Source organism: Lactuca virosa, chromosome 6, assembly GCF_052849685.1.
Source record: "Lactuca virosa cultivar CGN04683 chromosome 6, Lactuca_virosa_CGN04683_v6, whole genome shotgun sequence".
Lineage (NCBI taxonomy): Eukaryota > Viridiplantae > Streptophyta > Magnoliopsida > Asterales > Asteraceae > Lactuca > Lactuca virosa.
In genome coordinates, this window is record NC_136431.1 from 258,734,097 (window position 1) to 258,806,185 (window position 72,089).

Sequence of the window (72,089 nt, forward strand, 5' to 3'; positions counted from 1 at the left end):
GTAATGGTCAAAATGGTAATATGGAATTGTTTCCATAGGTGGAAGTTATTCTTTGAATCTGTGTAAGATTTGAGAACTTAATGCAAGAAGGATGTTCAAAGGAATGTACTTTGAATTTGAGACTTCGTTTCCATGGAATTGATCTCCATTGGAATTCTTTGTAATGTTTGTTGCCAAGTCTTTGTGACTTTTGGGTATAGTCATTACAAGAGGATCAGTGCATATAAGTTTAGAATCTAACATATTACAATAAATGACAAGAGGATTGTGATTGTGAAATGAGCATCATTGAAATATTGTCAATCGATCTGTTTCACAAAGAGAGGACCACATGTAAACATAGTGTGCATACTTGGAGTATGGCATAGCTATTGTTTGGACGAACATAGTATGCATGCTTGGAGCATGGCATGACTATTGTTTCAATTCAAGTATTAAGTTCATTAATCGAAACATGAATAATGAGTAATCAATATGGTGCTTAGATAAAAGGTGTTTTTTATTTACACTCAAAGTGTTGGGGCCATACAAGATTAGTATTATTTTTGTGTTTCACTTTGCATGTTTTGACTTCCAGAATAACTAGGTCATTCTTCCCGACTGACTACGTTATTCAAACTCTCCACAGTCAGTCATACTTTGGAAGTAGGTATTGATTTAAGACTGTCATGAATTTGGCTTGTATGATTTGTCTAATGTGCATTAGACATAGCAGTGGTTGCTACAACATTCATGAGTGCTCATAAGTTCTGAGTATTGGATTCAACCCACGCTCATTTGAATCACTTCATGGATTTTATCACGAGTGAATCATGAGGCGATAATATCTTATATTCTTCAAACCTAGAGATATGAGTTGTTGACTATGAGTTGGTTATACATTGATTGCACGAAAATGCATTGGTAACTCGATGTCATAAAACGTGCCTTTGTGTATGATTCAACAAGTAGTCAGTACAAGCATATGAGTCGAAGTTTATCCATTCCTTTTACCTTCGGGATAAAAGCGATATCTGTGGGCCCCTCGATGATTTAGTGATGACAAAATGTAAGTACTAGGCCGAGCCTGGACTGATTTGATTTGTTCAATTAGTCAGTCGTCATAAATCGGAAATCGGGAAACAACAAATGGACAGAGAGAATGATTATAATCCATGTCTCAGTCCATATGATATCTAGAATGGAGGAATATATGATCACTTATCTAATGGACGCGCCATTGATTTGTTCAGAGTTCGGCAGCAACTTTTAAGAGCTACGATTGCTGGTCAGGTTGTGAAGGCGTACTTGCAATAATAGTTATTAGACTTATCCAAGTGGGAGACTGTTGGATTAGTGTCTAAGTCCATAACTATAATTGGTATATACTTGACCCGACCCGGCATGGTCGATTTGGGTTGCATGGCATCAGAACAATTGGATAGACCTTTTAATGAGAAGAAGATATTTGTGACATATTAATATATTATAAGTTCTAATATATTAATATGAAATCATATTATTTAATTAGTATTGATCTAGAATTAATTTGGAATTAATTTAGTGATCAAAAGAGACTAATTAAATATATGGGGATTGATTGTGTAAATCATAGATTCTTATATATGTGGGCTCATGATCCATGATTCCTTATGTTGGGTTTAACCCATGTGGTGGCCCATGGATACTCCATGGAGGTTAAAACCCATGGAGCATAAGGAATGGGTTAAGTCATGGGTTACATGGTGTAACCCTAATGTGCCACCATATAAAGACCCCATTAGTTGGTGAAATTGGCACTAGTGTATTACATAGAGGGCAAGCCGATTTCATAGAGATATAAGACTAATATCTTCTCTCATGGTTATTCCAAATGTTCATGGTGTTGTGTGAACCATTTGAGGTGTCACACTTGGGGCACTAGGCTCTTGAGCTCCATGGAATCAAGCACCAAACAAGAGGTATGTAATTCTACTAGAATTTATATTATGTGTACTTTATATTATGCTAGTTAGAACAATACCTTGGAAAATTGATATTTGCATGTATAATAGAGAAAACATAGATCCAAGGTATTTAGGGTTGCATGTACACCATAGGAGTGTTAGAATGCTCAAAACCCAACAAATATTCCCACCAGTTTTGCTAGAGAATAACTTTTGAATTGTTCATGTTCCTTCACTGTAGACACCACAGCCATCCATTCTGATCTAAGGCCATTCATGAATGTTGCCTTCTGTTCAATGACCTTCCTTTCAATCCCATGATTTATCATCTTACTTAAGAGATGATTGAAGCGATCGAAGGCTTGAATGAGCTTCTCTTCAGGCTTCTGTTTGAAGTCACCAAATTCTGAGAGCAACAATGTTTGGATTGAATGCTCAAGATCTTCATCCGTAGAGTACAATTCCTTCAATCTGTCCCATATTTCTTTTGCCGTTGTGCATGAGCTTACCAATCGAAACGTGTCCGATTGTAAAGCAAACCTAATCATCCTTAAAGCTTTGATGTTGCACTGAAACTTTTCCTTCTCATCTTGGGGTATATCTTTCACGTCGCTGATGAGTTGATTGTACTCCTTTTGAGTTTTAACGATTCTTGAAGTGCTTGAGTGAGCGAATGGACCTACAGTGATCGCCTCCCAGATCAAGTATCCATTGTCTTCTGAGCCAATCACATAATCTTCAAAGTGATGCGCCCAGACCTCATAATCTTGAGTGTATAATATAGGAATCCTTGTCGTCGATCCTATGCTGTTGGAGATGTTGATTGGGTTGGACTGAGAATCATCCATGGACATGTCGACGTTTGTTTATAACCCGCTTAAGATCAAACTTGTAAATAACGTTAGGGTAAGATCGAATATTTAAAGAACAACGTCAATAGCAAATGACGGCTCTAGCAATATCAATCAAAGCGGAAAACCCTAAGATATTCTTCAACAGAAGAGATGTGTATGAATTACACAGTCTCCTGCTCTGATACCAATTGATGAGTTGAAAAACTCTTAGATCGATTAGATCTTCAACAGGTTAAACAATAAAAGCAGATAAACACAATGGACACAAAATGGAATCAAGTAATGCTTAATGATTCAAATGTAGTCACGCCTCAGCAGAGCTCGATGAAGAACTTCCGCTGTAGAGGCGAGCTAGGGTTTACAGTACAATATCAGAATAATAATAAAAGCGCTAACAATAAAGGATGCATGCATGCACCTTAAATACTAAACCCTAATAAACAAAACACGGTTGGACAGGCCCAAACCGTATAACAAAATCGGGCTAAGGATCGAGCCCAAGACGCAACCTTACTAGACCCAACAATTATAAAAATCAGAGTACGTCTTTCAATAAAAATGTTGCGGAATTTGTTCCCAGAAAAACATGATAAATACGTTATCAAATCATTTCTGGAGAAATGTATTTTTATTCATTTTCAAAACCTTGGGATGTCATCGTCAATACAGAAACATAAGCATAAATAGAACTTACATTCATTTACACTAGTGATCTACATCTCTTTTAAATCTCTCAGTGTAATGTAACTTCATATCGGCACCTGTGATTCAAATAAACTGAGTGGGTCAGGTTGGGAAACCTGGTGAGTACATAGGGTTTTCAACCCACAATAATATAATTATTATGTTTAAACAATTAAACAATCAACCCAATTACCCATCCCCATTATCTTCTTTATTCTACTCTAAGAATCAACTATTTCTCGTTCATTTATTCCTAAGGATTATCCTAAGGAATCGGCACGAAATCCATCGTTGCCAGAGTCTACTCAATTGGCACTACGTCGCATAGTCGCCTGGTTTTAGGCACTAAGTCTCATAGTCGCCAGGGTTTATACAACAGGCACTAAGTTGCATAGTCGCCAGGGTTTAGGCACTACGTCTCATAGTCGCCAGGGTTTGTTTATCGACAGTATCGTTTCCAAGAATCCACTCGCAATACATATCAATGGGTTTTTAGAGTACACCTGGTGAATACACAGTTCAAAACACCTACAGGTTGCGAGCCTGCTAGTGTCCACTGGACTGTCTAGAATAGTCCATGGTTGTCATCCATACTCTGCTGAATGACGGGGCCAACACATGGGTAAAAGGCTTCTCTCATGGTTTACCTCTCACCCTTATCTCATGGTCTATATCACTTCTCATCATTTTATTTTTGTCACACAGCAACTATTTCATCTACCCATGTTTTACCCAACACATTTTGTAGATATAAAATACATATAAAGTTTAAATCATTTAAAACATGTATAAAAATCTTTCACCCAGCACAGACGGCAAGTATACAGACAATATGCACACATAGCATGTAATTTATATTAAATACTTCATATCTATGTGTAAGATGAAAGAGACTATGCACTCACTTGAAAAGGTGGTGACTCGGCACTCGAACAACACTTCGTTATCTCAAAATAATTTTCCCTCGACAAAACCTAGTATCGATACCACTAGGGTTTAGTCTAACGTTAACCACGACTAATTAATAGTCTAGCTATTATTATTATTATATAAGCGTTAAACAACACTCTATATAAATCATAATAATAGCCCAAATAATTATTTTAAGGACCTAATAACATTACTATAATTATTTAAAAGCTATATTAAAAATTTCATACGTGTAGCTCAATTACAGCGGATTTTAAAGAAAACCGGGCTTCGCTTGGAGCAGCGTTTCCGAACCGAAAGACCCTTTTTCTCGGGACTCCGGGAGCCTCGGGGCTTCCTTCGGGTGCTAGGGGTTTTTCCTAGGGTTTAGGGGGGTTAGAGGGGTAGTGAGAGAAAGTAGAGAGAGAAAGAGTTGTTAAAATGTGTGAGAAATCCGGGACCCTTCGCAGCCTATTTATAGGGCCGAACTTCGGACCTACGCTGTGCGTACCACTCAACTACGCTGGGCGTAGTTCAGATAAGGGTGCCAGCTCGCACCAGCTGGCTCGCACTCGGACTCGGAAGAGATAAGGCCGGGGTACGTGGGGCGTACTCATCTTCGGACGCGGGGCGTAATGCGAGGCGACGTGTCATCCATCCGAAGCGAAGCCTTGGGCAACAAGCAACGGCTCAGATGCGGCCACGTCATCTCCTTTCTCGCAGATTCATAATTTTGCTTCCCGACTTCTAAAAATCATAACTTTCGCATACGAGCTCCGTTTTCGACGTTCTTTATATCTACACGTAGGCGGGAACGCACTCTATAACTTTTGTTTAGACTCCGTCGGCAAATTTTGACTTTATTTTAAATTTATATTTTTTAACAGGCCGGGACATGATTGGTCCGTTAAAAATTCATAACTTCTTCATCCGACGTCCGTTTTCGTCTGTCTTTTTATCGATACGCTACTATTGACAAGATCTTCGATTCTCGTTTAGGTTGTGTCGGCTAAAAACCGCTCGATCTAATATTCGAACTTCGGGCTGTACACTGTTAAGCCGAAACTTCGAAAAATCATAACTTCCTCATACGAAGTCAGATTTGGGCATTCTTTTTATGGAAGCTCTTTGTTTAACTTTTTCTACGACTTTCGTTTAGATCGATAAGGTTAAAAGTCGCTCTATCGTAAATTCACTATTTACTCTTCCCGGTGCCGTGCCAGTTTTGCCGAAAAACTTCGACGGGTCATAACTTGTTCGTTATAACTTGGATTTCGGCGTTCTTTATATGTACGGAAACCTTGAGACATATTCTAAAACTCGGTTAAGATTATTTATTCTCAATAATCTTTTGTCGAAAAGTCATTTTCGACCCCTATTATCTCTAAATTGACTGGCCCGGATCTACGGGCATTACAATTATCTCCCCCTTAGGATGATTACGTCCCAGAATCATCAACGAAACAGGGCTCACATGATGACTCCATCCGTTATCTCTTCATCCTAAGTGATAACCGTAACTTTGATGTTTCTTCGAACGAGTATCTAACTCTTAGATTCCTTGACTACAGGCGGTGCTCGATCTTGCACCTGTTCCCTATCTCGTAGTAGACTCCAAGTTATGACATTCAAGTCACAATCTTGATCCTTACTGAAGACTCCTTCTCCTTCTTGACAAACTTAAGAATAAATTCTTTGATTTCTATAATAGATTGACGTGCCTCGTTCTAACGACCTCTCGTCGTATGTTGCAAAGTTTAGACTCATGTCTCTTAGAGTCAAATTCCAGAACAGACTATACCTTCCTTCATGATCTAATGTGATTTAATCACATCCTGGCACGTAACACTTCTAACTACAAGTTTCTTACTTTAACAACGATCACAACTACTTTGACCATCTTTTACTTCAATCTTCTGGCTTAAGTCGAATGCTACATCAAACTTGGTTCTCTGAACCACGTAACATACTCATCTTAGTTAGACTCGATATGATATGACCTCTCGGGTCGGAATAATAATCATCTTCTCAATCATTACCGAAACAATGGTAACGACATACTTGAATAAAATGAAATCAATTACTAGCTTCTTGGTAACCTTGTGACTTTCCCTGATCCAAGTGTGAGTCCTGTGCTTCCGGTAGTATAGGCCTCTACTACCATTCACACCTACTCATACTCGTCCCAAGTATTGTCTCGCAGTTCATCCAAGTCACGATACGAGAAAATCACATAACAACTTGACACATCAGATAACAAAACGAAGGTTTTTTATATTATTTCCTGAAACGATTACATAAGTGTTCAAGTTCAACCTATACTATGCCTCTAATAGGCTACATCATATGAAACTACGGCTACTGCATTATCCGATCTTTGGATGAGAAATCCTCATCCTTGATTCCTCGCGTTGTTGTCTGCTTCATCGAGGATCATGTGGAATGCCCTTGGTTTCGGTGGCGCTTCTTGCCTTGCTGCTTCATTTTTCTTTGGGCAATCTCTAGAAATGTGCCCTTATTTGTTACATTCGTAGCACACCTTCTTGTTGGACGTGCAGTTGTTGGCATAATGCCCTATCTTTCCACATTTGTAGCAAGTCATCCCCTCGCTACACTTTCCGAAGTGTTTCTTCTTACACTTCTCGCACCACTTAGCTTCACATTCTCCTCCAAATTTTGAGATTTTGCTTTCTTTGTTGGTCTTTGAAGATTCCTCATGCTTCCTTTTCTCGACAACTTCGAGCTTGTTAGCGGCCCTACTCTTGATCATCTCTTCTACAGACTTAGCATCCCAGATAGCTGCCTCCAGAGTGTGTGCCTGACGTACCGACACCGTATACCCCCATGGAAGTCCCTTGGCATACTTGACGATTTTCGTTAATTCATCCGGCACAAGACGCAAGGCAGACTCCATCTTTTCTGTGAAGTTGTTGGTGTACTCATCAATTGACATGCTTCTCTTCTTCAGGGTCAGGAACTGGTTCTCTAGTTCGAGCAGATTTTGGGTTGAGCAGTACTTGCATTTGAACTGCACCAAAAATTCTGCCCATGTTAGTTGCAGGGGCTCGTTGGGGCTCAAAGTCTTCCCCAGGGTGTTCCACCAACGCACAGCGCCTCCTCGGAACTGACGCACTGCAAACATGGTCTGTAGTTTACCTCTACAACCACACGTCATGAAAGCTAACTTCATCTCCGAGATCCAATCCATGACCCCGATCGGATCTTCCTTTCCAGTGAAAGTCGATGGCTTGCAAGTCAGAAAATCCTTGTACTTGCATCCATTCATCTCGACTCCGTCATCTTGGTTGTTTTGTCGAACTATTGGTGGGTTGGCTTGACCAATGGTCCCACTGTAGTTCCCCTCCTCAGACTGCCCTTCGTTCAACTCGGGCTGTTCGATCTGTATGGTAGCTTCCTCTCGATTATGTTGGAGCAAACGTCTGGTTTCCTCCATTTGACGATCTAACATCGCCTGGATCATCGCTTGCACTCCGGCCATCGTTATTGGCTCAGCAGCGGCTACCACAACTGGTATTTTCTCAATCACTGGGGGTTGGTTTCTGTTCCCATTAGCATTCCCGGCTCCACTGCGGGTTCTTGCCATTTTGATCTATACACCGAATAAGGTGAATCTAGATCTTTATTTAGGATAGTCGTTTAAACCGTCATTATTACTCCGAAACGTTTACATGTTAGTTCTAATATCGTAGTCGTACGTTTAGAATCCTAAACACATAATGTTTCCAGATCCGGTCGGCAACCGACCATAGATCCGAACAAATAACAGCATATCAGACACAAATTATTTAGCACATAAAAGCATTTTTAGGCACAATCCCTAAATAAGCTAGTGCTCACTGGATACGAACTTAAGATAAGTTTTTTTATTACTACAATGGAACGATGTGTCATATTCTAATGACCTATCATCGTATGTTGCATCGCTTAGACTCAGGTCTCTTAGAGTCTTCCAGAACAGACTATACTTTCGTTCATGTTCTAATCTCATTTTAAAAGGTAGCATTTCTAGCGACAAGCAACTTTTCGCGATACCTCTACTGATCGTTTTTTATTTCAATCTTCCGTCTTAAGTCAGATGCTACATCAAACTTGATTCTCTGAACCACATAACATACTCAGCGTAGTCGGACTCAAGTTGATATGACCACTAGGGTCGGAATAACAATCATCTTCTTAGTCATTACCGAAACGATGGTAACGACATACTTAAATAAAACGAAATCAATTACTAGCTCCTTGGTAACCTTGTGACTTTCCATGATCCAAGCGTGAGTCATGTGCTTCCGGTAGTATAGGCCTCTACTACCATTCACACCTACTCATACTCGCCGCAAGTATTGTCTCGCAGTCCCCAAGTTCTTATTTCTTAAAAGCACAAAACAATTTAACACATACGAATGTGTCCAAATAATCATAAATATTTCCCTAGACTCTACTATGACGTCTTCCATGCGCATCTTCAATCATCAATTCTACTTCAACTCGGTTGGTGATGGAAATGTCAGACGATGGGATAACTTCATGGATTATACCAAAAATCTTTCTTTCTGCAAATCGAAAGTTTACTTCTCCCGTACTAGACGTATTATTTATTAGATGCATTCTAAAGGCAAGATATCACTCTTATGATATCGTCCGATAAGTACCATTCAATATCGTAAGCCTTCTCATTTCCTCCATTTACTTAATTCACTACAAGTCTTCACCATGATGTTCTGTACACCAAAGCAATCGTTTGGTGTATTGAGACGAGAATAAAGATAGAGGAAGGTTTTGACGCGTATTCCTCCTTATTACCTCGAAAAATTATATGTCAGTTCTAATATCGTAATTAAACGTTTAGAAATCTGAACACATAAAATTTCCAGATCCGGTCGGCAACAGACCATAGATCCGATCAGACATTTAGCATCATAAAGCATCATAAATCATTTAGCACATAAAAGCATGTTAGGCATTTTCCCTAAATTAGCTAGTGCTTGTGTCTATTCAGGTGTATTACCTAAATTTTATTAGACACACTCCTCACAATCATTGCTTAGCATTCTAAGTTTAAGTTTAGAAATAAATCCTTATTCCTAGTTCGCTTAAACTAATGCTCTGATACCAACTGTGACATCCCCATTTTCACGGCCAGAAAAGACCGATTTTGTTTATGCTTTATAAAAATCAGAGTACCTCTTTTAATAAAAATGTTGCGGAATTTGTTCCCAGCAAAACATGATAAATACGTTATCAAAGCATTTCCGAAGAAATGTATTTTTATCCATTTTAAAACATTTGGGATGTCATCGTCAATACAGAAACATAAGCATAAACAGAACTTACATTCATTTACACTAGTGATCTACATCTCTTTTAAATCCCTCAGTGTAAAGTAGCTTCATATCGACACCTGTGATACAAATAAGCTTGAGTGGGTCAGGTTGGGAAACCTGGTGAGTACATAGGGTTTTCAGCCCACAATAATTTAATTATTATGTTTAAACATCAAACAATCAACCCAATTACCCATCCCCATTATCTTCCTTACTCTTAAGGATCTACCCTAAGAATCATTTATCTTGCATTCGTTCATTTCGAAGCCCATTGCTTCCACGGTTTATATGATAGACACTAAATCCATAGCTGCCAATGCTTGTTCGTAAAGCACTAATTCCATAGCTGCTAAAGTTCATTCATCGGGTACTAAATCCATAGCTACCGGTGTTCAGCTAATAGATACTAAATCCATAGCTACCAACGTTTATTTAACAGGTACTAAGTCCATAACTACCAATGTTTATTCTATAGGCACTAAGTCCATAGCTGCCGATGTTATTTGTTAGGCACTAAGTCTATAGCTGCCAATGTTCACTCATATCATCTTTCATCTCTCATCATTCATCTATCCATGTTTTACCCAACATATTCGTAGATATAAAATACATATACATTTTAATTTATTTAAAACATGTATAAAATCGTTCATCCAGCATAGAAAGCAAGTATTCAAATAATATGCACACATACCATGTAATTTATATAAAATACTTCATATCTATGTGTAAGATGAAAGTAACTATCCACTCACTTGAAAAGGTGGTGAATCCGAACTCAGACAGCGCTTCGCTTTTTAAAAATAATTTCCTTCGACGAAACCTAATATTATTACCACTAGAGTTTAGTCTATTATTCGCCGAGACTAATTAATAGTCTAGCTATTATTATTATTATATAAGCGTTAAACAATACTTATATAACCCATAATAATAGCCCAAGTACTTATTATAAGTTCCTAATAACGTTACTATAATTAAATAAACGATATATTAAAAATAGCGTAGGCGTAGCTCACTTACAACGGGTTTTATAGAAAACCGGGCTTTGTTTGGAGCAGCTTTCCCGAGCCAAAAAGCTCTTCTTCTCGGAGCCGTCGAGCACTCCGGGGCTTCCGCCTCGTTCTAGGGAGGTTCCCTAGGCTTTTCGGGGGGTTTCGGGGCTAGAGAGAGGTTCTAGAGAGAGAGAGTAAAGAGAAGAAAGAATGGGAAATGTGTGAAGAAAATAAGGGTCGAAGAGGTTCTATTTATAGGGTGAAAAATGGCTGAACTTGGTGCCACATGTCACCATCTAGTGGCAAGACTTGGGGAGAAAGCAATGGCCAAGATTGTGCCACATCACCCATTTTCGCACAGCACACTTCCGACTTCTAAAATTCGTAACTTTCACATACCACCTCCGTTTTTGACGTTCTTTATATCCACGGGTAGGTAAAAGTAAGATCTACAACTTTCATTTTGACTCCGTTGGCTAATTCTCGACCGATCTTAAATTTAACAGTACGAGGAGATTATACTGTTAAATGTCCGCGTAAAATTCATAACTTCTACATACGGACTCTGTTTTCGTCTGTCTTTTTACCGTTGAGTTCCTATTAATGAGACCTTCAATTCTCATTTAGGTTGCATAGGCCAAAAATCGATCGATCTAAAATTCGAGTTTCGGGCTGTGCACTTCTAAGCCAAATCTTAGAAAATTCATAACTTCCTCATACGAAGTCAGATTTGGGCGTTCTTTTTTTGTATGTTCTCGGTTTAACGTATACTACAACTTTTGTTTAGATATTTAAGGCTAAAAAGTCCTCCATCGTAAATTCACTATTTACGTCTCCCGGTGCCGTGCTGGTTTTGCCGTAAAACTTCGACGGGCCATAAGTTCTTCGTTACAACTCGGATTTCGGCGTTCTTTATATGTACGAAACTCTTGTAACATATACTACCACTTGGACAAGATTAATCCTTCTAAATAATCTTCCATCAAAAACTCATTTTTGATGCTTATTGTCTCTAAATTGAGTAGCCCGGATCTGCGGGCGTTACAAACTATTTCATCTACCCATGTTTTACCCAACACATTTTGTAGATATAAAATACATATACAGTTTAAATCATTTAAAACATGTATAAAAATCTTTCACCCAGCACAGCCGTCAAGTATACAGACAATATGCACACATAACATGTAATTTATATCAAATACTTCATATCTATGTGTAAGATGAAAGGGACTATGCACTCACTTGAAAAGGTGGTGACTCGGCACTCGAACAACACTTCGTTATCTCAAAATAATTTTCCCTCGATAAAACCTAGTATCAATACCACTAGGGTTTAGTCTAACGTTAACCGCGACTAATTAATAGTCTAGCTATTATTATTATTATTATATAAGCGTTAAACAACACTCTATATAACTGTCACACCCCCGAACCAGACAGCGGAAACGTCCGAGGGCTCGTGTGACTTAAACTGAAATATCATCACAATGAATATACATGAAACATAACATAACATCCCCATGCATTAACACATCACAACCGTCATTGTTCACATCCAGTACATTGTTTACATTACATAATCCATAGTATAAATTGTTTGAGAATCACAAAACACAACATCCTAACACACTTGGCAATTTTCTTCAGCTTATCTGTTACCTGAGAATACAAGTTATTTTGAAAACGTCAGCATATATAATGTTGGTGAGTTCATATGCAGGTTTGATATGAAAATGCTTTGTATTGTTTGTAAAACCCAGAAAATCCGATATTTTCTGAAACGGCAATTGTTTATACAAAAGGTGTGATGATCCATAAGTATATGCGTGAATGATTTCTAAACTAGTAAAAAAAAGGGATATGTTTCTCCATGATAAATTCTTGAATTATAGTTATTGAAAGTACAAGTGGATAATGTTGTTTCCCCGGAAAACCCAATGTTTTCCGATAAAATAGTTTGATCGTTTTGTATTATTGTATCGTTACAACGAATGAATATGATTTCCCATGATTACTTGGATGGTATTGGATCTCTATGTGAGTCGTTATAACCATGCATGATAATGACTAGTTCGTCTGTCTTGGCATTCTAGCGAACGCCGGAATTGATCTTAAGATTTTGTTACCCTAGACCGGCCGAGTCTAACTGTAGCGAACAACTTAGGTGTGGGGGAGTCACCCTGTATAGATCTATACACAAACTCTCGCTCTCCCTCCAGGAGACTTTGATTATAACTACAGACTACGAATGACACTTATTCGTGTCACCCGTTATTACTCACTTAATCCAAATGAATTTGAATAACCTTGATTAACTACCTGATTTTTGTTTACTTGAATAGAAGGTAAACCTAACAGACGAAGAGAAGAGGACTACGAGGCCCTACTAATCACGTTTATTTAAGGCTGTCGAGTATACGAAGGACGCGTTATCCCATTTCGCATATGATTTATTTGGACCTTACTAGAAATGCTAATGGGCCACTGAGGCCCAATAGCATGTAAAAGCCATTGAGGGTCCCTTAGGCATGTAATTGGGTCACAGGAGGCCCAATAAACATGTATTATTTTTGTTAGGCCCAAAAATCATGTTAATGGGTCACAAAGGCCCAATAAACATGTATTATTTAAGCCCAACCATTCGAATGTTTACTTGTTTTGTATAGTATTTATGTTGCGAAGTTGTTTAATCGATATGTCGTAATAATCGCCAATTTGTTTTATAACGATTCATAGATTTATATAAAAATATGTACTTTTCTATTTAAACCCATAAGTTATAAAATTTTGTATATTTTGACCCAATTGTTTTTATAAAAAAAATGACATATTAGGTCCTTGAACTATTTTTCTTGACATTTTTGACCCAAACACATATTTAAATAATGTTTTAAGCCCAAAATTAAATTTTTTGAAAGTTTCAACCCCTTAGTTAAAAGATTTGCATTTAAAACCACACTTTTTGCAATTTTTACAATTTTGACCCAAAAATCCAAAATATTTGCATTTTTAGTCCCTTTTGATAAATAAGGCCATTTTAACCCCTGAAATAGGTTCATTTACGTTTATAGCCCTGTTTTGAGAAAAAATTCCATTTCAGCCCCTCTTAATTTGATTTTTCGCATATTTGGGCCTAAATAGCCGAAAAGCCCAAATTTTAGCCCAATAGGCTAAAGTTTACATTTTTAGTCCTTTAAAAAGCATAATATTGATAAAAACTCTTATTTTAACTGTTTTGACTCTTTTGATCCTTGTAAAAACCGTGAATGACATCTTTTTCCCCATCTTTTGTTCATTTATCAAAAATTGTCCAATAACCAACTTTATGTCGTAGTATGCTTATTTTAAACCTTGTATGGTAGTTTGTCTTGACATGTTAAGTGAAATATATCCTAGATCACATATTTTTCCTTCTTGAACTATAGATCTCGAAATATCTTTCATTTTTAGTACATATTCACCACATAAACACAAGAAATCACACATAACATACAAATACAAATAGATCTACACATTTTACTTGTATTCTCTCCCATAAAACATATGAAAACCGAAAATAGAGGGGTATGAACTCACCTTGCTTAGTTGTTTCGGTTTTTGAAGAAGATAAGAAGAAGATTTTTGGTCCTAGCAACACCTTGATGTGGATCTCAAACTTGAGGTGATTCTAGGAGTATGATTATCACAAATGTTTAAGAGAAGGGATCTAACATGAGAAAAGAGTTATATAATCCTTGGATATGTATAACTTACCAAGAAGTGATGATATTCTCTTGAAAATCCTCTTGATACACAAGCAAAATTCGAGATTTTAGAGTGAGAAGGAGGAGAATGCTTGAGAGAGTTTGGAAGAAGTTTGAAGTTGTGTGTGTGTGTTTCCTTGTGCTCTCGGCCGAAGAAGAAAAAGAGAGGGGAAGAGAGAGGTGATGAAATGACTAACATGGATATATGTTGGATTTTGCATGGAGATATGGGGTGTAATAAGGAGGTGACACCTCCAAAGTCAACCCTCCCTAATTACATCTTTTTCCCCTTTTTTTTGTTTTCTACTCGGGCCGAGAGAGAGAGAGAAGGAAGAGAAGAAATTTGGGCCTTAGTGTTTGAGTTTCATAATGTGAAGCCCAAATTGATAGTTTTCGGCCCATTGGGCCTTTGGAGTGGACCACGGCCCAATCTTGCATGAAAGAATGGATTTGTGGCTCATTAGGGCTTATTGGATTGTTATGGCCCAACAAGGCCCATTAAGGTAAACTAATCCCTTTTAGGCCCATTATGGCCCAAAAAGTTAAGTTTCATGAAAGTGGGTTGAATTAGAGCCCAATTACGAGTTCTAAGCCCAAACTAGTCAAATTGGAGACTTATTGGTCTATTAGGCCCAATAAGAAAATCCTAGTCCTTATTGGACTTAAACCGGTATTTTTAGGGTTTCCAATCTTTTGTTAACTATTTGAAGTGTTGTATAGAGTGTTTGATGGAATTTTGTTGTTATTGAATAAACATCATGTTTTCAAGTCATGGTTACAATTATTGATAAAGCTTACATAAGGGTAGAACTTCCTTGCCAAATTTGCTAGTTGTGACATCATCCCCCCGTTAGAGGGAATTTCGTCCCGAAATTCCTTTTAGAGCTAGATTTGAGAATGTGAGAATAGGTGAGGGTACTTTTGCTTCATCTGGTCTTCGCGTTCCCATGTGAATTCCGGTCCACGTTTGGCGTTCCACCGAACTTTCACAATCGGAATGCGGCTTTGCTTAGTATGCTTCACTTCCATGTCTATGATTTCAACTGGTTCCTAGATGAATAGGAGATTCTCATTGATTTCGATTTCTTCCAATGGGGTGACGAGAGTTTCGTCGGATAAGCACTTCTTCAAATTGGAGACATGGAACACGGGGTGTACACTGCTAAGCTCGGTAGGTAGCTGAAGTCTATAAGCCACTGGACCAATTCGGGCAAGAATCTCGAATGGTCCAATGTACCGTGGGTTTAGTTTTCCCCGTTTCCCAAAACGAATCACCCCTTTCCAGGGAGAGACCTTTAACAACACTCAATCCCCAACTCGAAATTCCAAGGGCTTTCGCCTTTTATCAGCGTAGCTCTTCTGTCGGTCTCGTGATGCTTGAAAGTCGAGCTTTGATTTGAACTATCTTCTCTGTCGTTTCGCGTATGATTTCTGGTCCTGTTAATGCATTGTTTGGTGTCTGCCCTCTTGCTAGCTGAGTGTCGCCTACCTCAGTCCAACACAACGGTGATCTACATTTACGACCATATAATGCTTCGAAAGGAGCAACTTTGATGCTTGTGTGATAACTGTTGTTGTACGAAAACTCAATTAAAGGTAAGTGGGTATCCCACGACCTTCCAAAGATTATCACACATGCTCGAAGCATATCCTCAAGCGTTTGAATGGTTTGTTCACTTTGACCATCCGTCTGTGGGTGGTAAGCAGTGCTCATGTCGAGTTGTGTTCCCATAGCCTTTTGAAGCGATTGCCAAAAGCGTGAGGTGAATCTACTTTCTCGATCTGAGATGATAGATTTTGGTACTCCATGGAGTCTCACAATTTCCTTGATGTAGATCCTTGTTAGTCGCTCCATATTTTATGTCTCCTTTATTGGCAGGAAATGGGCGGATTTTGTCAACCTGTCGACTATTACCCATATGGTATCCAATCCATTTGTTGTCTTGGGTAAATTGGTCACAAAGTACATAGTAATCCTTTCCCATTTCCACTCGGGTATTACCGACTGCTGTAATAGTCCCGAGGGCTTTTGATACTCTACCTTCACTTTAGCACAAGTGAGGCACTTGCTAACGTAAGTGGCAATCTCTGCCTTCATGTTAGGCCACCAATAACATTGCTTGATATCCAGGTACATTTTATCTGATCTTGGATGGATGGAGTATCGTGTCTTATGAGCCTCATTCATGACTACTTATCTGAATCCCCCAAGTTTAGGGACCCAAATTCGGTTCATGAAATAATATGTTCCGTCCTCCTTGACTTCAAAGTTCTTTTCCATTCCACGTAACGCTTCGCTCGTTCTGTTTTCTGTCTTCATGGCATCGAACTGGGCTGCTTTGATTTGTGAGGACAGATGGGATTGGATGGTTATTGAAAGAGTTTTCACACGACGATTTGAGTATTCTTTCCGAATCAAGGCATCAGCTACCACGTTAGCCTTGCCTGGGTGGTACTTGATTTCGCACACATAATCGTTTAGCAGCTCAACCCATCTTCGTTGCCTCATGTTTAACTCCTTTTGATTTAAAATGTGTTGGAGACTCTTGTGGTCGGTGAAAATGGTGCACTTCGTACCATAAAGGTAGTGCCTCAAAATCTTCAAAGCGAAGACCACAACTCCCAATTCGAGATCATGGGTGGTATAATTCACCTCATGTATCTTTAGTTGTCGGGATGCATAAGCTATCACCTTCCCACGATGCATGAGTACACAGCCTAAACCCTGATTCGAAGCATCGCAGTAAACTACGAAGTCCTCAGTTCCCTCTGGTAAGGATAGTACTGGTACACTACAGAGAGCTCGTTTCTGAGTTCGGAAGGCAACCTCCTGCTTTTCTGCCCATTCAAATGGTACGCCCTTCTATATGAGCAGGGTAAGTGGCTTGGATGTTCTGGAGAAGTTCTGAATGAATCGTCTGTAATAGCCTGCGAGACCCAGAAATTGACGAATTTCTGTGGGTGTCGTTGGGATTGCCCATCCTTCAATGGATTTGATCTTAGAAGGGTCCACATGTATCCCTTATTGACTGACAACATGACCTAAAGAGTTTACGCTACGAAGCCAGAACTCACACTTAGAGAGTTTTGCGTATAACTTTTCGGTCCGTAGGGTTTCCAAGATTTGCCAGAGATGTCGACTATGCTCCTCTTCGCTTCGAGAATAAACCAGGATATCGTCGATGAAAACGATGACAAAGTTGTCGAGGAATGGTCGGCAGACTCGATTCATCAGGTCCATGAATGCGGAAGAGGCATTCGTTAGACCGAAAGGCATTACAACAAATTCATAATGTCCATAGCGAGTTCGGAAAGCGGTCTTGGGGATATCGTCTTCCCGGACCTTGAGTTGATGGTAGCCGGATCGCAGATCTATCTTAGAGAAATAGTTCGCTCCTTGAAGCTGGTCGAATAGACCGTCGATTCGCGGAAGTGGGTAGCGATTTTTGATAGTGAGCTTATTCAATTCTCTGTAATCAATACACATCCTAAAGGGTCCGTCCTTTTTCTTAACAAAGAGGACCGGAGCTCCCCAGGGTGAGAAGCTAGGTCGGATGAATCCTTTGCTCAAGAGTTCGCTAAGTTGGCTTGACAGTTCTTGCATCTCCGCAGGAGCCAACCTATTGGGTGATTTGGCAATGGGCGTAGCTCCCTGCACAAGGTCAATTCGGAACTCGACTTGTCTTTCCGGGGGTATCCCCGGAAGATCTTCAGGAAAGACATCCGGGAAATCAGAAGCCACAGGGATGTCTCGAATATTGACCTCTTCCTTGGACTTATCCACTATGTGAGCCAGAAACGCCAAGTCCTTCTTTTGTAGATACTTCTGTGCCTTAATGCACGAGATAAGACGAAGGTTCGTACTGGGTTTGTCCCCGTATATAATTAGGGTTTCATGGTTAGGGAGATGAAGGCGAACGACCTTCTCGCAACACATAATTTCGGCATGATGGGGGCTCAACCAGTCCATGCCGATAATCACATAAAAACTCCTAATGGTTACAGGCATCAAGTTTATTTGAAATACGTGATTATTTAAGGTTAGGGTACATCCTACGTAGATTTCCCCAGTTGATTCTGTTTTCCCATTAGCCATTTCCATCGTAAAGGTTTCAGTTAGCTTTTGGGGTTGTTGTTTTAGCAAATGTTTGAACTTACTACTCATGACACTTCGCTCTGCCCCGATATCAAAAAGGATGCATGCATATTAGTGGTTAAGGAGAAACGTACCAGTGACAACAGCGGTATCCTGAACCGCTTCTCCTTGACCCATGGTCATCACTCTCTCTGCTCCTCCATTCCCTTGGTTGTTGACATTGGGGCAGTTTCGACGGAAATGCCCAGTCTTTCCACATCCATAACAGGTGTGGCTAGCCCCAGTGTTGTTGTCGTTGTTGTTGGTGTTGTTGTTGTTGTTGTTGTAGTTGCGGTTGTTGTTGTTGTTGTTGTTTCCTTGCTGCTGGTTCTGGGGAGGATAGGTCCTGCAGTATCTTGCCGTGTGACCCTTTCGGTTGCAACTCATACATTGCATCTCCCTACATTCACCATTGTGATGGAGATTGCACTTGTTGCATTTTGGGAGATTTCCGGAATATGGCTTAGGGGCACTTGGGGTGGATGAGGCTGGAGCATGTGGTGTGGAGGGAACTTGAGTGGTTGCAGCATGAACTGTCACTGTTTGTTGTTTATTTGACGACTCTGAGCCTTGTCGTCCCTTCCTCTTGTTATTCTTTCCCTTCTTGTCATCACTTCCCTTCTTGCTTTCTGTTTCTCCTGACTTCTCACCCTTCTTGGTGTTGTGGTCGTATAACTTCTTGGCCAACCTCTTAGCACTGTCAAAAGTTTCCGGATTCGCAGCAATCACGTTTCCTTGAATTGGGGAGGTTAATCCTCAGATGAATCGTTCGATTTTCTTCCCTTCCGAAGTAATCATGCCAGGGCACAATAGAGACAGTTCACTAAACCTTGATATGTAAGCATCGATGTCGGAGTTTTGGACAGTGAGATTCCATAACTCTTGCTCCAGTTTTTGAATCTCGCCACGCGGGCAGTATTCAGCCATTAGCATTTCCTTTAGTTCCGTCCATGGCATGGCATTAGCCACCGGGAGAGTCATAGCCTCCACATGTCCATTCCACCAGGTGAGAGCTTGATCAACAAATGTACATGCAGCAAACTTCACCTTGACCTTATCAGGGCATTCACATATCTCGAACACCGATTCCACCTTTTCAATCCACCTCTTCTGGGTTATCATTCCCCCTGTGCCATTAAAGGTTCGTGGCTTGGCGTTGGTGAAGTCTTTGTAAGAGCATGTCTTGGTAGGTCCTTGGTTCATCCCGTTGTTTGAACTTCCGGCTCCCTGTCCATTTCCTCCGCCATTGTTTCCATTGTGGATTTGCGCCATGGCTGCTGTGACTGCAGCAGATACAGCTGCTTGAAACGCAGTTGAGTCGATTTCCGGTGGCGTTGGTGGTTGATTGTTTCCACGGATTGGTCTTTGCGGCATCTTGCTGTTATGGAACAGAAAGACGTTGAGTGCATATTGTATTTAAGTTGAGAATTTCATGAATTGATTTTTGTATCTAATTGTTTCCATATATTCACACCAAACAATAATAGTATAAAACACATAGCAGGTCACAACATCACCATAAAACACATAATATTTTTCACTAATAATATCCGTACTTTGATACATGAAAATTTTGCTCAAAAAGAGCATACATAAAGTTCGGCAGCATAACGACTCTATGAGTAGTGTAATCACTTAAACATGGAGTCGGTAGTACATAGCATGGAAAGCATAAGTGAACATAGTACTAGTAGATTAATCTACAGGTCCGAAGTGCTCTGAGATGCGTCGGGTGGTCGGGCTGATGATGTGGATGCGCCCTGAAGACACGCCACCTGTCATTCTGTGGCTCATAGTCGATCCTCCCAAATCGCTTGACGTACATGAAAGTTATGGATTACTTCTTGAGTTTCTTGCTCCGCCCGGGCCACTACGGCTCACATCTGATTCAGTTGCTCGACCGTGTCCTGGGCTAGGTCGCCAGTGTTCCGTAACCGTCTCACCATGACGGGAAGTGCTCGGTCAGCCGGTCCTCCCTCCCTCAAGTCATAGAACTGGCGAGCCATGCCAAACGGGGGTCGTTGTCCCTGTTGTCTGCTCCATCTCCATATGTCGATACCACAGGGAGGGGTAGGGCCGTTAGGGCCCATTCGGTGAGCTGGCACCCTCACTGGGTATGGGGGGTTGATGACTATAGACTCAGTGTCCGAATCATCGCTGATGTGGCCACCCGACTCTTCCTCTTCAATGTCTGCCACAGGTTCTGCAGGTCCCTCTTCGATTTCCTCTTCCGGTTCCTCTTCTTCCATGGGATCCTCTTCAGGCTCCTCGTCGGATTCCTCTAGCCATCCATTATTCCCCTGATTGGGGAAATACAGATCTCCCGGAAGATGGAACCCAACCATACTGTCTGCAAATGGGGGGGGGGTATAAATAAACCATTATTAATCCTAAGATATTTTTAGTTGTTATAAAAATTGGGTTGATGCTCTCTTCTTGTTTAACAAGGGGGTATGCCTTTGGGTTACTGACCATCATGATTGCCCCAGGGCATGTGATAGTTGTATTCTGAAGAAATGTAGTTGATCAGGCTACATTCATCCCTAATACAACTGTGAACAGTCCTGGCTTAACCGAGATGTCAGGATTTTTCCCTGATGTCTTATTTGAATTATGTTTATTTTTCTAAATCGCACCAGTAAGAGTGTTTATTAATATGTTTTATTTGTTTTGTTCAGAGTTATTTAGTCCCTCTTTGGGTTTATAGTTGCATATCAATGTGTGGTTAGATATGCCAGTTCACTATAAACAGAGCTCTGATACCAACCTGTCACACCCCCGAACCAGACGACGGAAACGTCCGAGGGTTCGTGTGACTTAAATTGAAATATCATCACAATGAATATACATGAAACATAACATAAACATCCCCATGCATTAACACATCACAACCGTCATTGTTCACATCCAGTACATTGTTTACATTACATAATCCATAGTATAAATTGTTTGAGAATCACAAAACACAACATCCTAACACACTTGGCAATTTTCTTCAGCTTATCTGTTACCTGAGAATACAAGTTATTTTGAAAACGTCAACATATATAATGTTGGTGAGTTCATAAGCAGGTTTGATATGAAAATGCTTTGTATTGTTTGTAAAACCCAGAAAATCCGATATTTTCTGAAACGACAATTGTTTATACAAAAGGTGTGATGATCCATAAGTATATGCGTGAATGATTTCTAAACTTGTAAAAAAAAGGGATATGTTTCTCCATGATAAATTCTTGAATTATAGTTATTGAAAGTACAAGTGGATAATGTTGTTTCCCCGGAAAACCCGATGTTTTCCGATAAAATAGTTTGATCGTTTTGTATTATTGTATCGTCACAACGAATGAATATGATTTCCCATGATTACTTGGATGGTATTGGATCTCTATGTGAGTCATTATAACCATGCATGATAATGACTAGTTCGTCTGTCTTGGCATTCTAGCGAACGCCGGAATTGATCTTAAGATTTTGTTACCCTAGACCGGCCGAGTCTAACTGTAGCGAACAACTTAGGTGTGGGGGAGTCACCCCCGTATAGATCTATACACAAACTCTCGCTCTCCCTCCAGGAGACTTTGATTATAACTATAGACTACGACTGACACTTATTGGTGTCACCCGTTATTACTCACTTAATCCAAATGAATTTGAATAACCTTGATTAACTACCTGATTTTTGTTTACTTGAATAGAAGGTAAGCCTAACAGACGAAGAGAAGAGGGCTACGAGGCCCTACTAATCACGTTTATTTAAGGCTGTCGAGTATACGAAGGACGCGTTAGCCCATTTCGCATATGATTTATTTGGACCTTACTAGCAACGCTAATGGGCCACTGAGGCCCAATAGCATGTAAAACCCATTGAGGGTCCCTTAGGCATGTAATTGGGTCACAGGAGGTCCAATAAACATGTATTATTTTTGTTAGGCCCAAAAATCATGTTAATGGGTCACAAAGGCCCAATAAACATGTATTATTTAAGCCCAACCATTCGAATGTTTACTTATTTTGTATAGTATTTGTGTTGCGAAGTTGTTTAATCGATATGTCGTAATAATCGCCAATTTGTTTTATAACGATTCATAGATTTATATAAAAATATGTACTTTTCTATTTAAACCCATAAGTTACAAAATTTTGTATATTTTGACCCAATTGTTTTAACATAATTGACCAAAAATATTAGTTTGACCAATTCAACCCTTTATTTTGGTAAAGTTGGCAATTTTAGTCCTTTTTATAAAAAAATGACATATTAGGTCCTTGAACTATTTTTCTTGACATTTTTGACCCAAACACATATTTAAATAATGTTTTAAGCCCAAAATTAAATTTTTAGAAAGTTTCAACCCCTTAGTTAAAAGATTTGCATTTAAAACCACACTTTTCACAATTTTTACAATTTTGACCCAAAAATCCAAAATCTTTGCAATTTTAATCCCTTTTGATAAATATGGCAATTTTAACCCCTCAAATAGGTTCATTTACGTTTATAGCCCCTGTTTTGAGAAAACTTTCCATTTCAGCCCCTCTTAATTTGATTTTTCGCATATTTGGGCCTAAATAGCCGAAAAGCCCAAATTTTAGCCCAATAGGCTAAAATTTACATTTTTAGTCCTTTAAAAAGCATAATATTGATAAAAACTCTTATTTTAACTGTTTTGACTCTTTTGATCCATGTAAAAACCGTGAATGACATCTTTTTCCCCATCTTTTGTTCATTTATCAAAAATAGTCCAATAACCAACTTTATGTCGTAGTATGCTTATTTTAAACCTTGTATGGTAGTTTGTCTTGACATGTTAAGTGAAATATATCCTAGATCACATATTTTTCCTTCTTGAACTATAGATCTCGAAATATCTTTCATTTTTAGTACATATTCACCACATAAACACAAGAAATCACACATAACATACAAATACACATAGATCTACACATTTTACTTGTATTCTCCCCCATAAAACATATGAAAACCGAAAATAGAGGGGTATGAACTCACCTTGCTTAGTTGTTTCGGTTTTTGAAGAAGATAAGAAGAAGATTTTTGGTCCTAGCAACACCTTGATGTGGATCTCAAACTTGAGGTGATTCTAGGAGTATGATTATCACAAATGTTTAAGAGAAGGGATCTAACATGAGAAAAGAGTTATATAATCCTTGGATATGTATAACTTACCAAGAAGTGATGATATTCTCTTGAAAATCCTCTTGATACACAAGCAAAATTTCGAGATTTTGGAGTGAGAAGGAGGAGAATGCTTGAGAGAGTTTGGAAGAAGTTTGAAGTTGTGTGTGTGTGTTTCCTTGTGCTCTCGGCCGAAGAAGAAAAAGAGAGGGGAAGAGAGAGGTGATGAAATGACTAACATGGATATATGTTGGATTTTGCATGAAGATATGGGGTGTAATAAGGAGGTGGCACCTCCAAAGTCAACCCTCCCTAATTACATCTTTTTCCCCTTTTTTTTTGTTTTCTACTTGGGCCGAGAGAGAGAGAAGGAAGAGAAGAAATTTGGGCCTTAGTGTTTGAGTTTCATAATGTGAAGCCCAAATTGATAGTTTTCGGCCCATTGGGCCTTTGGAGTGGACCACGGCCCAATCTTGCATGAAAGAATGGATTTGTGGCTCATTAGGGCTTATTGGATTGTTATGGCCCAACAAGGCCCATTAAGGTAAACTAATCCATTTTTGGCCCATTATGGCCCAAAAAGTTAAGTTTCATGAAAGTGGGTTGAATTAGAGCCCAATTACGAGTTCTAAGCCCAAACTAGTCAAATTGGAGACTTATTGGTCTATTAGGCCCAATAAGAAAATCCTAGTCCTTATTGGACTTAAACCGGGATTTTTAGGGTTTCCAATCTTTTGTTGACTATTTGAAGTGTTGTATAGAGTGTTTGATGGAATATTTTTGTTATTGAATAAACATCATGTTTTCAAGTGATGGTTACAATTATTGATAAAGCTTACATAAGGATAGAACTTCCTAGCCAAATTTGCTAGTTGTGACAATAACTCATAATAATAGCCCAAATAATTATTTTATGGACCTAATAACATTACTATAATTATTTAAAAGCTATATTAAAAATTTCATAGGCGTAGCTCACTTACAGCGGATTTTAAAGAAAACCGGGCTTCGCTTGGAGCAGCGTTTCCGAACCGAAGGACCCTTTTTCTCGGGACTCCGGGAGCCTCGGGGCTTCCTTCGGGTGCTAGGGGTTTTTCCTAGGGTTTAGGGGGGTTAGAGGGGTAGTGAGAGAAAGTAGAGAGAGAAAGAGTTGTGAAAATGTGTGAGAAATCCGGTACCCTTCGCAGCCTATTTATAGGGCCGAACTTCGGACCTACGCTGCGCGTACCACACAACTACGTTGGGCGTAGTTCGGATAAGGGTGTCAGCTCGCACCAGCTGGCTCGCACTCGGACTCGGAAGAGATAAGGCCGGGGTACGCGGGGCGTACTCATCTTCGGACGCGGGGCGTAATGCGAGGCGACGTGTCATCCATCCGAAGCGAAGCCTTGGGCAACAAGCAACGACTCAGATGCGGCCATGTCATCTCCTTTCTCGCAGATTCACAATTTTGCTTCTCGACTTCTAAAAATCATAACTTTCGCATACGAGCTCCGTTTTCAATGTTATTTATATCCACGCGTAGGCGGGAACGCACTCTACAACTTTCGTTTAGACTTCGTCGGCTAATTATGACTTTATTTTAAATTTATATTTTTAACAGGCCGGGACAAGATTGGTCCGTTAAAAATTCATAACTTCTTCATCCGACGTCCGTTTTCGTCTGTCTTTTTATCGATACGCTACTATTGACTAGATCTTCAATTCTCGTTTAGGTTGTGTCGGCTAAAAATCGCTCGCTCTAATATTCGAACTTCGGGCTGTACACTATTAAGCCGAAACTTCGAAAAATCATAACTTCCTCATACGTAGTCAGATTTGGGCGTTCTTTTTATGGAAGCTCTTGGTTTAACATTTTCTACGACTTTCATTAGATCGCTAAGGCTAAAAGTCGCTCTATCGTAAATTCACTATTTACGCTTCCCGGTGCCGTGCCGGTTTTGCCGAAAAACTTCGACGGGTCATAACTTCTTCGTTATAACTCGGATTTCGGCGTTCTTTATATGTACGGAAACCTTGAGACATATTCTGAAACTCAGTTAAGATTATTTATTCTCAATAATCTTTTGTCGAAAAGTCATTTTCGACCCCTATTATCTCTAAATTGACTGGCCCGGATCTACGGGCGTTACAAAAAGCCCTACGCTCCTAGCAACACACCGAGCCCTTCAACCATCCGAATAAGACCCGAGACCGATAAAAGACCGAATCAGAACATTACGCCTATACCCTTGTCCTCTGGAACGACAACCAAGTCCTTTCAAATCCGGTTGTTACAATTAACATTCACCATGATAATTTACAAGAAAGGGCCCCCATAGATATGAGTGAACACACTCTAGGATCTCCTTGCTTAAGTGTTGAACCAAGCTGAACTTCACCATGCGTTGTATCTCTTGAACATATGCTTCACCATGTTTAGCATTTCCAATTGCATCTCCACCATAATTTTAATTCTAAGACAAAACTACAAAATTGCTCCCTGTGGTATTCAAAAAACTTTGGATGGGGTCCAAAAACTTTCCCACTTGCATAGAAGGTCCAAAATAAAGATTTTTCCATGTTTTTGGTCCCTGGTAAACTTGCAACAATATTTTTTTTGTGACATCCCCATTTTTTCATGGCCAAAAAATACCGATTTGTTTATGCTTTATTTAAAAATCAGAGTATCCATTTGAAGAAAAGTGTTGCGGAATTTGTTCCCAGAAAAACATGATAAATATATTATCAAAGCATTTCGAAGAAATGTATTTTTATTCATTTTAAAACATTTGGGATGTCATCGTGAATACAGAAACATAAGCATAAACAGAACTTACATTCATTTACACTAGTGTTCTACATCTCTTTTAAATCTCTCAGTGTAAAGTAACTTCATATCGACACCTGTGATACAAATAAGCTTGAGTGGGTCAGGTTGGGAAACCTGGTGAGTACATAGGGTTTTCAACCCATAATAATCTAATTATTATGTTAAACATCAAACAATCAACCCAATTACCCATCCCCATTATCTTCGTTACTCTTAAGGATCTACCCTAAGATTCAGCTATTCCTCGTTCATTCATTCCTAAGGATCATCCTAAGGAAACGGCACGAAGTCCATTGTTGCCAATGACACAGTTGTCAAGCACAGCTGCTAATTTTATCACCTAGGCGCAACTGCCAGAATTGTGACATTCCTTATGAGGCGCATCTGCCGGTATTGTCCTTTAGGTGCATCTGCCGAGGTTATGATGTTCTCTATTAGGCGCTTCTGCCGGTAGAGTCCTTTAGGCGCATCTGCCAGGGTTATGTCGTTTATTGACAATATCGTTTTTCGAGAGTTCACTCGCAATACAGGTCAATGGGTTTTTAGAGTACACCGGTGAACATATTATTCACAACACCTATAGATTGCGAGCCTGTTAGTGTTCCACTGGACTGTCTAGAATAGTCCGTGGTTGTCATCCATACTCTGCTAGATGACGGGGCCAACATTTGGGAAAAAGGCTTCTCACATCGTCCAACTCTCACCCTTACCTCATGGTCTATATTACCTCTCAACTTATCGTCCAACTCATATTTCATCATGTTTTACCCAACATATTATGTAGATATAAATACGTATACAGTTTAAATCATTTAAAACTTGTATAAAATCGTTCATCCAGCATAGATAGCAAGTATACAAATAATATGCACACATAGCACGTAGTTTATATAAAATACTTCATATCTATGTGTAAGATGAAAGTAACCATGCACTCACCTGATAAGGTGGTGACTCGGTACTCGGACAGCACTTCGTTTACTTAAAACAACTTCCTTGGACAAAACCTAGTATCATTACCACTAGAGTTTAGTCTAATGTTAACCGAGACTAATTAATAGTCCTGCTATTATTACTATTATATAAGCGTTAAAACAATACTCTTCACCCACTATGTACAGACAGGGGCCAGACATGGAACACCGGAGGGCAGGACCATTTTTGGCATATAACACTTTTGAAATCCAGCAACCCAAGCGACCCTCCAAACCAGATTCTGCGTACCGCGAGTGGTTAAAAAGATATTATAACGACATTTATATAACTCATAATAATAGCCCAAATACTCATTATAAGGTGCTAATAACATTACTATATTGAAACATAAGCTATACTAAAGATAAGGTAGGCGTAGCTCACTTACAACGGGTTTTTCTCAAAACCGGGCTCCGCTGGAGCAGCGTTCCCGAGCCGAAAGGCTCTTCTTCTCAGAGCCATCGGGCACTCCAAGGCTTCCGCCTCGTGCTAGGGAGGTTGCCTAGGCTTTTCGGGGGGTTTCAGGGTTAGAGAGAGGTTCTAGAGAGAGAGAGGGAAGTGATGGGAGGTGTGAGGAATGAAGAGGGCTTCACCTCTTATTTATAGGGGGCTGGAGGAAGATTCAAGTCATGAATTTCTTGATGTTCACGTCGTGAGTGAGCTTGGGCTCCAAGTCTGAGCCAGGTGCTGACACGTGGCATCGCACACAAGGTGGAAATTAGCCGATTTTCAAAAATTCACAACTTTCGCATACGAGCTCCGTTTTCGACGTTCTTTATATACACGCGTAGGTAAAAATAAGATCTACAAATTTCATTTTGACTCCGTCGGCTAATTCCCGACCGATATTAAATTTAACATTACGAGGAGATTATATTGTTAAATGTCTGCGTAAAATTCATAACTTCTACATACGGACTCCGTTTTTGTCTGTCTTTTTACCATTGAGTTCATATTAATGAGATATTCAACTCTCATTTAGGTCACGTAGGCCAAAAACCGCTCGATCTAAAATTCGAGTTTCGGGCCGTGTACTGCTATGCCAAATCTTAGAAAATTCATAACTTCCTCATACGAAGTTAGATTTGGGCGTTCTTTTTTTTTTTGTATGTTCTCGGTTTAATGTATGCTACAACTTTTGTTTAGATCACTAATGCTAAAAAGTCCTCTATCGTAAATTCACTATTTACGTCTCCCGGTGCCGTGTCGGTTTTGCCGTAAAACTTCGACGGGTCATAACTTCTTCATTATAACTCGGATTTCGGCGTTCTTTATATGTACGGTACCCTTGTAACATATACTAAAACTTGATTAAGATTAATCCTTCTAAATAATATTCCATCAAAAACTCATTTTTGATGCTTATTGTCTCTAAATTGACTAGCCCGGATCTGCGAGCGTTACATTTTTGCCCTTTTAATTTCTTTTCTGCCTTTTTGCTTTTATTTTAATACTTTGTTAGTTTAAAAATAAAAGAAAAATAAAACAAAAACAAAAAAGGCCCACCCACCCTAATGTTACCGCCCCCTCTATCTCACCCACACATACACACACAAACATAAAAAGCCATTTCTCGACCACGTCTATTTCCCCTTCCCCTGCCATTCAAACAAACACTTCACATATACATACACATGCCTTAACTCAAAACACACACACACACACACACACCCCTGCAACTCGAAAAAACACCCCTATAACTCTCTTGTTCCCACCACCAATCCCTTCTTGAACCACCTCCATCACCACCACTCTTCTCTCTCCCAAACCTTACTCCATAGGCGGTGATTATTGTTGACAATTGGTATTCCCTCTTCCATATTTCCTATTGCAATCGATTGTACATGGTGATGTTTGATGTGATATGGCAGCGTGCAGACGAATGAAAAGGGGTATAACTCACATCTGCAACTATCATCTGATTCTGAATCGCTATTACCTCTTCCCTCTTTCCTCTAGTAATCGATTGCAGGTGGTGGTGTTGGTTGTGATCGGGTGGTCGTATTCCTCTCAACAGGGTCAATAGGATCAAGACCCAGTTCATACCATCCATCTGAATTGAATTATCAAGGAAACCATTTCGATCAACATTCACTCTTCGATGAACACATCCAGTTCAACCAAATAAAAATCTTATTCAAGCAAATTTCAAGCTTGTCAAATCGAATCAGTTACCATCGAAAACATTATTAACTCGATTTGAAAACCCATTACCATATTTCAAAGCATCACTAAATTGACATGGTGATATTTATTCCAACAACTTGTCCACTTCGATTCAACCTAATAAACACGAACTAGAACTTTAGATCTAACACATGGTATCAAAATTAGTGGTCGGATTCCTGAATTGCTTACAGTTAAGAGCATTCTTTTTTACTTGTAGATGTAGGATAATGAATTTGAAGGTTTGATACCGAATTTTGAACAAAAAAGCTTGATGCTGCCATTGTTTGTGAGCCCATGACTGAGTGAGGTTGAGAGGGAGTTTGGTTTATTTTTTGTTCATCTAGTAAAAGGAAGAAGATCACAAGTCTGGTGAAAGGAAGATCGCTGGTGCAAAGGTAAATATCACATGTCTGTGTTTGTGTGTTTGATGATGAACATAGGGGAAGATTTTTGAAGATGAAGACATATTAGGTTAGGTTAGAGAGATAGAGAGAAAAAAAAGATAATGGAGGGAACGGTGGGGATGGGATGCTTGTCCTAATTCTGTTGTTTAGAGAGAGAGAGAGAGAGAGAGAGAGAGAGAGAGAGAGAGAGAGAGAGAGCCATTAGGGTGGGGTGGACCCTTTTTGTTTTTGTTTTATTTTTAAATTAACAATGTATTAAAAATAAAACGAAAAAGAAATTAAAAGGACAAAAATGTCATTTAAAGTTTATCAGAGACCAAAAACATGGAAAACCTTGATTTTGGATCAATTATTCAAGTGAGAAAATTTTTGGATCCCATCCAAAGTTTTTTGAATACTCAAACTCGTTGACATCCCTAGTTTTATTTAAATACTCAAACTCGTCATTTGCAAAATGAATTATTTATATGACTTAAAAAGTTATTTTAAAGGTTAATCTCATAATTTTTTTTGTATTTTATGTTTTTATCATACTTCAAATTTTTTTGTTATCCTATAAAAGACTTTGCATTTTTTTTTATCTAACCATTTTAGCCATTTTTTCAAGAAAAAAACTTGTAAAATATAAGGGGTTTTAGGAAAAAGTGAAAATTTGTGGGGTTTTTTCGAAAATAGTTAAAAGGTTGAGGGTTTTTTCGAAAAGAAAAAGAGTTTGAAGATTTTTTCGGTAAAATGAATACAAAATTTTTAAAAAAGAAAAATTAATTTTAAAAACCATAAAATATAAAATATTTTATGAGATTAATCCATATTGTAAATTTAAAACGTATAGATTTAGATGGGGACATGCGGTCAACGTCCCTATGCATATATACATGATCCGTCTTCTTGTTGATTTCTTCGTGAGTAAGCATTGAGAATAGTCTATTAAAGACTGGCTTTCTTATTAAGGAGTTGAACAACCAACTCCATATCCTCAGTCCTCAAACCAGCTAACCTCGATACTCATGGATGGCATGAACCCGTTTTCAACTAATCAGTGGATACAAGAGTATCCCACCGCAGAGATGACACAATCCGGTGGTGAACCCTCTGATGATACAAACATAGCGGTCCATAGAGATTCGAGCCAAGGAACCATTGGCCAGACTGGTCCAAAGCCGATACGCAGGAAGTCAAGAGCTTCCCGAAGAGCACCAAGCATTGTTCTGAATGCTAGCCCGACTGACTTCAGGGACTTGGTTCAACGGTTCACCGGATGCGATAGTGGAGTTAACGTGGGTTCAGGTTTGGTTTTGGATCCAGTTGTGAATTTACCAAAAGGACCTCTCAACATAGACTTTGCAAAAAAAGATATAAGTACTGAAAGTTCATCATCACGGTACTCATACTTTGATAATCAGGTGAGCTCAACTCTGCAAGGTGAGCAAATGCAATCAGTTGGTGGCTTTGATTTGCAGGTCGGCTATGGAGTGGAGAATGCTTCTGTTGTTTATGATGAATCTATTGATGAATCAACGTTAATGGCAACACGAAGAGATGGTGCCAGCCATGAGTATCATCTTTAAATTAAAGGTGTTGAATGTTTAAGTGTTTATTATTATCGATATGTTGTTTCATTGATTTTTTTTTTCATTTTTTTATCTGTGTAGAATTTTCTTTAACGAGCCTAGTTAAGCAGTTCAGTTTAATTAGCTCAGTTTGGTTAGCTTAATAACAAAGGATATCATTCACTATTAGTACACACAGCTGCTTGAACAGAAATCAATCGAGATCGAAACATTTAGTTGTCCAGTACTAAGTGTAGTACTGTTTAATACCTTGTTTCAGTACACGAAATCGGGTTCATGTATATGAACGATACAAAGTTGATCTAAAGTGATAAGATAGTAACAGAAAATTACTGAAAAATCAAGGTAATATATTTTGGTTATGTGTTTCATACAACACACCTCAGAAACAATTAATGCATGAAGAGATTTGATGATCAGTTACAAAATGAATGTGAATAAGAGATGAAACAAAGATATATAATTCAGAACGGGGAAAAAGAAGGTTCAAGAAATCAGAGACCAGATTTGTAAGGAACACCGGTAGCTTTAATCCATTTGTCCCCGTCGATAAAACGTTTGACAGTGAACTTACTCGCTTGCTTGCTGGTTATAAATTTCAGTCCTTTCCAGGTGACTCTATTCTTTATCGCTGCACCTGCACCATAATTAGCAAACTCTGCATAGAATATTGTGTCGGGAGCTGTTGTTCCAACCCATGGCAACCATCCCTTTGGATGAATGAAGCTTCCCATCATGTTGTTAAGATAAGCTGTAGTTGAATGGTTCTTCCATGGACGACCGAGATATGTGTTAATATCGCTTAAGTTCCCATATGGCCAAATGGTGCACTTGTGAATGGAAATACCAGTGTTTTGATTAGGATCAAACTTGCCTTGAGCTGTAATCGTGTTTTGCTGGCCAGTCATCGGTCTCCTGGGCAATATGTTACAGTTTTGAAGAACAACAGCCGAGTTGCCAAAGATGAAGTCTACAGTTCCATAGATGTTGCATTCTTTATAAAATTGTCGGTTGGAATGTGCATATAGAGAATCCTGGAATGCGTCAATGCGACATCGGTAGAATACTGACAGGTCTGCGGTTGACATAAGTGCTACTGCCTGATGCTTGGCTGCTCCAGCAGTGTTACGGAACCCCATATCGCGAGCTATAAACCCCTTACCAAACACAGCTACAGACACAAAATTAAATTAAGAAAAGGTAAATACAGTATGTGTTAAGCAGTTGTATATATATATTATATATATATATATATATATATATATATATAATATTACCAAAAGTTGCCGACTGAAATGTTGGAGTGCCATCCACAACGTTTAATCTTCCTGACACAATCGTAGAATCCTTACCATCACCGATCATCATGACATTCCATTTAGGTTTTTCGATCCTAACATTCTCAAAGTAAACGCCCTTCTTCACGTATATCACGAATCTTTTCTTGCTCTTATCAGGAACTGCCATGAGAGCGTCAGAAATTTTCTTATACTTTCCGGTGCCGTCTTGAGCCACCACCACATCGGCCTTCATGCCAGCCGGTAAATTTGTCTTCTGTAGGAGTTTTCTGTCTTTTACAGACAACCATTCTGGCATTTCATCGCTTCCTTCTGCAATGCTCATCAATCTTCTTCTTTGGTTGAACGAACTTGCGGCGTTTGAAAACCCCTTGGTGATCGCAAGGCTGTTGCTGGTTAACTCCGTGGATTTTTTAAGGTAGCCTACACCATTTTCTTGAATACTGTCTATGCATGTTTGCTGATATGTTCCAGCAGCACTTAGCCACGTCATTAGATCATCTAACAGAGATCCTATTGACTTCAAATCAATATCAGTCGACAATGTATCGTTGAGATGATCAATAGCAAGCTCCAATAGTTCGCTGCAGTTCTTGAGCTCCGGAAGTGTGGATGCTTTGGATAGCTCTTCTATGGCGACTAGAAAAGAGAGTTTGAGTAACTGATCAGGATGGATATTGGTGGAATTCACAAGAGGAGCTAGAGAGCTGTAACAGGTATCAGGGTACAATGTACTGTCACAAACGGCTTTAATGGAAACCATGGCTGATGGAGATTGTGAATCACCATCCATTTGGCTGTGGTTTTTGCTCTGTGTAGTTCCAACAACAGCTGAAACCACGACAATAACAAGAATAAGAGATGATATTGCTACAACAGCCATCCTTTTTCGTGTTTTCCTGCGAGCGTCAAGCCGCATTTGATCGACTTCATGCACTTTCCCATAGGATTTTAAAGAATTCATAGCGTTTAGTTTGAATTCTTTCTTCTACGCAAACTGCTTTTTTCGTCTGTCCAACACTTCATAATGATGGCAATTTATAAAACAAAAAACATGAGAAAAGAAACATGAGCTACGTGCACAGCACCTTGGTATAGATGGTGTAATAGTGCTTAAAAGAAATAACAACACAGCTGACTTTTCAAGTCGTACACGATTTTTTTACGTGTATATATATATATATATATATATATATATATATATATATATATATATATATATATATATATATATATATATATATATATATATATGAAAAAGTTGAATAGAGAACCATAATTATTAGTTCTTCAAAGAACCAAATCTTTTTTTTCAATTTCTAGTGGTTATTCTTTATCGAAAAAAAAATCTAAAAATATCTAAATTCATATATTAACATTATGAATGTGAAAAATATTTTTCAGATTCACCGTGTGAATCCGGATTCACATTGTGAATTTTCAAAGATTCACATTGTGAATTTGACGTAAAAAAAAAAAATTCGAATTTGATATCATTGGAAAAATGATAAAAAGTTATGAATTTCTGTATTTTTAGTTTTTTTTTTGATAAAAAATAAGTTCTAAAAGTTGAAAAAAAGATTGGTTCCTTGGTTAATTATGGTTCTCTATTGAACCTCACCCTATATATATATATATATATATATATATATATATATATATATATATATATATATATATATATATATATATATATATATATATATATATATATAGTGTTGAGGAACTTCTGGGCCGCGTGTTTTTTTGGACCAACACTACGTGTTGGTGGGCAAATACGGTGTGTTGGCGGCTGGTTGAGAAAACCCTAATTTTCAAGGTTTTGCACCCTATATAATCTCCTTAAGTCCCAATGGGTGGTCTTTTATCAGTCTCCAACTCCCCATATCGACCCTTGAGAACCCTAATCATCTTTCCCTCTTATTTGTGAGCTAGTGTGGTGTTTTTGGAGCCAAAGAAGAAAGTAGTTGGAAGAAGGAAGTAAGGATCCAGCAAAGAAGCCCTCATCTTTCAGTTTGACAGTCTTTTGGACCTTTGTAAGTGTCCAAGATCAGATTTTTATTCCTCTATGTTGCTAGATCTTGAGTTTTTCTCCCTTTAACTTGTTGTTCTTGAGTAAGGGAATGGTTGGATCTCATAAAGTCAACAACTTTATGAATCTCCGGGTCTAGGTGACCTTGTAGAGTCTTGGATCTAGCCTATAGTCGAGTTTTGATGTAACATCGTAAATTTTCAAACAAAAATTTCATTTTTAAATCACATAAAACTCAATATCACATTTTCTCAAAACCACAATGTATCATTTGTCGAAATCACTAATCAACAAAACAACTGATAGGATCCCAGAATCCTCAAACATAATCTCGAACAAGTGTGTACAATCAAGCCGACGCCTTCCAGCGATCCTAAGAAGTACCTGAAACACATATCACACAACACAGTAAGCACGAAGCTTAGTGAGTTCCCCAAAATACCACATACACAAATAATAAGCCTCTCATGGCTATAGCTCGGCATGGACCCTCCGGTCATGCGTCTCGGTGAGGACCCTCCGGACTCACGGCTCAGTGTGGACCCTCCGATCATGTGTCTCAGTGAAGAACCTCCGGTCTTCACAGCTCGGGTCGGACCCTCCAGTCATGTATCTCAGTGAGGACCCTCCGGTCTCACAACTCGGTTTGGAGCCTCCGGTCCTACTCAGTAAGGCGCAGAATAATATATCATATATCATAAAGACAAGATGCATAATATCACATAACTCAATATAAGCACATAGGACCCTCTGGTCGATAACTCAAATAAGACCCTCCGGTCACACATTATTACCACTCAGGTAATATAGTGAGAAGACTCACCTCGTATGTAAGCAAGTAGATCTAGTACCCCACGAACAGTCTAGACTCCGCCTACATAGTATAATTATCTCTAATCAAGAATTTGTAATAACCACCAAGCTAACTCTTCTACTAGGTCTCAAAAGGGTGAAAAGACCATTTTACCCCTCCATGGTCTCCAAACTCCACAATTGACCAAACCCTAAAAGTCAACGGAAGTCAACACTCGAGTTAACAGTTCCTGTTGACCCAACTCGACGAGTGCACCTATGTGACTCGTCGAGTTCCTCCTGTCCTCAGAAGAATCAAGAAAACTCAAACTCAACTCGTCGAGTTGTCTCATCAACTCGTCGAGTTGTAGCGCGTTCAGACTATCGGGGAACACCCTAGCTGACTCGTCGAGTTGGCTCATGCACTCGCCGAGTCCCTCTAGACCAAATTCTCATTCAGATGATTCTAAGCAGAAATAAGGTCCCTAACTCTAGATCTAGCCTCCCAAGGCTGAAATACCACGTAAAGCTGCAAGTTTTACGTCCATGCATGGCACCTAGGGCTCGAAATGCCAAAACAAACTCTATATAGGGTTTAATGTATAAAAGCTTGCCACTATCTTGATAAAGCTTGGACTTTTGGGCTCAAGGGACCTCCTATTGTCCAGATCTGAAGTCTCAACTCCATGGCAAGCTCAAATAACTCCAGAACTCAAAGAAGGATGGAAAAAGGCCATAATCTCCCTAGAAAAGGGATCTAACCAAACAATGAGCAAGGTGGTAACTTTTTACCTTCAAACAGAAGCTAGGGATGAATGAACACCGGATCCAAGAGCTCCCTCTAGTCCCAAGCCTTTTGCTCCTCAATCTTCCTCCAAAAATGCACCAAAGTATGAAGTGTTAGCCTCTCTTCCTCTCACACAAGGTTACAGCTAGATTAGGGTTTCTCTCAGAGTGCTAAGATGATAAGGGAGGTGGAAATGAAGGATTAAGGTCCTTTAAATAGTACAGAAACCCTAAAAATTAGGGTTTTCACACTCAACACTTACTCGTCGAGTTGGGGTCCTCCAACTCGTCGAGTAGACTCTAAAAATCACGCGACCATTAACTCCTCTACTCGGCGAGTTGGGGCATCCAACTCGTCGAGTTGCTCTGACATCATGAATGCAAATTAATTAAATATTATACCTGGGAGTCGGGATGTTACATTTTATGCCATGCATGGAGAGTAGGCCAATCCCTATTTTTGACCTATTTTGGGTTCAAGACATGCATTGGACATGCATGTCTATAAAGCACCGACCTTTGAGATGGTTTTGGTGCTAGAATCTCTTCTAGAAAGGATGAGTTTCAGACTTCAAGGATTTAGTGCTTCGTGGTTAAGCCCTTGAACCTTCAAGCCTTGTGGTTGGGTTTTTGGGACCCTTGGAGTAGTTCCAATGGATAAAGTTGGAAACTTTATCCTTCTTGATAGCATTTGGGTCTAGATCTGAGCCTTGGAGTCCCTGGAATCGAAGAAAACAGTTGAATGTATTAAGCTGCTGCAAACTCGGGCAAACACGGCGTATTTGCGAGCAAATACGGCGTGTTTGCGAGCAAATACGACGTGTTGGCTGGGGTTTTCCCGACCGTCTGAATGCTATCGAAACACGGTGTGTTTGCTAGTAGACACGACGTGTTGGGTCGACATGGACTTTTGACCTAGACCGTTGACTTTGACTTTGGCCAAGTTTGACCTTGAGGGTATTTTGGGTATTGTTGGGATTTTGATGGATTTGGTCACTTGGTGGTTGTAGGCATTTGAGTTGAGAGCTGAGATTCGGAGTCGTGCCTTATCAGTTATATGCTGCTTGTGAGGTGAGTTTTCCTCACTGTACTTTCGGGTCGAAGGTACCAAGGCCGTCCCATTGCTTTGATAACCTGATATTGTTGATATGCTGAGTATGGAGTAGATATGCATGCTAGTTTTGATTTGCTAGTCTAGTAGATCTGTAGGACTACCTGTGATACTGTCTATTGTAACATCCTGTTTGAAATAGATTAATTAAATAATAAACCTGGAACCCCAAGATGTAAATTTATAATTTATATTATAATGGCCCTAAAATCAATAATATTTAGCGGGGTGTTGGTTTCGGGGAGCCAAATAATATAATTTGGACTTTTCGAGGGTTAAAGTGTAATTTCAGGATTTATTTTGTAAAGATTTTTAGAAGTCAGGGGCCATTTGGTAACATAAGGACTTCAGTTGAAAAGGTTTTGTAGAGGGAGGGACTACATGGTAATTAGTGGGACTTAAGTTAAAGGGATTTTGGATGGCTGGGGTTAAAAGGGTAAATTATGGATTTAGTTTGAAAGAAAAAGGGAAAGGAGGGACTAATTATGTCGTTATGGAAATAATGCTTATGGGGCTCGGGGTATATAACCCGTCACCCCGGTAAACCCTAACCCTTGCCATGTGTTCCAACCGCCACCACCTTATACCCCCCCTTCGTCTCCGACGTCGTTGCCACCATTCTCCATTCGTTTTCCGATCAAACCAGGCCGCCGAGCAGCTATTCTACCAAACTTCCACCATTCTTCTCCTTCTCCTTCTTCAGTCGCCGCCATGTGAGGCCTCATCCACCACCCGTTACTTCACCATCGGAGCGCCACCACCACTGTCGACGTGCCATTGTCGCCGCTGTTGTTGAGGCCGAGGATGAAGACTGACGTTGGGACGTCGGGAATGAAGAAGAACAAGCCACCAGTCGCCGTTAACGTTGGCTGTAGCGCTGCCGCTCCGCCGCAGCCCGTTTTCCGTTGAAGACAAGGTTGTCGCCGGTTTCTCGTGGATGGCTCAGTCGGAGGTGTCGTTCGTGTCTGTGTGTTGTTGTTCCTCCGTGAGCTGTTGCCAAACGCGGTGACCGCCGGTGGTGTCGCCACTGTTGGCGTTAGTGCTGCTGCCACTCTCTACCGCCGCCTGCCGTACGCCACCAGGTGGGTGGCTGGATTTTGCTGCGAATGGGAAGCGTGTGTTTGTGTGTGCTTTGTTGGCCGAATTTCTCGGAAAAGCCACCACCACCACCGTGAGGTGGTGGCTGCCACCATGTACCATCGCCAGCCACCACAAGGGTGGTTGTGTGTGTGTGTTTATCTTAGTGTGTGTGTTTATTTGGGATTTGTGTTGTAAATTGTAATCGGTGCCAGTATAATCAAAAGAAAACTCTTAACCACCACCGTGATGTGGTGGCTGCCGCCTCCTGCCGCCACCATCCGCCGTGTTGGGTGGCGGTGTGCTTTGTTTGTGTTTAGACTTCGTTTGGGATGCTTGGACAAATATGGACTAGAACCATAACCACCACCGTGAGGTGGTGTTCGTCGCCGTGAGCCGCCGTGGACCACCACTACCCGAGGTGGTAGTGGGTGTGCCCGACTTACGAAACCCTAATGGGCCTAATGAAACCCTTGTGGGCCTAACGAAACCCTAATGGATCTAAGGACTTAGCTTTTGGGCCTAATTGGGTTGTGATGGGTTGGAAACCCTAATTAGGGTTTAGATAACCCTAATTTTCGAATTATTGGTTTGGACTTATCAGGACCCGCATTTTCGACCATTGGCGTGAAGTTATGACTCAAGCCCGATTTCATCGTATGTTTGGACTTAATGGATTAAGTCCTTAATGGGTTAAGTAGGAACACTTAACCCTAATCCTCATTTTATGTGAAAAAACCCTAGTTGGGTTTGGGTTCTTATTGGGCCATTTATTGGACTAAGCTGCTGTGAGCCTTTGTGGGCCAATTGGGAACATATTTATCGACTAAGGAAATTATTGGGCTTTAGAATAAGACCAATTAGAGAGGCTTGGGCCCAATTTGGAAAATTGGGCCATAAGTGGGCCATAATTTGGCCTTGAGAATTATTAGCTATTGGGCCATCAGAATGCCAAGTGTTTGGACTAGAATAAATGGTTGGGCCTTAGTTGATTATTGGGATTTTAGGCCTTTAGAGTGTGAGTTTGGGCCTTGGTTTTGGAACCAAGCTAGGTTAGGGGTGAAATGGTCCATTTACCCCAAGTGTAGATTTATGGTTATGTATTGGAACCCGATTATTAATTGGGTGTCGTTTTGATGATTGACAGTTCGGGAACCTGTCAACCAGCAGCTAGAGTTTTATCCACGGAACTTCAGCAGTGCCAGGTGAGTATCCTCACCATACCAATGGGTGTAAGGCACCAAGGCCGGCCCATTCAGTTAGTTGTAGTGTTTATTGTAGATTCACTACTGATATGTCTGGTATGCATGTATATGTGGTATGCTAGTGATTATGTGGTATGCTATTGACTATGTGGTATGTGGTATGCTAGTTGTCTTTGTGATACTTGCATGGAAGACCATGGGGGAGCCCATAGCACCCGGATGTAAGACCATGTGGAGAGCCCATGGCTTTCCTATTAAAGACCATGGGGGGAGCCTATGGTACTTGGATGTAAGACCATGTGGAGAGCCCATGGCTTTCCTATTGAAGACCATAGGGGGAGCCCATGGCACTTAGGTGTAAGACCATGTGGGGAGCCCATGACATCCTGGAGTAAGACCCTGAGGGGAGCCCACGGCATCCGTATATCTTTATATGCATGGCTATGTGATTGATATGGATATGTGATTGATATGGTTTATGTAGCTGTTATAACTGATATGGATTGTTATGTGGATTGTGTGGGGTATGCTCTAGGGAACTCACTAAGCTTTGTGCTTACGTTTTACAGTTTTGGTTTCAGGTATTATCGATTTAGAAAAGAAGGGCTCGGATTGATCGCAGTGCACACACCTATGATTTCCGCAATGAATGATTTTGGGATGAACTATGATAAATGTTTTACGTAATGATGATTTGAAATGTTCGAAATAAATGGTATCAATCTTTTAGCTATATTAAATATGAAATTTTTACCCTTGATTTTTGGGTTGTTACAAGTTGGTATCAGATGCTTGGTTTGAGGGATTCGGACATACTTTCGGCTGCGTCTGAACTCATAATGAGGATCTGTAAGGTTTTCAAAAGAAAAATGATTTCAAGGAAAAAGTTTTCTAAAACAAGAAAGGGTGTAGTGCATGCAATCAGCCGAGCTCAAGTAAGTTTCCCCAGAATACCCATATATGTTATCTGTTATGACTTGATTTATGAATCTGAGAATCGCATGCTAGTTAGGGCTAGGAGAAATGCCTTTATATGTTGTATGAGCTGGTAGACTTGCATGCTAGTGCTGAGTAGTCAACGATAGATTAACCTGGTATGTGATGCCTGTAGCCTTGGAGATACTGTATGCCATGCTAGAGTGAGAATGATTATTGGTATTCGTAACTGCTAAGTGTATGCTTTTAAAATTGTATACGGTTACGATCTTATAGCCTTAGAATAATTGATTTGGCCTTATTTCCTGTTCCTTTTCTGGTTGTGGTCCTAGGGTAGAGTCTATTATTCGACAGTCTATTAGATCTTGTTCTGTGTATAATTTGCATGCAGAAGGTAGCCGATAGTGAGGATGGATGGATGTGGATAGCACGAGTTGCGATATGTAGGCTTAATGTTCTATGATAGTCCTTTGGATTGGAGTGCTACTGCACGGATGCTTTGTGCTTTGTGCTTTGTGGAACTCTTGAGTGATGGGATTCAGCTACTAAGTGGATATGACGATATCCAGGAGGTGGATGGATGGCATCATGGGGAGTTCTTCAGCAGCTGATGGCAGGGTGAGGTTGGGAACCTAGGGAAGTCTAGGATATGCTCCAATGAGTTATTGGGGTGGTTCGGTGAAGTTGGGTACCTAGGGGGAGCCAAGGAGTTGCTTGGTGGGTATTGTGTTGCTGTTTAGCGGATATTTGGTGCACCAGTGGAGTAGGTGACTTAGAGGATTCAGGAGGATTGTTGAGGAAAGTATGGATAGGTGTGGAAGGTAGTATGGGCCCATACTACTGAAAGCACAAGATCCATACTCAAATCAGTGAGAGTCTTGGAGAATCTAAGAAGATTATGGGAAGGAAAATTCTTGGTTATGCTCTAATAGTGGAGATAGCTGCTTTGCCAGACGAGGATGAGCACACATGAGGAAGGACCAGGGTTTGGTCCCGACTCCAGTGGTGAGCCAGTTAGTGGAAGGACTGCTAGGTTTTTGAGTTCGCCGTGGATCTCTTGTATCGGACGACATGGATTGATTTTGCATTCTATTATGCTTTCGGGATTGGAAACTATGACTTGGGAGTAGTTGTAGCCCGGGTGGGGCAGGGGTTGCTCCAGCTATTGCAGTTCAGCCGTTGACGATTGAGTTGGTGGGTGTGTCAGGGTGCGAGACCCTGAATGATATGATTTCTGGAGCCGAGAGCGAGGGATTGACTTGGAGCACATTGGGAAGAGGGGACCAGATCAGATACATATATTAGAGGGTCCCAGATAGAGACCCAAGAGTTCGGATCAGCTATTGAGAGGCCAGCAGGGTCGGATTCAGTGCAGTACTTGTGGGAAAATGCACGAGGGAGTTTTTCGTTTCAAAGGTTTTAACAAGTGTATCTCTGGGTTTGTTTCCCTGCTTGTGTTTGGGTTATACCTTCAAACATTGTCATTTGTCATTTACATACCGTGAGTTACGGGGTGGTTCGTAAAAAGTCGTTTCCCTCTTTGTTGGTTTGGAGCGTCCAATGTTATCTGGGTCTATGGTCGAGATCGGTTCAGAGAAGTGATGCGGAAGGTCTACGGTCAGGATTGGTGACTCAGCCATTGTGCTTGGGTCGGTTTTTGGAAGCGCCAAAGGAAGTGGTCTACCGCGGAGGCTTTGGTCTGGGTATCGGTTATTTGGATTTCAAGATATAAGTGTGGCATCATTTCAAGGCGTCTGAGATTATTAGTTTCGTTAGGATTCGGGAAATGTTCGTCTGATATTTAGGAGTTGTGTGGTCTTTTAGGGGTTTGGGCCAGTAATAGAACACCAGCACGGGTAAGCAGCAGGTTGTCAACAGTTTGGGTATTAAAGAGTAAAAAGGATTGCGAATCCTTTAAATCTCATGTAATGCGAAGACTTGGTCGAATATAAGTGGGGGAGAATCGTGCAGGTATTCAGGACAGGGGCAGGTATGAGACCGGGATGGAATTTCTCATCCTCATCGAGGAAAATGGCAGCCCAAGTGACTATTTGGTTTGAGGGTTGTGTGAGTTTGGAGTTCTAGAAAACTCCCCAGCATGTTAATCGCATCTTCTTGGGGCTTGATAGCATAATTTGGGAAAGCGGGTTGGGACTCCAGTCATGAATTGTGTGCAGTTCGGGTGTTCAGTCGAGTGCGTGCTCGACTCTGTATGCATTTCAAATTGATAGATTAGGGGTAAGGCATTGGGTTGCGGTTGTGTTAGGATGAAAGTGTTGTAAGACTACGGGGGAGCTGTAGCATTCACTAATGGTCAGTTGGGGTGAAAGTGTTGTAAGACTACGGGGGAGCCGTAGCATTCACTAATGGTCAGTTGGGGTGAAAGTGTTGTACGACTACGGGGGAGCCGTAGCATTCACTAATGGTCAGTTAAGATGAAAGTGTTATAAGACTACGGGGGAGCCGTAGCGTTCACTCATGGTCAGTAGGGTGAAAGTGTTGTAAGACTACGGGGGAGCCGTAGCATCCACTAGTAGTCAGATAGTGTAGAGAGTGTTGTAAGATAGAGGGGGAGCCGTAGCATTTACAAGCGGTCAGATAGGCGGGAAGTGTAGAAAGACTGCAGGGTAGTTGTGGCATTCACGGATTCGTTCAGATGACTTAGGCCAGGGTGGTCCAGTTTGCAAGGTTGTGAGTAGGTCACAACATTATTGGAATCAGGAAACGGTAGGTCGAAGGAGGTCGGGTATGATGTAAGACTACAGTTGTTCTGGTAGCATTCACCTTTTGCATCGGATTCAGTGGCAACAGGTTGTCAGCCTATCATGATCGGATGGATCAAAGGATTGAAGGAGCCATGAGTGGCGGTATAGATAGGGCAGTTATTTTCAGACGAGGTATCCTTCGGAGGTCATGTGGGAATGTTGTGCGTGTGTTCTGGCCCAAAAATCGGTTAGGTGTCCGGTGTTCCGGACAGTTGGCAGACAAGTTAGGACCAAGGAGGTCCCAGTTGTTCTTCAAGAAAGCAGCTATGTGGCAACAAGATGAGTTGGAATGGTTTCTGTGATTTGGGGTCCGTGTGTGGAATTGCTTGTATTCGGGGTAGATACTAAGTTGTTTACAGTTGGACTAAATGATATCAGGAGGTTGAGTAGCCAGTTGGGAGATAAGTGCAATGAATTCGGCAATGATTCAGGGTGAGCGGTCTATCAGGGAGACAGACCATCTCGAGGCTTCAAGTATCAGATTGAGTGAATGTAATCATGTTGAAAGGAATTCGTTTCATCTTCGGGTTTTAGAACCCTGCGGGGTTGGTTTTGGTTGCCTTGGAGAGGCTATGGTATGCCCGAGACTATGGCCATGTTGCTCAAGTTATTTCGCGTGTGGGGACTGGTAAGGAATGATTTCGAGGACGAAATCTAATTTAAGTGGGGGAGAGTTGTAACATCTTGTTTGAAATAGAGTAATTAAATAATAAACCCGGAACCCCAAGATGTAAATTTATAATTTATATTATAATGGCCCTAAAATCAATAATATTTAGCGGGGTGCTTGTTTCGGGGAGCCAAATAATATAATTTGGACTTTCGAGGGTTAAAGTGTAATTTCAGGATTTATTTGGTAGAGATTTTTAGAAGTCAGGGGCCATTTGGTAACATAAGGACTTCAGTTGAAAAGGTTTTGTAGAGGGCGGGACTGCATGGTAATTAGTGGGACTTAAGTAGAAGGGATTTTGGATGGCTGGGGTTAAAAGGGTAAATTATGGATTTAGTTTGAAAGAAAAAGGGAAAGGAGGGACTAATTCTGTCGTTATGGAAATAATGCTTATGGGGCTCGGGGTATATAACCCGTCACCCGGGTAAACCCTAACCCTAGCCATGTGTTCCAGCCGCCACCACCTTGTACCCCCCCCCCCTTCGTCTCCGGCGTCGTTGCCACCATTCTCTGTTCATTTTCCGATCAAACCAGGCCGCCGAGCAGCTACTCCACCGGACTTCCGCCATTCTTCTCCTTCTCCTTCTTCAGTCGCCGCCATGTGGGGCCTCATCCACCACCTGCTACTTCGCCATCGGAGCGCCACCACCACTGTCGATGCGCCATTGTCGCCACTGCTGTTGAGGCCGAGGATGAAGACTGACGTTGGGACGTCGAGAATGAAGAAGAACAAGCCACCAGTCGCAGTTAACGTTGGCTGTAGCGCTGCCGCTCCACCGCTGCCCGTTTTCCGTTGAAGACAAGGTTGTCACCGGTTTCTCGTGGATGGCTCAGTCGGAGGTGCCGTTCGTGTCCGTGTGTTGCTGTTCCTCCGTGGGCTGCTGCCAAACGCGGTGACCGCCAGTGGTGCCGCCACTGTTGCCGTTAGTGCTGCTGCCACTCTCTACCGCCGCCACCATACGCCACCAGATGGGTGGCTGGATTTTATTGCAAATGGAAGCGCGTGTGTGTGCTTTGTTGGCTGGAATTCTCGGAAAAGCCACCACCACCACCACCGTGAGGTGGTGGCTGCCACCATGTACCACTGCCGGCCACAACAAGGGTGGCTGTGTGTGTGTGTGTGTTTATCTTAGTGTGTGTGTGTGTGTTTATTTGGGATTTGTGTTGTAAATTGTAATCGGTTGTAGCATAATCAAAAGAAAACTTTTAACCACCACCGTGAGGTGGTGGCTGCCGCCATCAGCAGCCGTGTTGGGTGGCGGTGTGCTTTGTTTGTGTTTAGACTTCGTTAGGGATGCTTGGACAAAAATGGACTAGAACCATAACCACCATCGTGAGGTGGTGGCTGCCGCCGTGAGCCGCCGTGGACCACCACTACCGGAGGTGGTAGTGGGTGGTGCTCGACTTACGAAACCCTAGTGGGCCTAATGAAATCCTAGTGGGCCTAACAAAACCCTATTGGATCTAAGGACTTAGCTTTTGGGACTAATTGGTTTGTGATGGTTTGGAAACCCTAATTAGGGTTTAGATAACCCTAATTTTTGAATTATTGGTTTGGACTTATCGGGACCCACATTTTCGACCATTGGAGTGAAGTTATGACTCAAGCCTGATTTCATCGTATGTTTGGACTTAATGGATTAAGTAGGACACTTAACCCTAATCGTCATTTTATGTGAAAAAACCCTAATTGGGTTTGGGTTCTTATTGGTTTATTTATTGGACTAAGCTGTTGTGAGCCTTTGTGGGCCAATTGGGAACATATTTATCGACTAAGGAAATTATTGCGCTTTAGGATAAGACCAATTAGAGAGGCTTGGGCCCAATTTAGAAAATTGGGCCATAAGTGGGCCATAATTGGGCCTTGAGGATTATTAGCTATTGGGCCATCAGAATGCCAAGTGTTTGGACTAGAATAAATGGTTGGGCCTTAAGATAAGCCAATGTAGAGGTTTGGGCCCAATTTGGAAAATTGGGCCATATGTTGGGCCTTAGTTGATTATTGAGCTTTTGGGCCTTTAGAGGGTGAGTTTGGGCCTTGGTTTTGGAACCAAGCTAGGTTAGGGGTGAAATGGTCCATTTACCCCAAGTGTAGATTTATTGTTATGTATTGGAACCCGATTATTAATTGGGTGTCGTTTTGATGATTGACAGTTCGGGAACCTGTCAACCAGCAGCTAGAGTTTTATCCACGGGACTTCAGCAGTGCCAGGTGAGTATCCTGACCATACCAATGGGTGTAAGGCAGCAAGGCCGACCCATTCACTTAGTTGTAGTGTTTATTGTAGATTCATTACTGATATGTCTAGTATGCATGTATATGTGGTATGCTAGTGATTATGTGGTATGCTATTGACTATGTGGTATGTGGTATGCTAGTTGTCTTTGTGATACTTGCATGGAAGACCACGGGGGAGCTCATGGCACCCGGATGTAAGACCATGTGGAGAGCCCATGGCTTTCCTATTGAAGACCATGGGGGGAGCCCATGACACTTAGGTGTAAGACCATGTGGGGAGCCCATGGCATCCTGGAGTAAGACCCTGAGGGGAGCCCACAACATCCGTATATCTTTATATGAATGGCTATGTGATTGATATGGATATGTGATTGATATGGTTTATGTAACTGTTATAGCTGATATGGATTATGTGGTTATGTGGATTGTGTGGGGTATGCTCTGGGGAACTCACTAAGCTTTGTGCTTACGGTTTACAGTTTTGGTTTAAGGTATCATCGATTTGGAAAAGAAGGGCTCGGATTGATCGCAGTGCACACACCTATGATTTTCGCAATGAATGATTTTGGGATGAACTCTGATAAATGTTTTACTTAATGATGATTTGAAATGTTCGAAATAAATGGTATCAATGTTTTACCTATATTAAAAATGAAAATTTTACCCTTTTTTTTGGGTTGTTACATCTATTTATCTGTATATGATATTATTTGTTATTTGTCGACATATTGTGTGGGTTGGGTTGAGGTTGTACTACTTCGTGCTGTAGCCAACAAACCCTGGAGCAAGCCAAATATGAGCTGAGGATCGGGGAGGGCATGCCAGACTTATACCGAGGACTCATGAGCATTCCAGATACGAGCTGAGGGCCGAGAAGGGCATGCAGACTCGTACTGAGGGCTTAGTGGTATTCAGTCCGAGGACTGATCAGGTCGGGGAGCAAGCTAGACATAAACTGTGGGCCAAGGGAAAGCCAGACTTATGCTGTGGGCTCATGGGTAATCCGGTGTATTAGTTATGGACCCATTGCATGCTGTTATTATATTTTTGTTATTTTTTGTGTATTGGTATTTTAGGGGAACTCATTAAGCTTTGGGCTTACAGTTTTGGATTATGTTTCAGTTACCCCAGAGGATCGCGGGAAGGAGAATGGGTGATCGTGCACCTCCTCATATCTTGTTTCATGATTTTGGGATTACTCTGATATTGAACTTGTTTTGAAAACTATTTGTAAACAACGATGATTTTTGGGTTGTTTTAACAGTTTAAAATTTTCATGAATTTTATGGATGTTTCAAGTTGGTATCAGAGCCTTGGTTTGAGTTAAGTGGAAGAACACTCATGTGAATCCAGTCTCAAACTAAGGAAAACGATTTTTAAAATGATTTTTCAAATGGTTTTCAAAATAATCAAGGAGGATACGATGTGTACGATCAGCCGAAGCCAGTAAGTAGACCCCAAAATACCATACTATTATTTGATATTGTGATATGTTAGAACAACATGCTAGCGATAGACTAAGGATCTTCAGGATTTTGTGAAACATCCCAAAAATATAGTCCAAAATTTTCATTTTTAATTAATAAATAAACCATAGTTATCCAAAGCCATCACATCAAAACATAAGTAATAATATCTCATATCAAAACATCTGTCAAAATATCAGAGTAAATATCTCAGGCTATAAACAATGGTGTGTGCCATGCAGTCATCTCGAGCTCTTCCCCTTGCTAGTGGAATTACCTGAGACCAAAACTGAAAACCGTAAGCACGAAGATCTCGATTTGTGGGCCACCAGTAGTCAGAGCGAAGATCTCGATACATCTTCGTCGACCCGGGATGGATGGAGAATCTCGATTTGTGGGCCTCATCCATCAGAACCTGTCGTACTCAACCCAAGTACGAAACCCATACCCGCCCATGCAGGGTCAACAGCCCTCGGCTGTCATAATCAAACGAGGCCACCCGGCCTACGATCCACTCACACTTCTGGCGCTCTTCCTTCAGGCCCTCAACCTGCGCCTCTCTAATCTGCTCCAACAGTGGAGTAATCACTGTCATCCTCAAACATATATCTCTAATCGGAGCCGCCACTGCCTTGCGGCTCAAGGCGTCGGCCACCACATTGGCCTTGCCCGGGTGGTAAAGGATCTCACAGTCATAATCCTTCACCACATCCAACCACCGACGCTGCCTCATGTTCAGATTCGGCTGATCCATGAGGTACCTCAAACTCTTGTGGTCCGTGTAAATGGTACAACGAACCCCATAGAGGTAATGCCGCCAAATATTGAGGGCGAAAACCACAACCCCCACCGTAAGCTATCACATGACCCCTCTGCATCAAAAGTGCACCCATGCCCGTAATCGACGCGTCACAGTAAACTACGAAGTCATAAACTCCCTCGGGCAGAGTCAAAATCGGTGCCTCTCATAACCGCTGTTTAAGAGTCTTGAAGGTTGCGTGCTGCTCAGGCCCCCATCGGAATGTCACCGACTACTTGGTCCGTCGGGTCAAAGGAACATCGATCTTGGAGAAATCCTGGATAAATCTCCGGTAATAACCCGCTAGACCAAGAAAACTTCGAATCTCAGTTGGAGACCTCGGAACCTCCCAATGTATCACGACCTCTATCTTGGCCAGATCGACCAGAATACCTTTCTGGTTGACAAGGTGCTCCAGAAACTGCACCTCGCGCAACCAGAACTTACACTTGGAGAACTTTGCAAAAAGTCTCTCCCTCCTTAGTGTCTCCAGCACCTCCCTCAGGTGCTCCTCATGCTGCTTCTGAGTCTTGGAATAGACCAAGATATCATTAATGAAAACAATCACAGACCGATCCAGCATCAGTATGCACACTCGGTTCATGAGGTCCATGAACGCAGTTGGAGCATTGGTGAGCCCAAACAGCATCACCATGAACTCATAGTGCCCGTAGCGAGTCCTAAAAGCTGTCTTTTGGACATCCTCCTCTCTGACTCGCATCTAGTGATAACCTGATCGCAGATCAATCTTGGAGAACCAAGATGCACCCTGTACTATTCAAACAAATCATCGATCCTCGGGAGGGGATAATGGTTCTTCACCGTTACCTTATTCAGCTCCCGGTAGTCTATGCACATCCGATGCGAACCATCCTTCTTCTTCACAAAAAGGATCGGTGCTCCCCATGGAGAACTACTCGGCCTGATAAATCCCTTGTCTAGCAGCTCTTGCAGCTGCGTAGACAACTCCTGCATCTCGGGAGGAGCCAACCGATATGGTGCCTTGGCTATCGGAGCCGCACCAGGGACTAAGTCGATCCTGAACTAAACCTGTCTCTCCGGAGGTATCCCATGCAAATCCTCTAGGACTACATTCAAGTACTCTCGTATGACCAGTACATCATCTACTGTCGCCTTACCCTTATCCCGGGTATCCATCACATAAGCGACATAACCTGTGCAACCCTGCTGAAGGTAACGTCTCGCCCTTGCTGCTGAACATAAAACCGGTCCGCGTTGTGGCCTCTTGCCCTGAATCAATAACCCTCCCCCACTAGGAGTCCGAACCCTCACTAGCTGCTGCTCGCAGTCGATCACTGCCCCATTGGGGCTCAACCAATCCATACCCACTATAACCTTATTCCCTCGCAGGGGAATAGGAACCAGATCCACTAAAAATTGCTCATAGAATAACTGTAGTGTACAACCTCTGTGAACCCTCGCAACCCTAACGGTCCTGTCATCTGCTATCTCCACATCCACTGGGCAATCTAGCTCCCCCCAGAGCTCCTACGAATCGCTTGCTGAGCGCGAACGACACAAAAGAGCGGGTTGCACCCGAATCAAACAGTACCAAGGCTGGTATACCATTCACTAAGAACGATCCTATAACAAACACATAAAAATAAGCAATAATCAGTACGAAATAAGGAGATAAGGAGAAGATACATACCTGTCACAACATCTGGAGCTGCACGTGCCTCCTCCGCAGTAAGCTGGAAAGCCCTGCTCCTCGCCGTAGGCACCTCTGCCCGGCCCTGACGGCCATTTGTAATCCTCAACGTGGTAGGAGCGGGTGTCGCCACCTGTCCTGCTGCTGCTAGACTCGGACACTGGGCCTTCTTGTGGCCCCTCTGATTGCACTGGAAGGAAATCAGATCTGAAACTACTGTGGTGGTGGTGGTAGCTGTACAATCCCTACTCATATGTATACCTGGAAATTTCATACACGACACGATTAACACGACACGAACATGATACGAGTTTTCCGTGTATGTGTTTTATAAATTGGTTTTTCGTGTTTATTCGTGTCTGACACGTATTTTAAATTCGTGTTTCGTGTCTTACACATGTCAAACACAAATTTACCTGTTTAGACACGTATAAGACACGATACATATTCGTGTTGACACGTGACACGTACAAACACGTATAAACACATATATACACATATATACTTTAGGGTTAAATTTTGTATTTATAATATATTATTCGTGTCGTGTCACGTGTCACATGGCTAAAAAACGTGTCTATTCGTGTATACAAATATCTCTTTAAAAGAAAAGTGATATCAAGCTTAAGGTCGTGTATATTGCTCTTCCGGGGAATAACAATTCCGGTGATGCTCCCAAAAAGAATTCTGATCCTAACTCTGTGAGTTCAATGGCAATTCCTTTTCCACTTTCCGGATTCCAATATAATCCAATACAATTGGAATGCGTGATTCCATTCCATGATACGGTTGGTTGTGAAATGGAAAAAATCTAATTTAGAATCCTTCACAATTCAGATGGGAAGGTGGAATTTTTTTATTTTTTATAAAAGACCAAAATACCCTTGTATTAAAATAAGTTAAATAGAAAATCAACAAAATTATCTAACTATTAGAAACATAAAGTTATCTAATTTTAATTGTGCCAAGCAAATGCAGAGTTTTTTTTTACATAAACATAGTTATCGAAAATTTTATTTACCAAGTAAAGGTAGTTTCAACTTTATTTACCAACTAATTGTACTTTTAATAAAAAATAAAAAAAAACTAGTAGCCTCCGTTTCCTTCACACGGTTTTCTCTCACGCGTTCCCTCCTTCTTCGTTGTACTCGTCTTCACTGTGCTTCCATCGCAAGAACCGCCTACGACTCTTCTTCCACCGCCGGAATACCCTACAACCGCCCTAAGTCTGCCAGTCCTAGGTAAGTCCTTCTCATCGGCTTCTGTTGGTTAATGCTTTATTGCATAATATGTGTCTTTTCCTTCTTGTTATAGGTTTCTTGTATATCTTTTACTCCACTGTAATGTATGTTAATGGTTCTTTCATCACTTCAAACATGTTGCTACTGTGCGTGAGTTTCATTTCTTTTGTATTTAGTTTTTTTTTACTATATAATATCTTTAAGATCTTGCAAAAGTAACTTATGCGATTCTTATAATACCTGTTCTTTTTTAGGGTAGTAGGTTTTGTATTCGATGCATGTGTTTTATATATTAATATGATGTTAAATCCTTTGAAATAAATACTTTTGTTTTTATAGATTTTTATTGCCATGACATCAAAATTTATTACATTATTATGTTATTGGGATGGAAAAATTTGTGACGGAGAAGAAGGTATAACTTACAACAAGTCTCCGAATAAAGCTATCAAGGTTCAATGCGGAATACAATTCAATGAACTCATCGATCAAATCCATATTGCTAAGTCGATTGATAAGCAAAAAAAGCTCATTAAAGTAATTTGCAGATATCCATCGGTTGTTGGAAAAGTAATGAAATATATTCCTCTCTCAATTACGGATGACAATGACGTTGAGATCATGTTTGATGCATTTAGTCTCCATCAAGAACTAAGTAATATTGATCTATACTTAGAAGTTGAAGTCAATGGCATTAAAAATCACACAGAGATAACACCCATGTATTGAAAACTAATTTTCTATATTGGTTTTCAAAGTATTGATAAAAATCTTGTATATTAATTTTCAAAGTGTTGATACATGTGATAGTAAAATTAAAAGTCTAGTTAAATTGGCCAACATTACTATAGTCTAGGGGCCAATTGTAAATAAAGAAAAAATGGCTTTACACCACATTTAGACGGTACCAACGTAAAGTTTTTGAGTTATTTCTTTTTTGTTATCTCACTGTTTCTATACATTCATACACAAAATAAGGAATAGATTTGGATCATCTTTGTTCTGTCTCTAAACTTGATATATTCATAATTATTTTTCATTACTTCCACGACAATGCTAAGTTTTACTTTTATTTTTGTTGATTTTTTTTATATTAACTACAGATGTTGAGAAACTTTTTCGATAGAACAAGAAAGGGAGACAACTTTATCACCGGCTATGATTCATACTAATGGTGTGTAACATCCGGATTTTCAGAGGTATTATGGTGTAGGTTAATCTTGTGATTAAAGGAGGGACTCGACGAGTTGAGGGTCCAACTCGCCGAGTCGAGTCGGGTTTCTCCCGTGGATTTAATGAGTGGACTCGACGAGTCCGAGGAGAGGGACTCGCTGAGTAGGCGCTGATTAGAGAAACCCTACTTTCCGGGGTTTGGGACCTATTTAAAGGCACTTATAGCCTCATTTGCGGCCACCCTTTCACTGGAAGCAAACCCTAAAGGTCATTTGAGCTAGAAAGTGAGAGAGAAGCTATCTTGGGATTTTTAGTGCATCATTTGAGAAGAAGAGAAGGAGATCAAGCAAGGATCAAGAGGGGGAAAGTTGGATCCAGTGAGAGATCGTCCAGAGCTTCTGAGGAAGGTAAAAGTCTGCACCTTTCTCATTATTTTGGTTAGATCTCATGTGTTTGGAGTTCTAGGGCTTTTACCACCTTTGGTTTGGGACTTTGAGTAAAATGGATTAGCTAGAAGCCTAGTCCTCAGATTCGGACCTTGTGAGGTCCCTAGAGTCCAAAGGTCCCAACTTTATTCGTCCAAATGAGGGTTGTTGTGCTTAACACCTTAAGAAGGGCTTGTTTTGGCATTTTGAGGCATTTATGCCATGCATGAACGTAAAGGTTGAGACTTTATGTGTCTCTGGTGTCTTAAATGGCTAGATCTAGGGTTTGGAATGAGAGATCTGACTTTGGACGTCTGAATGAGGAATCAGACCGAGGGGACTCGTCGAGTCCATGAGTTGACTCGACGAGTCAGTGAGGGTTTGTCCCGATGAGCTTGAGCATGCGATAGCTCGACGAGTTGGGGGTCAACTCGACGAGCTGAGCTGGACTGTCACGACATTTTTGAGGAAAGTAAGTGGACTCGACGAGTCGCAAGGGTGCACTCGGCGAGTCGGGTCAGACATGGACTGTTGACTCGAGTTTGACTTCTGTTGACTCTGGGATTTGGTCAACATGAGTAATGGAGACCATGGAGGGGTAAAATGGTCTTTTGCCCAATTCAAGAGTTAGAGAAAGAAGAATAGCCCTAATTTATTGGGGTCATGTGAAGAGTATTGATTAGAGATTTTCATCTTTTGTGCTAGGCGGAGGCTAGTTCGAGTTTCGGGCGCAAGGGTATTTACTTGCTGCTTGTCAGGTGAGTCTTCTCACTATACATTACCTAGAGTGGTATTTATGTGTAGACCAGAGGGTCTTGTATGCTATGTGTTGAACAGACCGGCCCGGAGGGCCCAACGATATAGACCGGACCGAAGGGTCCAACGACACAGACTGGACCGAAGGGTCCGACGAGCTATGACCGGACCAGAGGGTCCAACGAGCTACGGGACTGGAGGGTCCCGCTGAGACACATCGACCGGAGGGTCGTACTGTAGCCTCAAGTGGCGTATGTATTGTATGTGATATTTTGGAGAACTCACTAAGCTTCGTGCTTACCGTGTTATGTGTTATGTGTTTCAGGTTGTTCTCAGGAATCGCGGGAAGGCAACGGCTTGATTGTACACACCAGAGAAAGAGTTATGTTTTGAGGATCCTGGATTTTTAATGGAGTTGTGTTTTGTAATTTGAATAAATGAGATTTCCATACAATTTGTTATGAAAAGTATGCGATTTTAAAATGAAAAATCTGTTTGAAAAATTACGGTGTTACAAGTTGGTATCAAAGCCTTGGTTTGAGGGATTCGAATGCGCCTTCGGGTAAATCTGCACTCAAACTGAGGATTTGAGAAAAATTTTCAAAGAAATGACTTTTCTAAAGCAAACAAGAGTTTCTAAGAGAAAACGAGAAGGAGCAGTGTGTACAATCAGCCAGAGCCCGAACGGTGATTTCCCAAAATACCCTTATTTTGTGTTATGAGATATTCTATGAGATATTATGCATGCTAGAGATAGGCTAGGTATGTCATATTTTAGGACTAGAGTGGCCTGATTTGTGATGCCTTAGCCTAGGAGTTGCGGTTATATGTGATATACTTTCGAGTATGTGCTGAGTAAGAGTATCCAGAGGGAATCCTTTTGAGAGAGGGATTGAGTAGAAGAGTAATCTAGGAGAGATACCTGGATGAGCATTCGTTGAATCCTCTGAGAGGGTAGTCATAGGCCCGTGTGGGGTGAAGTTACTTGAGTTCGGTGATATCCTACGAGTATGAGGAGGGCAAGTAGGATAATAGCCTAGAGAGGTTTTATGAGGTTATTCGATGCCCGAATGCTGCTTGCTTCATGCTTTGTGGAACTCTCGATGATGGGAGTTAGCTACCAAGTGAATATGATGATATTCAGGAGGTAGATGGCTGGCATCATTAGGAGTTCTTCAGCAGCTGATGGCGGAGAGGTGTGAGAACCTAGGAAGAGCCTAGGAAAGGGTGGACCCTAGTCAGATGAATACACTGACAGAGTTGGATAATTCACAGAGGAGCAAACACGCATGATGGGGTTGGTGATTGAGAAGGTCGAGCAGCTACTTAGGAACTCGGGGATGGTCCATGTGGAAAGTATGGGTAGATGTGGCAGATAGTATGGGCCCGTACTACTGAAAGCAGAGGACCCATACTCGATACAGGGAACATTTCGGAGGTTTTAAGTAGCAGATCGAGAGGTGATTTCATGGTTCGTGTACCATGATTTGCAGCAGATCGAGAGGCGATGTCATGGTTCGAGTACCATGATTCGTAGCGGATTGAGAAGAGATAACATGGTTCGGGTACCATGATTCATAGCAGATCGAGAGGTGGCCACATGGTTCGAGTACCATGACTCGTTGCTGTTAGTGTTATTGGTTCTACCAGTTATTCCGTGGTGATTGGTTAGACCGAGATCAGAGGTGAAAGAGTATGGGGCTAGATGGCCATGATGAACGAGTTCTAGTGAAGCATCCCTTAAAAGGGAAATCGAGTTAGCTCCAAGGGATTGTTGGTGAGATGCCAATCGGAGTCGCAAGACTCAAGAATGAGTAGAGATGGCGGTTATGGAGGATTACGGCATGAGTTGAGCAATCAGCCGATGGTGGAGATGTTATTTTCTGTGACCTGAGCGGTGTTATTTCTGTTCCTGTGGGAAACAGGAGAGGTATTGAGATTTTCGGTTTCCAAGGTTGGGGGTGAGCCATGTGGGGTAGCTTTGGTTACGATCTTTCATCAGAGTATTTGGGCAGTATGTCTGCCGAGAGGTAATGTTAGAGCATGAGCAGGTTGTCAGCGGGGACTGAGATGATTAAGGACAAGGATACACCCTATTTGAGCATAGTAGGGCATGTATTAGCGGCAGCGGCAGACGATCAAGAAGAAGATATTGGGGCGGTGGCTCTTATTGTTTATGACGAGTATCGAGTGTGGCAATGAGGACTCCACTCTTATTACAACCCACGTGATGGAACGTTGGTTGAAGAGTCGAGGATGAGGAATATGATAGTTCGTTATTTTCAGACTGAGAGTCAGGGCTACGACTGGACAGTTGAGATGTCCAGTAGTGGGATGGTACGAGATTCTGAAGGACTAGAGGTAGTCATGATGAGAAGTTTTTGAGGATTTCATCGGAGATTCGGGGTATCTGGAATTGCTTGACCTCCATCGGGGGGATCATCAAGCATTGCGTATCACCTTCCAAGAGTAGGTGCGATGGGATTGGTAAAATCAGTCTGTGGGTTAGATTGTTGGCGAACCAATTGGTGATGGGTCGAACCCTGAGTGGGGGAGAACCGGGTACTTTTGATTAGATAAGAGATTGGTTCAAGAACGGTTAGAGAAATGGATAAAGAGGCTTGCGGTATGGATTCCTGAGACCAGGGTTATTGGTGGTCAATGAGAGGTGCAGAGTGAGATAGTGCATGTGATACGTGCTTGAGAAAGGATGAGTGTCTCCACGACAAGTGGCCGTTGGTCGGAGACCTTATGGGGTTAGGAATCCTTCAAGGTTAAAATGGTGAATTCGAGGTGGTTGGCTTGTGAGGTTAGTTCGGCGGTTGAGAATTTCTAGTTTAGAGTATGGGCTATTATATGCAGTATGGGAAGGGAAGAAGTCGATTGGGCAACCAACTTCAGGGTCGTTATGAGTATTCTTGCATGAGTTTTGAGCAATAGAGAAGGAAGTTTCGGATTGTCAACTTCGTGTTCTGAGTCGTTGGGAATTTCTCCGTGTTTTAAATTGGGGGATGGAGTATTCCGGGGTTACAAGTGGCACGAGAGAAAGACCGGTTGTGAGGTTCCGAGGAAGCAATGCGGTATCTGAGTATGATGCCATGAGTATGAGATCAATGGTAGAGTCGAGACACTGCGAGGCGTTGTGATGGTATTCCGGAGTATCCGAGTTTAATGTCCTAAAATCTCGGATTGTTTTGAGTTTGAGTTCGAGATGTCGAGTGGTGTATCAAGTGTCTATGGTTCCGGTGGGGGACCTTCAGCTAATTGACATCAAATGGATTTATTTGAGAATGTGAATTGCAGTGAGAAAAAGAGGTTTTGTCACGACGGTGGTCGTCCGAAGTAGTGATGCTTAGCCCGGATGGGTGTGTGTGTACCTATCTATGCTGGGCCGCAAAGCATGAGTTAACGATCGCAGTATGGTGTCAACTTGAGGATGAGATTGTGAAGTGGTAAGAGTAAGTGTGGTAAGACTGCGGGGAGCTGCAGTTTCAATGAGTCAGTGTAGAGAGGTGTGGTGATGCTACGGGGAGCTATAGTACTCACTATTCAGTGAGAGGTTGTGGTGATGCTACGGGGAGCCGTAGTACTCACTATTCAGTGAGAGGTTATGGTGATGCTACGGGGAGCCGTAGTACTCACTATTTAGCGAGAGGTTGTGGTGATGCTATGGGGAGCCGTAGTACTCACTATTCAGTGAGGGGTGTGGTGATGCTACGAGGAGCCGTAGTACTCACTATTTAGTGAGAGGTCATTGTGATACTACATGGAGCTGTAGTACCCACTAGTCAGCGAGAGAATGTTGTGATGAAGTGCTCTCTGATCAGGGCTTGACGCAAGAGAGTTTTAGGCTTGGGTAGCCCTAATATTTGACTTGTGGAAGCCTGGGGTCGAACCAGGGGCGAGACTGGGGTCTCCATGTTTTTCAGAAGTCGTTATATTCCGAATGGAGTAGTGGTTTTCGTAGCCAAGGGAAGTGAATCAGTGAGGTACGCATGGGTTGCGGGTCATGAGTCATGAGTTGAGTGGTTCATTGGGACGAGTGGTTCCAATTCTGGATCGGACCAGACTCTCGATATTGAGTTTGACTCTAGTGGTGCATTGAGTAGGCGAAATGAGACTCCGGATTCTGAGATGGGTTCCATTTTGAGGAATATTGTTTGTCACAGATGTTTTGGACCGGAGTGGGTCAGTTCGTTGGTGCGGGAGGTACCGCGAGGCGCTCGTATCTAGGGAGTAGTGTTCGGCGGGGGTCGAGGGTGAAACAATTTTGTAGGATTGTGGAATCTGTGGGGTAAAGAGAACTTCGTGACTTGGGTGTCACTGGGCCGAGATAGTTGTTATGAGAAGGAAGTCAGTTAGACATTTCGGGATATGTTATGGGTGACCTTTGGAGGTTCAATTGTGGAGTCAGAAGTTGACCTAGTGCTCAGTATTAAAAAGGGGTATGAGGAACGAAGCTGGGACTTGTGATTGTGATGTCTGAGGACACTTCTGAGCGAGCCTGGGTATTCTCTTGTATCTGAAGGGTAGAGTGTTGAGGATTCTTTGTTCGGATGGGTTCTGATAGCAGTTTAGTGTATGATCCCTGGTGGGGTGTGGACCCTTCCGCTTCTTGGGGCGTGATTTGGATCATTAGCATGTTGATATGAGTGTGCGGTAGCCGATTGTTGGATTTGGTCTTGTGAGAATCAGAGGATCAGTGAGTTATCAGGGTTTGATATTCGAGGAGCGAATATCATGGTGATCGCTTGAGTAGGCGGTCTGGCGGCGGGACAGGCCACTAGAGCTTCCGGTTAGTAGGGAGGAGTATATTAGCGACGAAAGAGTTGGTTCAATTCTGGTCTTGGGAGTTTTGTGTGGTTTTAGGTGTCCATAGAGAAGGATATCGGGGTAGTTTGAGATCCTTTTGGTGGTGCCTTTTGGGTTGATGATTTCATTATGTGAGTGGTTAAGGAGTGATTTCGAGGGCGAAATCTAATTCAAGTGTGGGAGAATTGTAACATCCGGATTTTCAGAGGTATTATGGTGTAGGTTAATCTTGTGATTAAAGGAGGGACTCGACGAGTTGAGGGTCCAACTCGCCGAGTCGAGTCGGGTTTCTCCCGTGGATTTAATGAGTGGTCTCGACGAGTCCGAGGAGCGGGACTCGCCGAGTAGGCGCTGATTAGATAAACCCTAATTTCCGGGGTTTGGGATCTATTTAAAGGCACTTATAGCCTCATTTGCGGCCACCCTTTCCCTGGAAGCAAACCCTAAAGGTCATTTGAGCTAGAAATTGAGAGAGAAGCTATCTTGGGATTTTTAGTGCATCATTTGAGAAGAAGAGAAGGAGATCAAGCAAGGATCAAGAGGGGGAAAGTTGGATCCAGTGAGAGATCATCCAGAGCTTCTGAGGAAGGTAAAAGTCTGCACCTTTCTCATTATATTGGTTAGATCTCATGTGTTTGGAGTTCTAGGGCTTTTACCACCTTTGGTTTGGGACTTTGAGTAAAATGGATTAGCTAGTAGCCTAGTCCTCAGATCTGGACCTTGTGAGGTCCCTAGAGTCCAAAGGTCCCAACTTTATTCGTCCAAATGAGGGTTGTTGTGCTTAACACCTTAAGAAGGGCTTGTTTTGGCATTTTGAGGCATTTATGCCATGCATGAACGTAAAGGTCGAGACTTTATGTGTCTCTGGTGTCTTAAAGGGCTAGATCTAGGGTTTGGAATGAGAGATATGACTTTGGACGTCTGAATGAGGAATTAGACCGAGGGGACTCGTCGAGTCCATGAGTTGACTCGACGAGTCAGTGAGGGTTTGTCCCGATGAGCTTGAGCATGCGATAGCTCGACGAGTTGGGGGTCAACTCGACGAGCGGAGCTGGACTGTCACGAGATTTCTGAGGAAAGTAAGTGGACTCGACGAGTCGCAAGGGTGCACTCGGCGAGTCGGGTCAGACATGGACTGTTGACTCGAATTTGACTTCTGTTGACTCTGCGGTTTGTTCAACATGAGTAATGGTGACCATGGAGGGGTAAAATGATCTTTTGCCCAATTCAAGAGTTAGAGAAAGAAGAATAGCCCTCATTTATTGGGGTCATGTGAAGAGTATTGATTAGAGATATTCATCTTTTGGGCTAGGCGGAGGCAAGTTTGAGTTTCGGGTGCAAGGGTATTTACTTGCTGCTTGTCAGGTGAGTCTTCTCACTATACATTACCTAGAGTGGTATTTATGTGTAGACCAGAGGGTCTTGTATGCTATGTATATATGAGATTATGTGCATTGTGTTATATGTATGCTATGTATTGAACAGACCGGGCCGGAGGGCCCAACGATATAGACCGGACCGAAGGGTCCAACGACACAGACTGGACCGAAGGGTCCGACGAGCTATGACCGGACCAGAGGGTCCAACGAGCTACGGGACTGGAGGGTCCCGCTGAGACACATCGATCGGAGGGTCGTACTGTAGCCTCGAGTGGCATATGTGTTGTATGTGGTATTTTGGGGAACTCACTAAGCTTCGTGCTTACCGTGTTATGTGTTATGTGTTTCAGGTTGTTCTCAGGAATCGCGGGAAGGCACCGGCTTGATTGTACACACCAGAGAAAGAGTTATGTTTTGAGGATCCTGGATTTTTAATGGAGTTGTGTTTTGTAATTTGAATAAACGAGATTTCCATACAATTTGTTATGAAAAGTATGCGATTTTAAAATGAAAAATCTGTTTGAAAAATTACGGTGTTACAATTTGGTATCAGAGCCTTGGTTTGAGGGATTCGGATGTGCCTTCGGGTAAATCTGGACTCAAACTGAGGATTTGAGAAAATTTTTCAAAGAAATGACTTTTCTAAAGCAAACAAGAGTTTCTAAGAGAAAACGAGAAGGAGCAATGTGTACAATCAGCCAGAGCCCGAACGGTGATTTCCCAAAATACCCTTATTTTGTGTTATGAGATATTCTATGAGATATTATGCATGCTAGAGATAGGCTAGGTATGTCATATTTTAGGACTAGAGTGGCCTGATTTGTGATGCCTTAGCCTAGGAGTTGCGGTTATCTGTGATATGCTTTCGAGTATGTGCTGAGTAAGAGTATCCAGAGGGAATCCTTTTGAGAGAGGGGTTGAGTAGAAGAGTAATCTAGGAGAGATACCTGGATGAGCATTCGTGGAATCCTCTGAGAGGGTAGTCATAGGCCCGCGTAGGGTGAAGTTGCTTGAGTACGGTGATATCCTACGAGTATGAGGAGGGCAAGTAGGATAATAGCCTAGAGAGGTTTTATGAGGTTATTCGATGCCCGAATGCTGCTTGCTTCGTGCTTTGTGGAACTCTCGATGACGGGAGTTAGCTACCAAGTGAATATGACGATATTCAGGAGGTAGATGGCTGGCATCATCAGGAGTTCTTCAGCAGCTGATGGCGGAGAGGTGTGAGAACCTAGGAAGAGCCTAGGAAAGGGTGACCCTAGTCAAATGAGTACACTGACAGACTTAGATAATCCGCAGAGGAGCGAACACGCATGACGGGGTTGGTGATTAAGAAGGTCGAGCAGCTACTTAGGAACTCGGGGATGGTCCGTGTGGAAAGTATGGGTAGATGTGGCAGGTAGTATGGGCCCGTACTACTGAAAGCAGAGGACCCATAATCGATACAGGGAACATTTCGGAGGTTTTAAGTAGCAGATCGAGAGGTGATTTCATGGTTCGTGTACCATGATTTGCAGCAGATCGAGAGGCGATGTCATGGTTTGAGTACCATGATTCGTAGCGGATTGAGAAGAGATAACATGGTTCGGGTACCATGATTTATAACAGATCGAGAGGTGGCCACATGGTTCGAGTACCATGACCCGTGGCTGTTAGTGTTATTGGTTCTACCAGTTATTCCGTGGTGATTGGTTAGACCGAGATCAGAGGTGAAAGAGTATGGGGTTACTGGGCCATGATGAACGAGTTCTAGTGAAGCATCACTTAAAAGGGAAATCGAGTTAGCTCCGAGGGATTGTTGGTGAGATGCCAATCGGAGTCGCAAGACTCAAGAATGAGTAGAGATGGCGGTTATGGAGGATTACGGCATGAGTTGAGCAATCAGCCGATGGTGGAGATGTTATTTTCTGTGACCTGAGCGGTGTTATTTCTGTTCCTGTGGGAAACAGGAGAGGTATTGAGATTTTCGGTTTCCAAGGTTGGGGGTGAGCCCTGTGGGGTAGCTTTGGTTACGATCTTTCATCAGAGTATTTGGGCATTATGTCTGCCGAGAGGTAATGTTAGAGCATGAGCAGGTTGTCAGCGGGGACTAAGATGATTAAGGACAAGGATACACCCTATTTGAGTATAGTAGGGCAAGTATTAGCGTCAGCGGCAGACGATCAAGAAGAAGATATTGGGGCGGTAGCTCTTATTGTTTATGACGAGTATCAAGTGTGGCAATGAGGACTCCACTCTTATTACAACCCACATGATGGAAAGTTGGTTGAAGAGTCAAGGATGAGGAATATGATAGTTCGTTATTTTCAGACTGAGAGTCAGGGCTACGACTGGACAGTTGAGATGTCCGGTAGTCGGATGGTACGAGATTCTGAAGGACTAGAGGTAGTCATGATGAGAAGTTTCTGAGGATTTCATCGGAGATTCAGGGTATCTGGAATTGCTTGACCTCCATCGGGGGGATCATCAAGCATTGCATATCACCTTCCAAGAGTAGGTGCGATGGGATTGGTAAAATCAGTCTGTGGGTTAGATTGTTGGCGAACCAATTGGTGATGGGTCGAACCCAAAGTGGGGGAGAACCGGGTACTTTTGAGGAGATAAGAGATTGGTTCAAGAACGGTTAGAGAAATGGATAAAGAGGCTTGCGGTATGGATTCCTGAGACCAGGGTTATTGGTGGTCAATGAGAGGTGCAGAGTGAGATAGTGCATGTGGTACGTGCTTGAGAAAGGATGAGTGTCTCCACGACAAGTGGCCGTTGGTCGGAGACCTTATGGGGTTAGGAATCCTTCAAGGTTAAAATGGTGAATTCGAGGTGGTTGGCTTGTGAGGTTAGTTCGGCGGTTGAGAATTTCTAGTTCAGAGTATGGGCTATTATACGCAGTATGGGAAGGGAAGAAGTCGATTGGGCAACCAACTTCAGGTCGTTATGAGTATTCTTGCATGAGTTTTGAGTAATAGAGAAGGAAGTTTCAGATTGTCAACTACGTGTTCTGAGTCGTTGGCAATTTCTCCGTGTTTTAAATTGGGGGATGGAGTATTCCGGGGTTACAAGTGGCACGAGAGAAAGACCGGTTGTGAGGTTCCGAGGAAGCAATGTGGTATCTGAGTATGATGCCATGAGTATGAGATCAGTGGTAGAGTCGAGACACTGCAAGGCGTTGTGATGGTATTCCGGAGTATCCGAGTTTAATGTCCTAAAATCTCGGATTGTTTTGAGTTTGAGTTCGAGATGTCGAGTGGTGTATCAAGTGTCTATGGTTCCGGTGGGAGCCCTTCAGCTAATTGACATCAAATGGATTTATTTGAGAATGTGAATTGCAGCGAGAAAAAGAGGTTTTGTCACGATGGTGGTCGTCCGAAGTAGTGATGCTTAGCCCGGATGGGTGTGTGTGTACCTATCTATGCTGGGCCGCAGAGCATGAGTTAATGATCGCAGTATGGTGTCAACCTGAGGATGAGATTGTGAAGTGGTAAGAGTAAGTGCGGTAAGACTGCGGGGAGCTGCAGTTTCAATGTGTCAGTGCAGAGAGGTGTGGTGATGCTACGGGGAGCCGTAGTACTCACTATTCAGTGAGAGGTTGTGGTGATGCTACGGGGAGCCGTAGTACTCACTATTCAGCGAGAGGTTGTGGTGATGCTACGGGGAGCCGTAGTACTCACTATTCAGCGAGAGGTTGTGGTGATGCTACGGGGAGCCGTAGTACTCACTATTCAGTGAGTGGTGTGGTGATGCTACGGGGAGCCGTAGTACTCACTATTCAGTGAGAGGTCATTGTGATACTACGTGGAGCTGTAGTACCCACTAGTCAGCGAGAGAATGTTGTGATGAAGTGCTCTCTGATCAGAGCTTGACGCAAAAGAGTTTTAGGCTTGGGTAGCCCTAATATTTGACTTGTGGAAGCCTGGGGTCGAACCAGGGGCGAGACTGGGGTCTCCATGTTTGTCGGAAGTCGTTATATTCCGAATGGAGTAGTGGTTTTCGTGGCCAAGGGAAGTGAATCAGTGAGTTACGCATGGGTTGCAGGTCATGAGTCATGAGTTAAGTGGTTCATTAGGACCAGTGGTTCCAATTCTGGATCGGACCAGACTCTCGATATTGAGTTTGACTCTAGTGGTGCATTGAGTAGGCGAAATGATCTCTGGATTCTGAGATGGGTTCCATTTTGAGGAATATTGTTTGTCATCAGATGTTTTGGACCAGAGTGGGTCAGTTCGTTGGTGCGGGAGGTACCGCGAGGCGCTCGTATCTAGGGAGTAGTGTTCGGCGGGGGTCGAGGGTGAAACAATTTTGTAGGATTGTGGAATCCGTGGGGTAAAGAGAACTTCATGACTTGGGTGTCACTGGGCCGAGATAGTTGTTCTGAGAAGGAAGTCAGTAAGACATTTCGGGATATGTTATGGGTGACCTTTGGAGGTTCAACTGTGGAGTCAGAAGTTGACCTAGTGCTCAGTATTAAAAAGGGGTATGAGGAACGAAGCTAGGACTTGTGATTGTGATGTCTGAGGACACTTCTGAGCGAGCCTGGTTATTCTCTTGTGTCAGAAGGGCAGAGTGTTGAGGATTCTTTGTTCGGATGGGTTCTGATAGCAGTTCAGTGTATGATCCCTGGTGGGGTGTGGACCCTTCCGTTTCTTGGGGCGTGATTTGGATCATTAGAATGTTGATATGAGTGTGCGGTAGCCGATTGTTGGATTTCGTCTTGTGAGAATCAGAGGATCAGTGAGTTATCAGGGTTTGATATTCGAGGAGCGAATATCATGGTGATCACTTGAGTAGGCGGTCTGGCGGCGGGTCTGGCCACTTGAGCTTCCGGTTAGTAGGGAGGAGTATATTAGCGACGAAAGAGTTGGTTCAGTTCTAGTCTTGGGAGTTTTGTGTGGTTTCAGGTGTCCATAGAGAAGGATATCGAGGTAGTATGAGATCCTTTCGGTGGTGCCTTTTGGGTTGATTATTTCATTATGTGAGTGGTTAAGGAGTGATTTCTGATGGGTTTTGAGCATTCTAACACTTCCTAAGTGTACATGCAACCCTAATAACCTTGGATCTATGTTTGTCTAATAATCATGCAAAGTTGAATTCCAAGGTTATATTCCTATCTAGCATACATGGGGAACATTTTTAACTTGAATGAAAGATAGAATAACTTACCTTGTTGTTGATTATGATCCTTGAAACCTTGTGAGCCTAGCACCCCAAGTGTGATGCCTCAAATGCTTCACACAACACCAAATGCTTTTGGAATGACTTTAGAGAGAATACACACTTCTAAAATCAGCTCTAGCCCTCTTGTTTCTTAGTGTAGCCAATTTTGGTGGAGAATGGGTTTCTTATATAGTGTTGACACATCTAGGGTTAGACCATGTAAACCCTAATGTGTCATGACTCTTCATTTCCATGACCCATGGGTTTGTAACTCCCATGGAGCATCCATGGAGCATCCTATGGGTGGAACCCAACTTGATAATCCATGGAGCCTCTTAGCCCACTATATAAGATATGGAAGATTTACATAATCTACCCATATATTTAATTAGTTATCTTTCGATCACTTAATTAATTCTAAATTAATTCTTGATCAAACTAATTAAATAATATTATTAATATATTAGAACTTATAATATATTAATAAACCATAAGTGTTATTTCTCTCATTTTAGTTTATCCAATTGCATGGTGCCATGCAACCCAAATGGACCATGCCGGGTCGGGTCAAGTATATACCAGAAATAGTTATGGACTTAGACACCTTATCCAACAATTTCGAGGGCGAAATCTAATTCAAGTGGGGGAGAATTGTAACATCCGGATTTTCAGAGGTATTATGGTGTAGGTTAATCTTGTGATTAAAGGAGGGACTCGACGAGTTGAGGGTCCAACTCGCCGAGTCGAGTCGGGTTTCTCCCGTGGATTTAATGAGTGGACTCGACGAGTCCGAGGAGAGGGACTCGCCGAGTAGGCGCTGATTAGAGAAACCCTAATTTCCGGGGTTTGGGATCTATTTAAAGGCACTTATAGCCTCATTTGCGGCCACCCTTTCCCTGGAAGCAAACCCTAAAGGTCATTTGAGCTAGAAAGTGAGAGAGAAGCTATCTTGGGATTTTTAGTGCATCATTTGAGAAGAAGAGAAGGAGATCAAGCAAGGATCAAGAGGGGGAAAGTTGGATCCAGTGAGAGATCGTCCAGAGCTTCTGAGGAAGGTAAAAGTCTGCACCTTTCTCATTATTTTGGTTAGATCTCATGTGTTTGAAGTTCTAGGGCTTTTACCACCTTTGGTTTGGGACTTTGAGTAAAATGGATTAGCTAGAAGCCTAGTCCTCAGATTCGGACCTTGTGAGGTCCCTAGAGTCCAAAGGTCCCAACTTTATTCGTCCAAATGAGGGTTGTTGTGCTTAACACCTTAAGAAGGGCTTGTTTTGGCATTTTGAGGCATTTATGCCATGCATGAACGTAAAGGTCGAGACTTTATGTGTCTCTGGTGTCTTAAAGGGCTTGATCTAGGGTTTGGAATGAGAGATCTGACTTTGGACGTCTGAATGAGGAATCAGACCGAGGGGACTCGTCGAGTCCATGAGTTGACCGAGCTATGACCGGACCAGAGGGTCCAATGAGCTACGGGTCCACGAGCTATGACTGGACCAGAGGGTCCAATGAGCTACGGGACTGGAGGGTCCCGTTGAGACACATCGACCGGAGGGTCGTACTGTAGCCTCGAGTGGCGTATGTGTTGTATGTGGTATTTTGGGGAACTCACTAAGCTTCGTGCTTACCGTGTTATGTGTTATGTGTTTCAGGTTGTTCTCAGGAATTGCGGGAAGGCACCGGCTTGATTGTACACACCAGAGAAAGAGTTATGTTTTGAGGATCCTGGATTTTTAATGGAGTTGTGTTTTGTAATTTGAATAAATGAGATTTCCATGCAATTTGTTATGAAAAGTATGCGATTTTAAAATGAAAAATCTGTTTGAAAAATTACGGTGTTACAAGTTGGTATCAGAGCCTTGGTTTGAGGGATTCGGATGCGCCTTCGGGTAAATCTGGACTCAAACTGAGGATTTGAGAAAATTTTTCAAAGAAATGACTTTTCTAAAGCAAACAAGAGTTTCTAAGAGAAAACGAGAAGGAGCAGTGTGTACAATCAGCCAGAGCCCGAACGGTGATTTCCCAAAATACCCTTATTTTGTGTTATGAGATATTCTATGAGATATTATGCATGCTAGAGATAGGCTAGGTATGTCATATTTTAGGACTAGAGTGGCCTGATTTGTGATGCCTTAGCCTAGGAGTTGCGGTTATCTGTGATATGCTTTCGAGTATGTGCTGAGTAAGAGTATCCAGAGGGAATCCTTTTGAGAGAGGGATTGAGTAGAAGAGTAATCTAGGAGAGATACCTGGATGAGCATTCGTGGAATCCTCTGAGAGGGTAGTCATAGGCTCGCGTGGGGTGAAGTTGCTTGAGTTCGGTGATATCCTACAAGTATGAGGAGGGCATGTAGGATAATAGCCTAGAGAGGTTTTATGAGGTTATTTGATGCCCGAATGCTGCTTGCTTCGTGCTTTGTGGAACTCTCGATGATGGGAGTTAGCTACCAAGTGAATATGACGATATTCAGGAGGTAGATGGCTGGCATCATCAGGAGTTCTTTAGCAGCTGATGGCGGAGAGGTGTGAGAACCTAGGAAGAGCCTAGGAAAGGGTGACCCTAGTCAGATGAGTACACTGACAGAGTTGGATAATCCGCAGAGGAGCGAACACGCATGACGGGGTTTGTGATTGAAAAGGTCGAGCATCTACTTAGGAACTCGGGGATGGTCCGTGTGGAAAGTATGGGTAGATGTGGCAGGTAGTATGGGCCCGTACTACTGAACGTAGAGGACCCATACTCAATACAGGGAACATTTCGGAGGTTTTATGTAGCAGATCGAGAGGTGATTTCATGGTTCGTGTACCATGATTTGCAGCAGATCGAGAGGTGATGTCATGGTTCGAGTACTATGATTCGTAGCGGATTGAGAAGAGATAACATGGTTCGGGTACCATGATTCATAGCAGATCGAGAGGTGGCCACATGGTTCGAGTACCATGACCCGTGGCAGTTAGTGTTATTGGTTCTACCAGTTATTCCGTGGTGATTGGTTAGACCGAGATCAGAGGTGAAAGAGTATGGGGCTAGAGGGCCATGATGAACGAGTTCTAGTGAAGCATCCCTTAAAAGGGAAATCGAGTTAGCTCCGAGGGATTGTTGGTGAGATGCCAATTGGAGTCGCAAGACTCAAGAATGAGTAGAGATGGCGGTTATGGAGGATTACGGCATGAGTTGAGCAATCAGCCGATGGTGGAGATGTTATTTTCTGTGACCTGAGCGGTGTTATTTCTGTTCCTGTGGGAAACAGGAGAGGTATTGAGATGTAAGTTATGTTCACAAACCGGTTTTAAGTGGCAATTGCGTGAATGTAAACGTCAACGCAGTGGGTATTTTGAGATAACACGATACATAGGTCCACATACTTGTTTTCAAAATAGGATTACTCAAGACCACCCAAATCTAGATGCAAGCTTGATAGCTCAAGAAACAAAGCACCTTATTAAGGAACAACCATCTATTAGTGTCCCTACTTTGAGAGCTGAAATAATTGATAGATTAGGATACACTCCTTCATACAGGAAGGTTTAGTTAGGAAAGCAGAAGGCTATTGAACAAGTATATGGAAACTGGGAGGAATCTTATATTATTTTACTAAAATTTCTTACTGCACTCCAATTTTTTTAATCCTGGAACAATAGTTGAATGGTGCACTGCGAGATCAATTGATGTGGATCAAATGGAGTTCATACGTGTTTTTTGGGCTTTTTCTCCATCTATCAATGGATTTAAGCACTGTCGACCTGTTATTAGCATTGACGCGACACATTTATATGGCAAGTACAAGGGAAAGATGATGATTGCAATGGGAGTTGATGGTAACAATCAAATTTTTCCTCTAGCATTTGCTATTGTTGAGAATGAGTCATATAGTAGTTGGTATTGGTTTCTTAATCATGTCAAGAAGCATGTGGTAAAAGAACGAGAGGGCATTTGTTTAATATCTGATCGTCATAGTGGAATACTAAAGGTTGTTAATGAGCGAGGATCTCCCTGGTTGGAGCAATATAGTTTTCACAGGTATTATTTATTTTATTTCGTTAACCACTTTTATGGTACAATTAATTTATAAATGACATTTGAAAATATTTTTACAGGCATTGTTTGCGACATTTCGTCAACAACTTCCATGACAAGTTTCGTAACTCACAATTGAAAGTTTTAGCTTACCGTGCTGGGAGTCAGAACCAAGTTCGTAAGTTCAACTCCATTATGGAAGAAATTGGAAAACTAAATGCATAAGCTCGCCAATGGCTTGAGGGGCACTCACTTTGTAGATGGACACTTGCACATGATTGTGGAAAGCGTTATGGATTGCTCACCACAAATATGTCAGAGATTTTCAACAGTGTACTTAAAGGTGCTCGTTTTTTTACCAATCACTTCATGTGTCCAACTTACATTCTATAGATTGGTTCACTACTTTGATGCCAGACGTCTTTTAGGATCAACTACTCAAGCTAAAGGAGATATGTTTACATCCCATGTGCTTGTAAAACAAGTAGCATCAATGTCAAAAGCTACTGCACACAACTTGAAATCATTTAACCGAGCAAAAGGAATTTTAGAGGTGGTTACCCAGAAAGGAAAAAATGTGCAAGTTGTTGATTTGGAGAAAAAATCTTGCACATGTGGTAAGTGGGAGGCATACAAATATCCTTGTTCTCATGTATTGAGTGCATGGACCTATCTTTCTTTAAATAGTAGTCAATATATTCAACAATATTACTCAATTGTTGAGTATTCAGCTACTTGGGCATCTGAGTTTTTCCCGGTTCCTCATGAATCATATTGGCCGAAGACAACTATTCAAGGAATGCTTCCAAATTCAGAGTTAAAACGAAAGGAAAAATGTCGTCCTCGCTCGACAAGACTACGGAATGGAATGGACATTAAAGAAGGAAAAAAATAATCTTTGTGGAATTTGTAGGCAACTTGGTCATTATCAGAATACATGTCCTTCCAAGCCAAGAAAAAGATCTGCTGATCCATATGTGTTTATTCGAGTAGGATTTCTTAATTTTTTTGGTATTTTATTTTAAATTTATCCACTTTATATTAATAATTTTGAGGTTTTTATTTATTTATTTATATTAAATTTAGGTTACATTTACTCGATATGTTTTGAATACATTTGATTTTGTAATATTTATAAAACTTTCACTTTATTGTTTGTAACTATTGATTTTAATGTCGTCTCATATTATTTTGTGTTATTATCTATCTCTTTAAAACACTGTAAATGTTGTTTGTGTAAAAGAATTTATTGAATAGAAAGCTAAAAAAAATGTTACTTTTTGCGATCTACTAATATAAATAACTTTATTAAAAAGAATAGTGACATGTGGTTGTGGACACAATATAGTGGTTAGCAAACAATGAATTAGTCGAAGACAATTTTTTTTTTTTTTTTTTTTGTGAAATATAGATTTTCTACACTACCTTTGAATTGTTATCTTGTATGAAATATAACTTTTTAAAAATAAAGAAAATAAATATTTTTGTAGAAAATATAATTTGGAGAAATATGTATTACAATTAAAAACTAATACATTGAATCTTATTCGTAATATGAATTTTTTAAAGTAAAAGATTAAGAAAAACAATATTTTAAACCCACTATAAAGTAAATCACAATTCTTTGGTAATCAAAGTTCATATTCTGTAATAAATTGCCTCTAGAACGTGGATACATTAGAGCATTGGATGTCTTTCAGATTTTGTTAATTTTGCTGCCTTATGGGGGAACTGTCTCAAAAAGAGAAAAATATTTCTTGCTATCTGCTATGGGTTTCTATGGTGTATGTGGAAAGCAAGGAACGACGTTTGGTTTAACAGAATCCAAGTGAACTCTTCAAAGTTGACGGATAATGTGATTTCTATGGTTTTTAGTTGGCTGAAATATAGGGGTAATTTTTGAAATTGTAGATGGGAATGTTGGGTTTGTTCCCCTTTTGACATTTTGTAAGTTTTGTTTTTGTTTTTTCTTTTGTGTCCGGTCCTTTTTCCTTTAGGCCGTGGTTTTAATAAATTCCGCCGGTTCCAAAAAAAAAGAACATTGGATGCACACCTCTCAATAACTATTTATTTTGGTGGGTTTTAAAGTTTGCTTGAGTTTGCAGAACAATTTATTGTTGTTTTTTTTCCATATATGTAATTAGTTTCACTTTGTTCTGCGATCATTGACAAGTTATTATACTGAAGGAGATATTCAATTGCCCCTGAAGCTTCAAAATATGGTAATTAACTTAATAACTTGTCATTATAAGTTTCTTAACATGAAAGGTGTGTAAATCCATTTCCATGAAATCTTATCACAACAACATTTCTCAAGTATATGCAAGATTGTTTCCCCAGCTGGCATGGTTTTAATGAAAGAGAAAGCTGGTTTTAGGTTTACTACGAGGGTGCAGTCTCTTTGTCTTGCTGAGTGGAATACTAATGATAAAGTCACATTTTTCTTGAGTGGAAGGTGTGTTTCTTTGTATATATTTTGAATTTACTTTTTCTTTTTATTATGATATCAGGTTTTGAGTATCTTTTTTATTCATCAGAAACTCAAGCAAACTTGATGATAACTCTTTTCTCGATCTTCTTGGTGAAAATGCCACTTTAACAGAGTGTGAGCATGATTCTGGGATCACCAACGCATTTATATCA

The 72,089-nt window shown here is 41.4% G+C and overlaps 2 protein-coding genes across 2 annotated transcripts; one reads left to right on the forward strand and one right to left on the reverse strand.

Annotated features, from left to right (window-relative positions):
* Window positions 1–31,085: 31,085 nt before the first annotated feature.
* On the forward strand, window positions 31,086–31,646 carry LOC145119488 (uncharacterized). The gene has a single exon (XM_079055151.1). The coding sequence runs from the start codon at window positions 31,086–31,088 to the stop codon at window positions 31,644–31,646; it is 561 nt and encodes a 186-aa protein (XP_078911277.1).
* A 286-nt stretch (window positions 31,647–31,932) lies between these two features.
* On the reverse strand, window positions 31,933–33,978 carry LOC145120381 (putative pectinesterase/pectinesterase inhibitor 24). The gene is made up of 2 exons (XM_079056207.1): window positions 32,927–33,978; window positions 31,933–32,820 (listed from the first exon to the last, which is right to left on the reverse strand). Exons 1-2 carry the CDS (start codon window positions 33,909–33,911, stop codon window positions 32,144–32,146), a joined length of 1,662 nt encoding a protein of 553 aa, XP_078912333.1. The 5' UTR covers window positions 33,912–33,978; the 3' UTR covers window positions 31,933–32,143.
* Window positions 33,979–72,089: the final 38,111 nt, after the last annotated feature.

What these genes read in the sequence shown, in the direction of transcription:
- LOC145119488 (XM_079055151.1), top strand. Translation starts at nt 31,086, where the DNA reads ATGGATGGCATGAACCCGTTTTCAACTAATCAGTGGATACAAGAGTAT.
- LOC145120381 (XM_079056207.1), bottom strand. Translation starts at nt 33,911, where the DNA reads ATGAATTCTTTAAAATCCTATGGGAAAGTGCATGAAGTCGATCAAATG. An exon ending in ATTTCAGTCGGCAACTTTTG is followed by an intron (nt 32,821 to 32,926) that starts GTAATATTATAT and finishes TTGTGTCTGTAG; the next exon opens with CTGTGTTTGGTAAGGGGTTT.